Source organism: Lycium barbarum, chromosome 10 (genome assembly GCF_019175385.1).
Source record: "Lycium barbarum isolate Lr01 chromosome 10, ASM1917538v2, whole genome shotgun sequence".
Taxonomy (NCBI): domain Eukaryota; kingdom Viridiplantae; phylum Streptophyta; class Magnoliopsida; order Solanales; family Solanaceae; genus Lycium; species Lycium barbarum.
In genome coordinates this window covers 16,750,208-16,822,296 of record NC_083346.1, presented here as the reverse complement: position 1 = coordinate 16,822,296, position 72,089 = coordinate 16,750,208, and the positions used below count along the sequence as shown (strand labels likewise).

Below are 72,089 nucleotides of genomic sequence, written 5' to 3'. Positions count from 1 at the left end.
AGAGACGGGCAGGGACGCTTTTAATTTTGATGAATATGATAGAAATCAAGACCAAATGCCACTATTATCCTAGCCCCACGGTGGGCGCCAAACTGTTTACCCTGAATTCGGATAATCAATCAAATTTGTAAGTAGGTATAGGATATGTGCTTGGGTCTTGATGAGTGTTAGGTAGAGAAAATATGTATATGAGAGTTCTTTAACAAAACGGCTAATGATGACAATTTGCTATGAATATAAATGTATGAACAATGTGAAATATTTGATGGAAGAAACACAATATAAATGGAAACAAATGGCCTTGGCCGAATCAGATATTGATAGGGAGATTGTATATATGTGCTCTTCTATTACAAATGTTCTTGGAAAGTACAGAAGTCAACCCTTACAAAGGAGGGGGATGTGCCCTATTTATAGTGTGACCCCCATGGGTTTCATACAATGTGAACTAATAAAATAATAGTAATAAGGATAGCTCTGCACGGATTTGGTGGGATTAGACTGACGGCGTCGTCTGACACACGTATGGTGGGTAGTTGACCATGACAGGACGCTACTGGCGCGTGACTCGCATGTAACGGCCACACGGACCAACGGCTACTCGGACCAATAGCTATACGGACCAACGGCCACGAATGCTCCGGTCACCGGGCTTGGCCGTTTCAATGACGCAGAAGGCAGATCAGTCGGTGCCCTCGCTTAGCTCCGACCCAAGCGTTACCCCGGTCAAGAGCGAATAGTATCCGGCACATTCTCATCCCTTCCGCTGGTTCCTCGTTCCACCGGTTTGCCTCGTATCCGGTTTTTACTGTATACAAGCATATGGAGAGATAAAATAATTCTATACATGTTGGGTGATGAAAATATAAAATACTTTTATTTCCCCTCTAAAGAATGTAGTCATGGAAAAAACAAGGAACTTTTGAGTTTGGGTAATTTAACCAGTAGAGATTCAATCAGTAATTTTGTGTTAATTTTGTCGATTAATCTTTGTTATTAATACTAGTATGAACATAGACGTTTTGATTCATTAATACAACGATATTGTTTCTTTGTCTTTGTTAATAGAGAGAGCAAAGGACATCAGTTTATCGAGGAGAAGATAACTTGAATTAAGAGACTGACCAGAATTGTTGTAGACCACAATCTAAGATAAGCAATTTTTTTTTTAAAGGCTTATTAACAAATAGTTATGCAAATTTAGAAGATTTAGAGATTAAAAACGTAAATAGAGGTAGAACCAGTGAACTTTATTTCAGATGGGCAATAGATGGAAATATAAATATGTGTACTGAATTCAGGTTTCATCTCGAAAGGGACTTGAAAATTATCCTTATATTTTATTGGATAAATAAATATAGTTATCCAGTCCAATGTGTTCTTCAGTTTTTTCTTTCTTATTTCGCTGGTAAGAGAATTAGTTATTACTCTATTGAATGCCTTTTCAAGCAACGAAATTTTGAGCTGCCTGTTTTCAAGAATTTTCTTCCTTGCCATGCTGTGTCCAGTCTGTGAGTTACTTTGTCTCACAGCCACTGTTTTTTGTTCCTTATAAGAGTTCGTTAAATAATTTTTGGAGACATGCTAATAATAATAATAATAATAATGGAAACGATGAGCAGCGAGGCTAGCTATGGGACAGAAAAATATGTAACGGACATGAATGACATCAATAATTTTCTTTGGAAATGGAAATTGTCATATTTCATTGGAAAGACAAAGACAATTTCAAAGTGCAAGCGAAGAAAGTGGCAAAAATCGGGTTCTATTTTCTTACAACTCTACTCTTATTTATTTGTGAATCTACCCATGTATTTCTTATTAAATACCAGTTATATAAGTGTTAGGGTAGATGATCAATTTTTATGATGATCTTAAAATGCATACAAAGTGTTGGAAAAATATATATAATATGCTTGTGATGATTTGTGATATATATATATATATATGTTGCGTGTCTAAGATCGTGTGGAGTTTAAAAGCTGTTATACAAACTTTGACCATGTGAATAAAATGGTATTTATATTTAAATATTATTTTAAAGTTGGCGAACTGTTATGATAGTTCTAATGTCTCTTGTGACGTATGTTGATAACTGAAAATGTGAATTTCTCTAGACTTTATGAGATCGTTAATAATGAGAATATTTCCAGTTCTGTTTGTATTGCTAAGTCTATTGATTTGCCAGGGTAGGCTAGGGCATGTTAATATTGCTTCTATTAAAAGACTTAGAAATATGAATTTAATTCTTGTGATGAATTTTCTAAGTGTCCAGCTTGTGTAGAAGCAAAACATAGCCAAACGCCTTTTAATTCTGTCACTAGGTGAAAAATTGAATTGGTTGAACTAGTGCATTCAGACTTAACTGATTTCAAGAACACAGTTAGTAGAGGTGGAAAGATATATTAGATTTCTTTCATGCATGTTCAAGGTAATAAAGAGTTGAAAAATAAGTGAATACCAATGTAGAAGTTCTCTACTAGCTCTGTTGTGAGTTGAAAAGGTAAAGTACTTTTCTACCTATCAAACTCAATAGATGAAAAGGTAAAATTACCTCTTACCCAAAACTTCTTCATTAATGTGTGATATACTTTCACGAGTATAAAATTTATTCTCAAAATAGTGGAGATTAATGAATTGAGAAAAACATTCATCATGAAAAATGTGATTTGCATCTTTGAGATTGCTTTAAAAAAAATGTTACAAGTGCATATATTTTTCTTGAATAACTCATATGTTATTACTTGTATATGATGATTTTATCTCCAACATTGGCAGATGTGTCATTGTGAGGGAACACGCTACACTAGTTTCTTGACAATGTGACTCACATGAGGCATTTGAAATTGCTAAGAGTAGTGTGTACAAGGGGAAAAAAGACACATTTACGCTAGACATGAAGTTTTCAGGCAATTGTTGAAGCATGATGTTATTTTCTTGACAAAGAGAATAATCCTTGAAACGTCGAGGGGGATAGGGCTAAAGCCCATGGATTGAGGTAATATGGTGGATACCCGTTTGTGGTCAAACGAAGCCATATAGGCCTTCAATATACACTGCATATCCTATCTGTATGGCATGTGGTAGTGTTTTGTAAGGTTGAGTTTTACTCTTAATCCATATCCTGTTGTGAGGGTGCGTTTGAGATGCACTTGATGGATTTACTTGAGTTTTACTCTTAATGTTTTCATAACCCGTTGTGGTGGTGCTTTTGAGAAGCACTGAATGGATTCATCGCTTGATATGAGAAAGGTTGAGCTTATATTTGCCCTTAATGGTTCCATATCCTTATGGTAGTCTATGTTGAAGATAGACTTGAAGGAATCACCAATGTGAGTGTAAAGGTTTGGCCGCCTTTTATGAAAAACTTGGGCTGTTTTTCTAGAGCATTCACAAGACCCGAGGTTTGGTGCATGGCCATAAAAACACTTTGTTAGTATCGCAAAGTTTGCATAAAATTAAAGATATTGTATGTGTTGTGGGGGTCTCAACTCATGTCCATTCAGTTCAAGAGTACTTCACTTTGTGGATATTGGTTGTTGCCTCATTTCACTACGTGTTAATTCAAATCGAAAGATATTAACACTTAAGTACATGTTCCTTCTTTTTGCCCAGAATTGTTCCTACTCTTTATCTTTGCATTAGTGGGGTATTGTTGGACATAACCAAGTGATAATGCAAAGAATAAACAAATTATCATCTCTCCTCTTCAATTTTGTTTTAAAGGTTGATTTATTGTTGATTTTAATAGCCAGGTTAATGACTCATTAAGTTCTCCTTAATGATTGAGTTAATGACTCATTAATCTTCTTTGACCCTTTCAAAATTTCAGCCTATATAAAATAACTTTCTTGATGAATTACATATGCACAGAAAAGTCATTTCTTCTTTTCTTGAAAGTTCTTCTTTTCCTTCCAATTTCTAGACAATTCAGTTTGTGCAAACACTAAACTTCCAGCCACTAGTGCAAGTGTTTGGAAGTATTGTGGAACCTTGGGGAGCGACCGGGCTAAACGATTTGCACCGTAATCGGTCCGAAATCGCTTTTAAGATTGTGGTTTGCCACGACACAGTGGTGATCCGATAAGTTGATTCTATTCTTTTGTTCGTTTTACTGATTAATATTGTTATTATCTCCAACAACTGTTGTGCAAGAGAAATTTTAATTAATTCTTTGCGTCCAGTCAATGTAAATATAACACAAATATCAACCTATTAGACAAGTTTGATCTTGACAAATCTCTCAAGTGGACCTGGTCCTCTGATGTGATCACTTTCATGTATAAGAGTAAGGGAGGTGGTAGAGAAGGACTTGGTTTTGAGAAAGAGAGAACACCCTACAACCCACACAGCAAGTATGTTTCCACAACTGAAAATTGGTTGTGCACTCACTGTGGGCAAGCAGGTCATTACAAGGAGGCATGTAAATCAAGAATTGGGTCCTTTCAGAGGAATAAAAAAAATTCAAAAAGGGAGCTAGAATGGAAGGAGCTAGTCCTCAGAAGAGAGGTTCTCATAAGAAAATGGAAGGAGCAGGTCCACAAAAGAAAGGACCTCAGAAAATGAGAAGAAATTTGCTGCCCATGTGGGCTAAAAGGAGCTTAATTAATCCTTTTTACAATTACAAGGGACCCAAACTTGTTTGGTTTGACAAAGAAAATCAGTGATTTTGCCCACAAGCTGGGGAGAATGAAAGGGTGATGTCAATATGGTTGATAAATAGTGACAGCTCCTAGCTCATAACAAATATAAAGAAATCTCCCCTCAAAGCCTTCATAAAAGGATGTGTGCCTTTGGTGACAAAAAAGAAGGACTCATCCTTGATGGCAGATGCTGCTGGAAAGGTCAATGCTGGAAAGAACTGAAAAATGATGAAAAAGGGAATGAGAAACAGTCAAAAGGTAAAAAAAGCTGGCAAATCTTGTTGCCGACTTGTCGTTATCAATATAGTCGTTTGCACAAGTCTGAAGGAACTCTACTTAGAGGCTGAAAGGGTTGTCCTAAGTATCTAAAGAAGGACTACACACCTGGTCTCTCTCTCTTTCTCTCCAGTTCTCAAGAGATAGTTCCAGCCACATTGCGTGAATTTGAAACGGGTCACTGGACTTTGGGGATACAGAAAAGAAGGAAAGTGTGGTGTCTGATCTTGATGGGTTTAACTGCTTAAGAGTCTACATGAAGTTGATGACTGATGAGGAACAAAAGGAGAACTGGAGTTTGTGGGTGTTGAAATCGAAGAACCAGGTGCTTGAAATCTCATGGAAGGCATTAGTCAAGATTGGCCACAACGAGTAGAAAGGTACAGTGCTAATAAGTGTTTTTCGGCTATGTCTAACTCACTATTATATCGTTATAGGTATACATGCACGGCAGAATCAGGGCAGCTTAAGCACAAGAATTTTACACACTTTAGAGTTATTGCCTGATACACTCAAGAAAATTGTCCAGGGACCTGATCTTTGTGACTCAGGTTAGTAAACTTTTCAGTGCTCATATATTTCTTTGAACTGCAAAATGTGCCAAGTAAGTCATACGCCTTTTCTTCTTCACACAATTTTCAAAATAACGTCCTCAACAAATCATTACCTCTCTCCTGAACCGACTTGTTCCCTCTTCTTACACCTTTTCTAAAACGCTACCCATGCCATCTTAAAATCATCTCACTTGTCTCTCTCTCTATACTCACTCAAATCTTCAGACCGTTAGTCTTCCTCTTTACATCTCCCTCTTACACAAGTCTATCTGAACCACTCTTCATCTCCTTCCTGTCACCAAGTATTGCTTAGTGTCACCAACCCTCTCCAAACCAGCGCAAAATGGACTCTAAGTTATCAGCCTCAAAAATACCCATCCTTCTCTGACCAAAATACCAATGAATCAACCCTAAAATCTCCCATACTTGTCCCTCCCGAAACCAGTAAACGTAGGACGTCAAGGAAATTCGCTTCATTGTTTGCCATTTCCAGTCAAAATGAGTGATACAACTGGATTGAAAGTGAGGAAGGAAAACAAGTCTGATGGTTCTACTGTGTCTGGTCATATGAGGGGCCTCTCCTTACATAGTCGCAATGCCTGCAGCTCTCGCAGTGGCAACATTGATTTCAGTGAATAATATGCTTTCTTATGTTTATCCCTTTTCTTACTTGAAGTTTCTTTCACCTGTATCAAGCTTTTCTTCTTGAGTGCTTTTTATTTTATGTGGATATTGTGGGGAGAGGGTTGGAAATTGTCATCATTCGTATATGCTAGTTTAAAGTTCCCTGGATAGTCTGTTAAGACTTGAGAGTTAAATATTTTTCATATACATGGATTTTGTTAAATATAAAATTCATTTGAAGATCAGTAATTTATTGTGAAGTGAGAGCGAAGGAACATTATTGACTTTCCTGATGGAGCTGTAATTTTTTGTTTGGACATTTTCTTGAGTCACAAGTTCAATCGACGTGCATGAACTTTATTTTTTTCAACGACCAGGATATTTCATTTTACTTAATTAGTAAGTCGATATTGCTAAAGATTACAATTACTCAGATTCCTATTAATAAATGGAAGAAAAGGGGTTTTCTCTGAATGGTTTCTCTCTCTAGGTGCACGGTAGCTTAACCTGCGCCCGCCATGGGCAAGAGAGCTCGAGCACCATCTTTGAAAGCTATCATGGTGCAAGAGTCTCAGGCTGCACTTAATGCAGCTTAGAGAGGAAAATAAACAAATCGTCCAGTACAGATCGAAACCCCAATAAATGGAGCAGAACAAAATGGGTCATCGAAAGGGAATCAATTGCAAGATTCGCAAGCATCAGGATCGACGGGAAAACCAGCTAATTTAGCAAAACCAGTGGAATCTAGCGCTGCAAGTAGGAAAGCAGCAACCGGGAAAAGGGCTAGTATTGAGGAAACAAAAAAACAACAGAAGGAAGCACAACTGCAATGGGAAGAAATCGTGACAATAACAGAGAAGGTTGGTAGAAATTCGCAGGGTACAAGCAGATCTTGGGCAGAACAAGTGGAAGAGATGCTAGAAGAACCGAAAAATAGGAACTCCGTATGAGACAATTTTGATATAGCGAAGGTGGTGAATGCTGGATTCAAACTGGAGTATGTCGCTCCTGTTAAACATGGTGAGACGTCGATAGTAGAAATCGAACTTGAGGATATTAGTTCTGAGTTGGAATATTGGAAAAATTCAGTAGTATGTTATGTATTGGTAGTTCATCCACCTTTTGAAGTAATTAAGGGCTTCATACAGAGAATCTGGGCTAAACATGGCATCAATAAGATAACTATGCTAAAGAATGGGGTAGTTTTGGTTAGATTTGACACTGCTATAGGTAAAAATGATGTTCTTCAAGCTGGGATCTACCATTTTGACAGCAAGCCATTCATAGTAAAGGCTTGAAACTCAGATATGGATTTTTCTAGGGAGGAACTGTACACAGTTCCTATTTGGATAAAGCTACCCGGTCTGGATTTTAAGTATTGGAGCCCTAAGGGACTGAGTAAGATAGGAAGCTTGATTGGAAAGCCTCTAATGGTGGATAAAAACACCGAGAGGAAAATTGACCTTAATTTTGATAGGCTTATGGTTGAAGTGGGAATGGATTCCATATTGCCAGACACAGTTACATTTATAAATGAAAGGGGTTGTCTAATTGAACAAAAAGTGAGTTATGAATGGAAACCAACTCTATGCAAGTTGTGTAAGAAGTATGGCCACTCTGAAGATGTTTGTAGGAAGAAAGTTGCTCCTAAGCCAGTGCAACATATTGAGCATATAGAAGATGAAGAGGTTGCTCAACCAAATGAATAACTTGCTCCACAACCAACTACTAACGAAGCTGAAAAGAGAATAGTAAGAGCAGCTGGTGGAAAACAAGCAGGGGGGCAACAGGATAGGAAGGCAAAACAAACACAGACTGTTGGAACAGGTGCACAGCCACGAAATGGTGCTAACACTGCTAATGTTGCTATTGGTAAACCAGTGGGAGCAGTAAAGGAAACTGCACCAGCGAGAGAACAGAAGGCAAATGATCCTCAGGGGAATGTGATTGACAAATCCAAAGCAATAAGTGCAGTGAATGTTGCATGGGTTACACCAATGAGAGGTTCTACCACTCAGCAACAAATGAAGGATCAAGTTGTTCAAGTAATGAGTCAGCTTGCATTAAATGCCGGTTCAGTTGAAAATGGAAGAGGCAAGACCATTCCTACTAGTGGGAATGGCTAGTTTACTAAGCTGGAATGTCAGGGGTTTGAATGGCCCTAATAAGCAAAAGGAGGTTAAGCTCCTTTACATAGAGGAAAGGGTGGGTTTGATAGGCCTACTAGAAACTAAAATAAAGAAGGACAAGATACAGCAAGTTGCAAATAATATGTTTGGTGGTTGGAATCATATAAATAATTTGGATTACCACTATAATGGTAGAATATGGATTACCTGGAGGCCAGATTTCTATCAGGTAAGTCCAATTCACATGACAGCACAAGTTATCACTTGTGAAGTAAAATCAGTTTTATTGCAGTTGTCTTTTTTGGTAACATTTGTCTATGTTTTTAATACCAAAGAAGAAAGAAGAGAGTTATGGGATGCTATATTGGGAATTCATAGAGCACATAAGAAACCTTGGCTATTGCTTGGGGATTTTAACTCAGTCTTACGGGTTGAGAATAGAATAGGGGGAATCCTGTCTCTGGGCTGAAGTGGTTGATTTTGCTACATGTGTGGATGAGTGTGGATTAATTGAGTTGCCACACCAAGGAAACCAGTACACTTGGAGCGATAAGGGTAGTACCGAGAGAATTTATTCAAAGATTGACTGGGTATTCATAAACGATGAGTGGCTAAACAGTATGCCATCCAGCAGAACTATATTCTTGCCTGAGGGAGTGAGTGATCACTGCCCTGCAAAAGTGAACTTGATTGAGGGACGATCCAGACAGCAGAGATCTTTCTTATACTGTAATGTAAGGGGGCAGCACCCTCAGTTTCTGCAATTGGTGAAAGTAGGTTGGGAAATTCCAATTCAAGGTTGCAAAATGCTGCAAGTAGTCAAAAGGTTGAAACTGTTAAAAAGAGAACTTAAGAAGTTGAATTCTCAAAATTTTAGAAACTTAGTTCAAGAAGCTGATACAGATAGAGCAGATTTGAGGTTGGCCCAGAGCCAGCTACAATTAAACCCACAGAACCAGGATCTTCAAAAGCAGGAGAGAGATACGTATGCAAAATTTAAACAATCTTCTTACCTAGCTGAATTGTACCTGCAGCAACAGAGTAAGGTGACGTGGTTGAGATTAGGGGATGATAACACAAGACATTTCCACTCAGTGATAAAACACAGAAGGTTGAAGCAAATCACTACACAGTTAAGAGATGATCACGGGGATTTGCAATCAGATCCTGATGCTATTGCAAAAAATTTCCTGAATTACTATGAAGAATTATTGGGCAGGAGAGTAAACAATAGAGTGCAAGCTAAAGAATTCATCTGGAAGAATGGTCTAGTTTTGAGTTCAGATCAGAAACTGAAACTAATACAACCTTTCACTGAAAATGATCGATGTTCAAGAGGCTATGTTCAAGATTGATAAAACTAAGAGCCCTGGTCCGGATGGATATGGGAGTGGTTTTTTCAAAGAGGCTTGGGAAATTGTGGGGAAGGATATAACAGGAGCCATTTTAGATTTCTTTCAAAATGGGAAACTGCTTAGACAAGTAAATGCTACTAACATAGCACTTATTCCTAAGATTGAAGGGCCTGAATTGTGATGAGTCGTGAAATTACGCGATATTCGACGCTAATTCCTTAAGCTTTTGTGACTCCTTAAGCACTTTTGTTGTTACTTTTTGTGTTTTTATGTTGTTTTGTAGGAAAAGATGCCCGGAGAGCATAAAAGAGCAAAATGGATCAAAATGGACCAAAATGGAACAAAATAGAGCAAAACAAGCCAAGTAGCTGAAATGAGTGATCGGAAGAAACCAAGTGAAAAGAAAGTCAAAAAGAGGTCAAACTGGACATTTTGCAAAACTGTCAAAACTGGACAGTTTTGCAAAAACGGGCAGAATTGCAAAAACAGAAATATGAGGGCAGATTTTGACATTTTTTGGACTTGGAAAAATTGGGGGGAGCTACAAAAGAGAGGCTAGAGCAAAACATTTTCCATCTTTGGTCATTTTGCAAGTTTTGGAGGCTAGGGTTTTTCTACAATATTGGAGGAGAAGATTGGAAACACTTCAATGAGATATTTCTTAATCCTTTCTTCAATTCCTTGTTTTGTATTGCATATCTAAGTGTGTAGTATTTATTCCATTACTTGAATCTTGATTGTGAAACTATTCTTGATTAAAGTTTGGATTGAAACTCTTGTTTTGCTTATGTATTTGAATGATTTTTATTGCTATTGAAGTGGGTCTTTGTTGATTTAATTAATCTCATTCTTGAATGTTTCCAAAGGGAGTAGCTAACCCTAGGACTCACCCATTTACTTAGATTGAGCTTGGAAGAGGAAATCTAGGTTGGGAAAGATTAATTAACAAGAATTTGGGTCATTAAACTCATCTAATAACTTGAGCTCGGAAGAGGATAGTTACTTGAGGTTAAATTGATTGTACCTAATATCACACTCTAAGGCTTGGAAAAGCTTAGAGTGAAATTCATTGATTTGGTTGGAAGACTTTCAATGAGATTTTAGATATCATTATCTATCAACACAAATCCGCTCTTAGTTGTAAAATCGTAAAATACGTTGGATCGTTACTTGAGTGTAATCTCCTATTATCCATGCTTGTGGCCATTGATCATTTTACTCGCTTTCTAGGTTAGTTTACATTTCCGCATTAGTTATAATTTTCTCAAACAAAAACCAAAATATTACCTATCGTTTGGCTTTAGCGTAGTTGGTGAAAGTTCCTTACTTTCTTAATCGCCTAGCACATTGTTCCCTGTGGGATCGACCCCGACTCATAGTTGGGTAAATATATTGCATACGACCGTGTATACTCTCTTTGAGGAGTGTATTTGGACGTTATCAAATTGGCAAGTCAGTTTCGACCAATTGCATGTTGTAATGTATTATACAAATGCATATAAAAAATGTTTTGTAGTAGGTTGAAAGCGGCAGTGCAATACATTGTAGCAGAAAATCAAGCTGCCTTTGTCCAAGGAAGATCAATGGTACATAACATACTCATTTGTCATGACCTATTGAGGCATTACAATAGGAAGACTACTCCAAGGTGTTTAATGAAGATAGACCTTAGGAAAGCTTATGATATGGTGAGCTGGGAATTTCTAGAAGAAGCTCTAGTGGGTTTTGGATTTCCAATCAAGTTTATTAGGTTGATCATGGCTTGTGTAACAACCCCAAAGTTCACTATCAAACTCAATGGACAGGGCTTTGGTTTTTGAAGGGAAAAGAGATTTGAGGCAGGGAGATCCTGTTTCACCATTACTGTTTGTTTTAGTGATGGAGTATTTGTCAAGAGTTCGTAAAACAATGAGTATGTTGCCAGACTTTAAGTTTCATCCTATGTGTAAAAGCCTCAAATTGAATCATCTCATTTTTGCTGATGATTTAATGATTTTCTGCAAAGGTGAAGTAAAGTCAGTATCTAGAGTGAAAGAGGCCTTAGCACATTTTAGTGCAACTACTGGACTTGTAGCCAATATGGACAAATCTAGTTTGTTTTTGGCTGGAATGGATGATGCTGAGAAGAATCAGTTGCTGAACTTGACTGGGTTTGCTAAGGGAGAATTCCCAATCAGATACCTCGGCTTGCCACTATCAGCAAAGAAATGGAGTAAGCTTGAATGCCATCAACTGGTGGACAAGATAACAAAAAGAATTAAGACTACGTATGCTAAGCAGCTGTCATATGCAGGTAGACTTCAAGTAATTCTTGTGGTGTTATTCTCAGTACATAGTTTTTGGGGGTCTGTGTTCATATTGCCACAAAGTATTGTTAAAGAGGTAGACAGATTATGCAGAGATTATCTATGGGGCAGCAAAAGTGAGAAAAGGAAAATCCCACTTGTATCTTGGGAGACAGTGTGTTTTCCTAAGAAACTAGGAGGCCTAAATGTTAAGGGATGTGGCACTTGGAATGTAGCTTCAGTGGGGAAACTTCTGTGGCAGTTAGCTCTGAATAAGGAGTCTCTATGGATGAAATGGGTACATGGGATATACATTAAAACAGATACAATTTGGACGCATAAAGCTCCACTGGACAGCAGCTGGTACTGGAGGAAAATTAATGCACTGAAGGACAGAATGCAACACTGGTATAGGCAAGGGCAATACTTGTTAACTGGAAATGGGAAGTACTCTATATCTAGGAGTTATCTGGATTTAATTGGTACTAGAACTAAGTGGGAGACTGCAGAACTTATATGGAATTCGGTATCACCTCCTAAGCATAGATTTATAATGTGGCTTGCTGTCCAACAAAGGCTGCTTACCAAAGCAAGACTATTGCACTTACATATCCCTATAGAGAATGCAAGTTGCTGTCTATGCCAGGAATAGGTGGTGGAAACTAGTCAGCATCTTTTTGTTGATTGTACGTTTGCTATTGCTGTGCGGAAAGAAGTGATGCAGTGGTCGAACATATGCATGCCTGCTGGGGATTTGAAGATAATATTGAGATTAATAAAGAACAAGCACTGGAAAAGATTTAAGAAGGATGTAGTGGCTGCTTTGTGGGGCGCAATGATTTACCATATCTGGAAAGCAAGGAATTGGAGACAATTTAAAGGAAGGAATGTATAGTATAGTGACATAGTAAGCAAAATAACAACAGAAATTGTAGAGAGAATAGAGTTCTATAGCACAACAAAGAGAGCCCTTAGTTGTAGAGAATTTTGGCAGAAGTTCTGTATTTAGTATGGTTTACTTGAGGCCTAGCTACCACTGCAACCTTCCTAGAAGGTGACAGTGAGGGTAGGTGCTCTTTAGTGTGTACGTTTCTTTGTTAGTTAATGGTAATATTCACATTGATTGCCAAAAAAAAAAATGGAAGAAAAAAAAGCATTCCTAATCAGATGATGTTGAAGCAAGGAAATTAAGGTTTATATGAATGGTGTTTTTATGTATGTGGCAAAATAAATGGGGAAGGAGGAACCTTCAGTTATTTTAAGCGAGGAGTTTATGCACAACATTATTATATGGAATCTCATTGGAAGGGACTCAAAATTGTCATAGTAAAAATCTCACAAGCTAAAACTGAATATCTGATACGTAATAAAAGTTTCATATCTGAAATAGCTCCACAAAAATGAAATTAATATATGTTACGACAGCGTTCTAAACTCGATGATATGATGCAACGAAAAAAAGAACAAAATCATGAATCATTATTCAAGAACCTGCAATTATTAGACAAAGAAAATGAATGCCTTCAGTAGGCAATACATTGACTTTGAATTAATAGTCTATACCAAATTTTAAAATAGGGAAATGACTTTGAAAATGTACATGTTCGTACGTGAGGTTATCCTTTTTTTTCTTTTTTCTTTTTATGAAACTAGCATATGGATGATACATTCACCTATTCAAAACAACTTGCGTGATCCGTGAAGGACTACTTTGAAGTAATACATCATTTCTTGCTACTGATCCATAAAGGATTTGTGGATATTGTTATACGAAAATCTCACACAGAGACTTGTTGAAGTTGCGGCGCGGGGAGTTATCGACCAAACATGCTACAACTTAGGGATCACCAATTCACCAGGCAACTTGTTTGCTCTGTAGGAATCGAAGACATGATTTTTAGATTCCATTATTTGTGTAGCTTAACAATAAAGTGAAGATTAAACCGGAGAGGAACATAGCTGAGGTTTTATTTTCGACTCATTACTTGTTATTTCCGATCTAACACAACCTGTATTTTTCTTCCCTTCCTATAATTTCAAGCATAGGAATCCCATTTGCCCATAAATAATGCTCCACTATTTGTAATGTTTAAAGTACAGTATTTTCAAGTACTGAAGTTTAGTATTTGCATATTTTTGTTAGGCCATCGGTCTGTGCAAATATTAAACGTTCGATGTTTGAAATAGTGGTAAATATGTCAAAAAATATTTTTAAGTGTATAATTCTTGCAAGTAAAAATTCATGTAAAAACACAATTGCAGCAACTTCCCAAAAAAAAAAATTATAAGTTCAACTCTCAATACTCTTCTAATCTTCTTGAAGATTTCGTTGTGAGTTTGACACTTTGACTAGACTATCATTTCACGTCCATTCAAGGAACAATGACGTGCGATGCGAATTCTATTATTGGAAAGCCAATCACGTGGGCTGCTATGAGAATGAAGAAGCTGACTTTCTATTAGTATGAATCTTATATTATCATACTAGATGCCTATGCCCGTGCTGTGCACGGGCCCAACACTTCGGATTATAATGTATCTATGTATATGTAGTTATTTATATATATATATACTATGTTCAAAATACGATTAATATAGCATTGTAGTTTGTGCACCGTATCTAGAACTTTATTTTATTCGTGTTTGCTACGAAAATTTATTAATACTTTTTAAAAGAGAAGACTTATTTAAAAGGAAACTATTTTCCTCTCTTTGACATAAAACAATAGCAATATTTAACCATCAGTTGATACTTTCAATTTTAATTCGATTAATTTAAAGATGTAAAATACTTATTATTTTTTATCAAATTTTGATTTAGATAATTCTAATTCAAATTATTAAATTAATTTTACATGTTTAAAACGAAACAAAGTAAAAATTGATTTTCTAAATTGATTTTCTATTTAAACGAAGAAATATTATTTTTTAATTTTTGGTAAATATTCTCGATTTAGCTCATTTTACTTGTCATGTTATCTTTTGGATGGTTTTTTAAGAAAACGTCGATTAGAATTATAATTTGACTAATTTACCTTATTCATTATTTGATCTCCATTTGATATATTTTTTTTACGGCATTAATCTCTTTTCACATTTATTAGAGTAAGAATAAAAATAAAAAAGTAATTAAATTATATCTTATTTTAAAATATAAATATTTTAAGTATATTTATTTTAGTAAACATAACAAATAAATGACATGGCGGAATAACAAATACAACAGTTTAATATCTACATTAGTTCTCAGGCTAATATAAAAAAAAATTGTATGGTTTGACTACTTAACCTTTTGAAGAAAAGTAATTTCATTTGCTCCCACTAATGGATTGATACGCACGCGGCAATGATTCCATCATTATTGACTTAATGAGATACTTTAGAAATTACATGAATATTGTTTGATTTTATAATATGGGGTGCACTTTTTTTTTTGACATTATTAATTTGCACTATTTTTATGCATATATATATATATACATACTATGTTAAAACACGATTAATATAACATTGTAGTTTGTACTCTGTATCTAAAACTTTATTCTATTAGTGTTTACTACGAATACAAAGTCTGCACTTTTTTGTTTTACATTATTTTTTTTAATATGGGGTTCACTTTTTTTTTTTTGATATTGGTTGATTTTGTTAATATGGGATCTATTTTTTTTTTACTGTGAGTTTGGAGATGGTGGGTTCCACTTTTTTATTTTTATTTTTATGCATATATTAGTATTATATAGAAGCATGGGTTTGCACTATTTTTATGCATATAATATATATATATATATATATATATATATATATATATATATATATATATATATATATATATATATATATATATATACATACTATGTTCAAAACACGATTAATATAACATTGTAATTTGTACTCCGTATCTAAAACTTTATTATATTAGTGTTTGCTACGAATACAAAGTCTGCACTTTTTTTTTTTTGACATTGTTTTTTTTTTAATATGGGATTCACTTTTTTTTATATATTGCTTGATTTTGTCAATATGGGATACTATGTTCAAAACACGATTAATATAACATTGTAGTTTGTGCTCCGTATCTAAAACTTTATTATATTAGTGTTTGCTATGAATACAAAATCTGCACTTTTTTTTTTACATTGTTTGTTTTTTTAATATGGAATTCACTTTTTTTTTATATTGCTTGATTTTGTTAATATGTGATTCACTTTTTTTTTTCGTGAGTTTGGAGAGGGTAGGGTCCACTTTTTTTTTCATGAGTTTGGAGAGGGTGGGGTCCAGCTTTTTTTTTTAAGAGTGACTGTCGACGAAGCATGGGTAAACCGATGCTTCTATATAGTAGAAAAATAGAAATATAATAAAGTATTTCTATCTACTTTTTAGAAGAGTTGGTAATATAAAGTATAAAACGTCATTTTTTTGCCCTTAAATAAAAAAGTGGGTGGGATCACAAAGGATTTTTTTACTCTTAAATAAAAAAGTAGGACCGAATACGGACGACGATCTTGCCTCTATAAACTGACTCTTCTATATAGTAGTAATAGTAAAGTAATACATATAATTTTTTTATCAAATTTTGATTTGGATAATTCTAATTCAAATTATTATATTAATTTTATATGTTTAAGATGAAACGAAGTAGAAATTTGATTTTCTATTTAAATGAATAACTTCTATTTTTTAATTTTTAGTAAATATTTTTTGTTTTACTCATTTTACTTGTCATGTTGTTTTTTACACGGTTTTTTAAGGAAACGTCAATTAGAATTATAATTTCACTAATTTACCTTATTAATTATTTGATCTCCATTTAATATTATTTTTTCTTATGACATTAATCTCTTTTCACATTTATTAGAGTAAGGAAAAAATGAAAAAGTAATTAGATTCTATCTTATTTTAATATATAAGTATTTTAAGTATGCTGCTGTACAATAATTTCATTTGCTCCCACTAATGGGTTGATACGCATGTGGCAATGAATCCATCATTATTGATTTAATTGTTTGATTTTCTAAGCACTTTTTTTTAACACTGTTTGTTTTTTTAATATGGGATTCATGGTTTTTTTAATATTGCTTAATTTTGTTAATATGGGGTCCGCTTTTTTTTCCCGTGAGTTTGGATGTGGTGGGTTCCACTTTTTTTTTTTTTTAATACTGGTTGGTGTTTAATATGGGGCCATGAAGAACTTCTATTTTTTAATTTTTAGTAAATATTTTTTGTTTAACTCATTTTACTTGTCACGTTGTTTTTTACACGGTTTTTTAAGGAAACGTCAATTAGAATTAGAATTTCACTAATTTAGCTTATTAATTATTTGATCTCCATTTAATATTATTTTTTTATGACATTAATCTCTTTTCACATTTATTAGAGTAAGGAAAAAATGAAAAAGTAATTAAATTCTATCTTATTTTAATATATAAGTATTTTAAGTATGTTGTTGTACAATAATTTCATTTGCTCCCATTAATGGGTTGATACGTATGTAGCAATGAGTCCATCATTATTGATTTAATTATTTGATTTTCTAAGCATTTATTTTTTAACATTGTTTGTTTTATTAATATGGGATTCACATTTTTTTTTAATAATGCTTGATTCTATTAATATGGGGTCCACTTTTTTTTTCCCGTGAGTTTGGATGTGGCGAGTTCCACTTTTTCTTATTGCTTGGTGTTATTTATTATGGGGCCACCCATGCTTCATATAGTTTTTTTTTTTTTTGTTTTGTTTTTTATATATTGCTTGGTGTCATTTAGTATGGGGCCCACCCTATTGGACATTATTAGTTTGCACTATTTTTATGGATATAATAAATATATATATATATATATACTATGTTCAAAACACGATTGATATAACATTGTAATTTGTGCTCCGTATCTAAAACTTTATTATATTAGTGTTTGCTAAGAATACAAAGCCTGCACTTTTTTTTTTGACATTGTTATTTTTTTAATATGGGATTCATTTTTTTTATATATTACTTGATTTTGTCAATATGGGATACTATGTTCAAAACACGATTAATATAACATTGTAGTTTGTGCTCCGTATTTAAAACTTTATTATATTAGTGTTTGCTACGAATACGCACGGTGTTTAATATGGGGCCCACAATTTTTTTTTAACATTGTTTGTTTTTTTAATATGGGATTCACTTTTTTTTTTAATATTGCTTGATTTTGTTAATATGGAGTTCACTTTTTTTTTCCCGTGAGTTTGGATGTGGTGGGTTCCACTTTTTTTTTTTTTTAATACTGGATGGTGTTTAATATGGGGCCCACAATTTGTTTTTAATAATATTTAGTTGTTGTTTAATATATATGGGGCCCACAATTGTTTTTTTACAATTTTTTTTATGGTCCTGTTTAATATGGGACCCAATTTTTTTTTTTATATATATATATACTATGTTCAAAACACGATTGATATAACATTGTAATTTGTGCTCCATATCTAAAACTTTATTATATTAGTGTTTGCTAAGAATACAAAGTCTGCACTTTTTATTTTTGACATTGTTTATTTTTTTAATATGGGGTTCATTTTTTTTTATATATTGCTTGATTTTGTCAATATGGGATACTATGTTCAAAACACGATTAATATAACATTGTAGTTTGTGCTCCGTATTTAAAACTTTATTATATTACTGTTTGCTACGAATACGCATGGTGTTTAATATGGGGCCCAATTTTTTTTTTAACATTGTTTATTTTTTAAATATGGGATTCACTTTTTTTTTCAATATTGCTTGATTTTGTTAATATGGGGTCTACTTTTTTTTCCCGTGAGTTTGGATGTGGTGGGTTCCATTTTTTTTCTTTTTTTTAATACTAGATGGTGTTTAATATGGGCCCACAATTTTTTTTTTATAATTTTTTTTTATGGGTCTGTTTAATATGGGGCCAAAATTGTTTTTTTTTATTGGGGGGGGGGGGGGTCCACAAAGGACGACGAAAAAGGAGCACCAACCGGTGCTTCTTAATAGTAGTAAATATATATATATATTAGAATTTTACTTTGAGTTAAGGGCAAAGGTGCAAATATACCCCTCAACTTTGCGATTTAAAGCAAATATATCCCTCGTTATAAAAGTGGTGTATATATACCCCTGCTGTTACAAAATGGTGCAAATATACACGTGCCGTTACAAAATGGTGCAAATATACTCTTTTCGTTGTCGGTATTTAAAAAAAATCATTTAGGTTATTTTTTAATTAAAAAAAATCAAGTGACTTTAAAAAAAAAGTCTAACCATTCTTTTTTAGTAGACATACTTTTCTAAAGCAACATAGTAATTTTTTTGGTTCATTTTAAAAAATGGGTAGACTTATTTTTTTAAAGTCACGGAGATAAGTTTTTAAAACGAACCAGACCCGACCCATCAGAAAAAATTACTATGTGGCTTTAGAAAAGTATGTCTACTAAAAAAATAGTTAGACTTTTTTTTTAAAGTCAAGTGACATTTTTTTTAATTAAAAAATAACCAAAATGATTTTTTTTTAAAATCCCATCAACGAAAAGGGTATATTTGCACCATTTTGATACGGCTGGAGTATATACATACCACTTTTATAACGAGGGGTATATCTGCTCAAAATGAAAAGTTGAGGGGTATATTTGCACCTTTCCCTTGAATTAATCCACTCATTTCACTTTATGTGCCTCTACTTTGGTTGAGGTTTTTTTCACATTATTTTAAACTAAGAAATAATTTAATTTGAACTATATCTATTTGATGTTTAATGACAAATTCTTTTAGGTACAACTTTTAAAATTTTATAGTCATACAGATGTTATAATATATATTTAAGATCATAGCTTTTGAAGAATATGTTCGCTTTTGTCGTAAATTTTGTAATCAGTTAAATAGAATTATATGAAATGAAATGGAGGGTTCGAGTAACTCTTTCGGGAAAAAAGAGAAGAAAAAAGGGTGAAAGAGAGAGATATACAGAGGGAGTCAGGGGGTTCATTCAACTATAATTCATTCGCAGAAAATGTTTGACCTCTCCTTAGTATTTTGTGTAAATATATTTTTCTAAAAATAATACAGTATGTCTATATACAATTATGGGCGAAGCTAAGAGGAGGCAAGGGGGTTCAATCGAATCCCCGTCGCCAAAAGATTGTACTGCATAAATAGAGTAAAAATAAAATTTATCGATTATATATGAGTTGTTGAATTTCCTCGACATAAGGAAAGATTTTATTATTATGACAAATGGGGGTCAAAATTATTTTAGACACAACTTTTGGGTTGATACTTTACACTAATTTTCCAAATATTTCTTATATGAATTCCTGGCTTCACCATGGTATACAATAGACCAACACATCTTGAAAATTCTAGAAGTTAAATATCAATTTGAGACTAACTGCAAGTAAAGTCTTACCGCCAACATAGGTTAGACCTAAACTCATCAAAAGAAGCTGATACTGCTGCTTACAGGTGGAGTTAGAATTAAAAAATTTAATTTATGGGTTCTGAATTATTATTTTTTCACTTATTGAGGGTTGAATAGATTATTTATACATATAAATGATTTTTTGACGCAATTATAAAGTTTGAGCCTAAATTACTGAATTCTGCCGAATGTAACTATAATATTGGCTCTGCCCTTGCTACTAATGTAAAGCCACTGCTAATGAGTAAAAGCTGTTGCCGTCTGAATTACGCTTCTCTATAAGTCGTTTGTTCATTCAATATCAGTGAATGTGAAGAAACGTACAAAGCCGTTCATCTCATAGTGGCAAAGACTAATTCCTCATTCTCAATCTTACTCCTATCAAATCATATTGATGTCTCAATGATGTTAATTGTATGTGTCACCATCATGGGCTGAGTAACTTCATTCTACAAAATTTTCAAATTTTCCCTATAAATAGAACTACCTAGGTACTCAAGTTTCATCCCATATCGATCCGCAAAAATTCTCTCTATTGTATTATTCCATCAAGAAAACATGGTTTACTCTTCTCTTCATCTCCCGTTGCTATTATTCACTCTTGTCCAACTAATTGTAATCCAAAACAATCTGTTTTGCAAAGCTGATCCTACTGATGGTTTCACTCCTGTAACTCTTAGCCAAAGCAACTACCAAATTCAAAAGCCTTATGATGTGCCTGTGAATCAAAGGTATTCCTTTATCGATGGAGTTCACAAATTCTGGGTTTTCAAGACTGACAAGCCTCATACTACCAGTAGTCAAACAAAACCTCGTTGTGAAATTCGTATAACGGTAAAGTCCAAAGAAAATTATCAAATTTTCAATTACTATTGTGCATCGGTTCAAGTTAGTTGTGGTCAATTATATTGTTCTAAGTTACATTAATTAAGTGTGCACTATATATGATTTTCCTATCTGACGTCTAATTAAGATAAAAAGTATGTTTCCTTCGTGAGACGTCATCGTAACACATAATTATGACGGTGTCATATTATGTAACTCATACAAACTACAAAGTAGTTAGATTCATATTATAAATGTACGAATGGTATAGTTTTAGACCTAAACTTGCTTTCCCTCGTGAAACATCATAATAATAACACATAGTTATGCCCCACTGGTCTGATTTCGACTCAATCGACTAGGTATTCATTTGTCTTGTGTGTACATCACGAGCTCTGACTCCATCCTTGTCAGTTGGATGGATTGACGTACACACGAGAAACATGAATACCTGATTTTTGAAAACCATCGTTAGTTCTTCAATTTTTTGTAGTTGAAATCAGACCTTTGGGACAGAACCATTCGATCTAGTCGGGATCGTTCTATCAGTAATCCGTTCAAAGGATGAATCATAATTAATTATTATTACGCTAATCGTCAGCTTACTACAACTCTCACATTTTTTTCACGTTCACAAGTCATTATGTTTGTTAAAATATCCACATCTGTGGTTTAAGAGATGAATGGATTCCTTATATGGACTCGGGCAATCCTTCCCCTCACAAATCAGCTTTTGTGGTTGAGTTAGACCCATAATCCATTTCTTTATAGGTATTAAAAAAAAAGATATTTATCCAATACTTTAATGATTACTATTTTTGAACGATTGATTAATTTATTGTCAATGTTAGGGGCACGATTATTCATCGGGTGTTTGGCAATTTGAGGCAAATGGATATGTTCCAAGCGGTTCATCTGGTGTGTCAATAACGCAAGTATTTGGAGCATCACCAACATCCACAACTCTAATGCTAAGAGTTTACAATGGGGACCTCACTTATTATAGAGAAGTGATTGAACGAAACATTTATAATAGATGGTTCAGGCTAAACGTGATTCATGATGTTGGTGCAAGTAAATTAAAGGTTTATATCAATGGAATTCTCAAGCATGAAGCATCAGGAAGAGGTGGAGACCATCATTATTTTAAGTTTGGAGTTTATGCACAGGATAATGAGTCTGATCGTATGGAGTCTCGGTGGAGAGAAATTAAGCTTTACAAGAAATAAGCATAATCTTGTTTATTTCTCGTTTCAATCAAAATATATGATGTATTTAATCATTCTCTTAGATTTATGATCATGAGGTTGAGTTGAATAAGTTAAAAAATAAATGAAACAAGCTTTAACCTAGCATGTTTTCTTTCACCTTTAATGTAGTAAGACAAGGCGTGTTTTCGTATGGAGGAAAATATTCTTCCAGTTTCAATTTTCTCATGTTTGATTGGTCACATATTTTAAAATATTTTTATCAGAAAATAAGTTCTTTAAAAAGTTAGGAAATGACTTCTCTGATGAAAATAGGGAACACAAACTTCCATAAGTGGCATACTGGTTGTCTTCTCCGGACCCCAGCACCCCCAAAGCAACCCCGCCACCCCCACACCTGATTGCACCCCCTACCCCCTTACCCCTTCCCCGCACCCCGTACTCCACCCTCATAGTGTTTGCCGAAATTATATTTAAACAATTTAGGGATAATATTTTTTGTTTACTTATCGAACACCAAAAAATGAGTAAAAGAAACACTTTTTTTTCACAAAAAAAAAATATTTTCTAGCTAGGAAATATTTTCCGTATAAAATACCCCTAATCCGCAAAAAACATTTCGGAAAATTGATGAGCTGAAGCCGCGGGAAAATATTTTGGTCCTCAACAGGTTTATAATATGAAATAAATTATATAGTTTGCTAGTAATACAAAAGAATTTTGGATAAGTCAAATTTATTGAAGAATTATACATGGAAAATAAATTGAGATCGCTAAATTTATAATTAGAGTCGTTTCTCAAGTCAATGCAAGAACTTTAACATAGAAGTTCCAAGTTTTCATTTACCTTTAAAATTGTAGTATCTGCCCTACATAAGTAAAGACATATTGACTCTGACTGTTGTGCAAGAGAAATTTTAATTAATTCTTTGCGTCAAGTCAATGTAAATATAACACAAATATCAACCTATTAGACAAATAAAAGTCCACATGCTGCTTTACATTCTATATGTAAATATAACACACTTGTTACGACTTTAGATCTCTCTTATAACGTTTTGATTACTACAGCTAAATTGAATTTCTTTATTCTCATGTTAACTATGTGAGATATACAAAAAAAAAAAATCATAGTAATATGTACTCCGTAGATTGGTTGAAAATTGAAATCCAATATATTTGAGTCTTCTAGTATGTTTAATCAAGCTTTCGCTGAAAAAGGTTACACTTATTTCAGAGAGTTGAAATGTTTGACGAAGTTTTATGGAAAAAAAAATGATTGAGTAGTACACAAAAATTGTTTTTAAGATGAAAAAAGTAATTTTTCTCTCGAAATACTTTTGGAACTTTGCTCAAATACAAATTGCTGATTAATATTGATAAAAATATTTCTAAAATTGATTAATCAAACATAAATTGCTACTCTCCAAAAATATGTTTCTGGAAGACTTTAAAGTTGATTAATCAAATATAAGTTGCTACTCTCCAAAAATATTTTTCTGAAAACACTTTTAAAAAAAAATTCTTTCGATATGACCAGAGTTCGAAAACTTGGTCAAACATGTTATTCTTTGGGATCATTTGATGTGTAAATTTTGTCTGAGACACACATTTGGGCTATGGATTTATCCGCGGCCCGTCAAGTTCTTAGAAGTTCTGCATCTCAATTCTCAAGGGTCGAAAGCTTTTTACTTAAAATTCATGGTAATAATACCTCTGTATTAATGGTAGATTTTTTATAGTAGACGTTGTGTTAAGAGTGGGGAAATATGAACGGTAGATATTTTGGTTCTTAGTTTTATATATATAAAAAAAGACTTTGACAAGTTTAAATGAAGCCATATAATATGAATATTAACAATTCATAGCTGATTACTAGTATTAGATATGAATTTAGGAATGGCAGTTGTTATTATTGTAGAATGTATCGCTGCATCTATTTGGCTCTTGTGTCTCTGTTCATAAAAGATCTCTTATTTCCAATGTTAGTTTCTATAGTTATTTCTCATAATTCATGAAATAATTTATTTAGGTAAACAAAGTAGTAACACTCAGGGGTGGATATAATCTGAGCCAAATCGAATTAAGAACTTTTTAGATAGGGCAATTTGCACGATTTCCCTTCATACGGGCTGGTCTTTAATTTTTGTTCTTTGCTTAAAAAGGTAGACGAAAATATCCCGAGGTTCTAGGTTCGAAATCCAGCAAAGTAAAAAATAAGTAATATTTTCGCAAGGAACCTATGCCTATTCGGGCGAAGTTACATAGAACCTATGCCAGAAACGGCAGTCTTTGCCTTGTAAGGCAAACTTTTAGTTATGCCTTAAAGTCTGCCGGAGACAGCAGACTTTGCCTTAAGGCATAGCTAAAAGTCTACCGGTTTCGGCAGAATTTGCCTTAAGGAATAACTAAAAGTCTGCCGGAATCCGGCAGAGTGTACCGCATAAGGCAGACTTTTTGCAAAAGCCTTGCCCGGCGAAATTATTCTTTTTTTGCCTGAGCGGGGGTTCGAACCCAGAATCTCGGGATATTTTCAGCCACCTTTTTAAGCGAAGGGAAAAAAATTAAAGACCAGCAATTTGAGGGGCAAAACTTAAAGACCGCCCCAAATGAAGGGAAAACCGTGCAAAAAAATGTTTTAGATATTTGGTTTGAATCATGGACTGGACTTTGGATTTTATCTTTAAAATTTATGAATTTCATATTGGATATTAGATTAAGTAATATTCAAAAATCCGAAATTTTTATGCCTTATATTCAACTCTACTCATATCATACGTGTTCAATACTAATAAGTCTAACTTTCAACGGTCCTACCCATTATAGAATTAAATCTAATGTGGAAATACACGATATAAGCAACGGGGTGGCGTCAATCTTTATTAGCTCTAGAGAATTATACATCTAAGGAGCAACTATTACGTGACTTGAGGCTGTTAATTGTTATGGCCGGTCTTAAAGCCTCAAAAGTAAAAATTCAAAATTCAAAATATTTAAACCGATTAATTCAAAATCAAACTTAAAATATCTAATCAAATCTAAACTTATTAGGATTATTATTTCTTCAATCCAAAAATTGAATAGAAAACCGAATATCCCGCACGCCCACCACTATTATTCCTACATCAATTCGAAAAACTGAATAGAAAACCGAATATCCCGCACGCCCACCACTATTATTCCTACATCAATTCGAATTAACAAAGAAGAAAAAAACTAAAAAGAAGAGTGAATAAAATCAGCATCTGAAGAGGGTCCACCTCGTGAGAGAAATAAAGTCCAGTCTGTTAAACTAATCTGACAGCCCACAATCCACCAAACAAATTGCCTACAAATACACACTCCCACACCTTATAACTCCTCATTCCAATTTCAACAGTTTGCAAGAAAACAGCCAAAACCAAAAAAGAAAAAAAACCGTTCTCTCATGGCTAAGTCACTGCTCCTTACTCTCTTCGTCATCACCACCGCCATCTCCGCCGTCAATTCCACAAAGACCAAAATACCCTCCACCAACACCACCGTCAATTCCACAATAATACCCTCTATTACCCCACACGAACTTGACACTCTCCTTCGAGCCTTAAGATACAACGGTTACCCACTCTTTAGCAACGCAATGGCCACGTCAGATATCCAGTTCCAAATCCTCACCAGCCACGTCACTATATTCGCACCAAGAGATCATTTCCTCTATACACTCGATATGGCTACAGATGCAGATGCTTACGTGGCAGCTTTAAAATCACACGTCATCCCTTCACGCCACCTCACCATTGCTGACCTCAGCAACCTTACTTCGCCATATCTTGAAACACTTCTTCCACATTACAGTATTTTGATTGGGAAGAGTGAGAGTGATGAGGGTTTTGTAGTTAGTGTTGATGGGGTTAGGGTTTCGGATCCGGATCTTTATGTCGGGTCAAGATTTGTAGTGCATGGGTTAGATGGGATACTTTTGACTGGGTTTAACATGTATGAGGATACAATTGGTGAAATGGGAAAAGGGTTTTTTGCTCATGAGAAAGTGAAGAATGGTGGGTTTGCAAGAGTTGTCAGGAAACAAAGGAAATTGCAGTATCGAAGGGTTTGGAAGAGTAATTACAGTGTTAAGCGCAGTAATTACGGTGGTGTTAGTGGTGAAGATGATTTCTAGGGTTATTACTGTAAATCTTGAATTTTTTTCTGGGGTAAAAGTGTCTGATTTTTAGGGTCATTACTGTAAATCTTGGCTTTTTTCTTGGGCAAAAGTGGCTGATTTTAGGGTCATTACTGTAAATCTTGGCTTTTTTCTGGGGCTAAAGTGTCTGATTTCTTGGGTCATTACTGCAAATCTTGGCTTTCTTCTGGGGGCAAAAGGGTCTTTTTGGGAGGATTTGTATAGAAATCGAAAATAGTGAAATTGTATTTCTCGAACGTGAATTTCTGATTGTGAATATCAATAAAAATGAAAATGAAAGGAATTGTTAAATTCCCATTTTGGAGATTAGAAATTATCTGGTTCTTTTAGGACATTTTATTAAAAAACTAGTAAGTATAAGTTATTTTTTTTGATAAGTTTCACTACTACATTCTTTTTCTTCCCATTAACGTCAAAAATAATGAAGATGATTTCTAGTGGCATTACTGTAATCTCGGCTTTCTTCTGGGGCTAAAGTGTCTGTTTGAGAAAATATTGTACAGAAATCGAAAATAGTGAAAATTGTATATCTCGAATCGGAAAAGGGCCTAAAATACCCTCGAACTATTGAAAATGGAGCAAAAATACCCTCTATCCACCTTTCAGCCCCCAAATACCCTTATCATCTATCTATTGGGTCTAAAATACCCTTATCACCACCTATTGGGTCTAAAATACCCTTATCACTAACATAATCTTTTCATTAAACACGTGTCATTTTTCTATTGGTTGGATTATAAAATTAATTAAACTAATTAACTTTTGCAATATTGACCAGATAGTGCCCCCACCCCCCGACCCGACCCCCCCCCCCCCCCCGTGAAAAAAAAAATTTGAAAAAAAAGTTGACTTTTTTTTTGCACCCCACCCCGCACCCCTACCCCCCCCCCCCCCCGACGCAAAAAAAATTAATATTTTTGAAAAAAAATAGGTTTTTTTAGCTGGGAGGGGAGGGGGGCGTAGGGTGCAGGGTTTGGGGGGTGGGGGAGGGGAAGGGTGCGGGGTGGAAAAAAAAGTCAACTTTTTTTTTCAGTTGGGAGGGGGGGGGAGGTGTAGGGTGCGGGGTGGGGTGCAAAAAAAATATTGTTACGCTTCTCAACTTCCTAGTAAAAAGCACAAGTACTGTGAAATGTCTTGATAAATTAAAATGTCTAATGTAATTGAGTTACCAAAAAAAAAATATCTCACCCTAAAAAACATGGTATATTTTCAACCAAAAATCTAAAAGGCACAAGTGTAGACTACAATATTTTTTTTGCACCCCACCCCGCACCCTACACCTCCCCCGCACCCCCCCACCCCCCAAAAATCTAAAAGTCACAAGTTGACTTTTTTTCCACCCCGCACCCTCCCCTCCCAGCTAAAAAACCCAAAAAAAACGTCAAAACGTTTTTTTTTCAAAAATATTAATTTTTTTTTGCGTCGGGGGGGGGGGGGGTAGGGGTGCGGGGTGGGGTGCAAAAAAAATGTCAACTTTTTTTTCAAAAAAAAAAAAAAAATTCACCGGGGGGGGGGGGTCGGGGGGGTAGGGGGTGGGGGGCACTTGGGTTATCTGGTCAATTAGTTTAATTAATTTTATAATCCAACCAATAAAAAAATGACACGTGTTTGACCAGAATATTCTGTTAGCAATAGGGGTATTTTAGACCCAATAGGTGGATGGTAAGGGTATTTGGGGGCTGAAAGGTGGATGGAGGGTATTTTTGCTCCATTTTCAATAGTTCGAGGGTATTTTAGGCCCTTTTCCGATCTCGAATTAACGTGAATTTCTGATTGTAATAAGTATCAATGAAAATAAAAATAAAAGGATTTGTTGTGTATATTCCCATGTTGGAGATCAGAGATTACTCTTTCACTTTTTTTGGTCATATTCTGTACAAAATGAAGAAAAATCCTATTCTGAAAAATAATACTCCACTAATGTCATTTTTCTGAAGAAACAATAATTTTTAGTTCTCCTTCAAATGAATTTTTACTACATTCTTTTTCTTCTCGTTAACGTCAAAAATAATGAAGAAAGTAAAACTTTTGATTTATGTCAAATGACTTCTTTCGTGGTTAATCTCATTCTATTTTGTTCATTTCATTACTAAACTAAAAACTTGTTAATGTGAGGTCTTATTTTAAAAGAATATCTATTGAAACTTAATTTAGCTTTCCACCATACTTTTTTACGAGTTGGAAAATTAAATCATACACAACTATAAGAGTTTGGAAATTGGACAAATGGTCCTACACTACCATTAGCGTGCTTTGGTAAAACAAAGTTATCTAAGATGACAAGATCAAAAAGATTATAGAATAAACTCAAGCATCAAACGTGTCATAGCTTTTATATATTCCTCCATAATACTCGTGATACATAAAAACTTTTTTTTTTTTTTTTGCAACGCCAAAATTAATCTACTTATGGAGCCAAATTAGGAGATGATGGTATCTCTGGGGTTGAACTAGACTCACTAGCTTCACAATATCCATGTAGAATATCACCTTCTTCAGACGTGAACCCAAGGGAACCAAGCATAGATGGCCAACATTGGCGTTCAATAGTTCTTATGGCACCACAACAATCTTGACCGAGATAGGTTTCACCATTAATGAAGAAAAGCATGATCTCCCCCGTGCATGCTTGGAGCTCAAACAATGATTCCCAACACGGCGTTGACCCTCCTTCATCTTGTAATTTTAAACGTGTCAAAAGTGTAGTATTAGATTTATGTGTGGTTAAAGGTAGAGCATGAAGAATATTAATCCATGAAACTAGGATAAGTAGTAGTACAACTTTGTTCATGTTGTTAATTAGCTATGGGAGAACTATGGAAGTAGTGGGATTCGTGTGGTGAGTGTACGAGAAAATATTGAGGACGCATGGGATTATATATATGAACATATTAAAGGAGAAGCTGTACGGGATTTACGATAGGAAGGTGAAGAGTTATGAAATTAATGTGGAAAATTAAACAACTACATGAAGGGTTTTTGTATAACCGATATGGGGCAATTATGGATTAATGTTTAATGAAAATGAAAGAAATAGGATATGATCACTGGTCCGATTGTTAAACCATGGCATCTGAAGGGTTTTTCATTAGTTCTGGTAGTAACTACTCTATTGAAGATGTACTTATTCCCAGTTAACCAATAGCATTAGTCGAAATGGCTGTTCGATCACATAATTTAATTTATTTAAACTATTAATAAGTGAAGGTTGCCTGGTGCGACGAAGGGCATTTCGTAAATAAAATCAAAAGTGAGGTCAGATCTAACCCATATCAATTACTGTATCTAATTACTCTCTTCCCTGTGTTATGACAGGCCGACCCACCTGAAAAGTGGCTTCTTTGTAAGTTTGTCTCGTTTTTCTCACACACACTCTCTCTCTCTCTCTTTCTCTCGGTGGGTTCTTCTTCCCCTTCCATTTTTGTTAAGCTTGTTCTTTTCAAATTTCAGTCTTTGGGTTTCTTTTATTTTAGCTTTTACTTTTTGTGTTATCTGTTTTGTTTTTTCTTTTGTGTTTCTCTTGTGACTTTTAGTTTCCTAAGACAATACCGAGAAGATAGTTTTATGTTCGTCTTCATGCCATCTTTGACATGTTCTCTGCTTTTTTATCTGATTTTCAAAACATGCACAATGATTCTCATCAGTTTCTCATGGAATCAAGCTTCTGGGAAACCTTTTCTATAGTTGTTCTGGTAGATTATGCTATTTCTCTATCTGGTTATGGTTTGTACTTTGGTAAAACTAAATAAAATTGAATGAATAGGTTAATGTGATTTTTAGAGTGTAAGATTCTTGGGTAGTAACCATGCATAAGCTTGAGAGTAAATTTGATATCTTGTTATACTAGTTGGATTGGAATCGATGTTGTTGCATTTTTTTAGTTGTTTGAGACCGTCTATGTATTAATATAGTAAAGTCATACAAAAAAAAAAAAAAAAAAAAAGACGACACCAGGTACTAGGGGTGTACATGGATCGGGTTGGTTCGGTTTTTTGAAAGACCAAACCAAACCAACAAAAGTCGGGTTTTTCAATCTCGGATTTTTTCGGGTTGCTCGAGTTTTTCGGATTTTTTCGGGTAAAGTCTTCATACAAAACATATAACTTGTACTTCAAATATTTCTTTAGTCCTACTGAGATACGACTATCTAATTAAGATATTTATTAAGAAAATAACACAAAACGTGAGATGAGAGATGACATTGTACTAAAATATTCAACGAAAAAAGTTAATGAAAGTGCATAAAATAAAATGATCATAATCTTAAAATACTAAGTCATGCTACAATAAATACGGCTAATTCATAAGGCATGTAGAAAATGATTATAATCTAAAAATGCTAAGTAGCTAAAATAAGTACGGCTAATAAGTATTAATTACATGACTAGATATTAAAGAAAAAAATAAAATTAAGTTATGTATTTTCACTTTCTAAACTAATATAAAACTAAAGAATAGATATCAACATTATTGTCATTCCAGTGTTAGATATGAATTACTTTTGTTAGCATTAGTATTGATTTGATTTTTGTTGAGTTTTATTTGAGTTACTAATATCATTGGGCTATAAAACCTATTGGACCATTCAAAATTCTAATTTCAAACTTGAAATAATTTGTTAAAAGACAAAAAACTATGAAAAAGTTAAAGAAACATTTATAAATTACATTATAAATAAATATCTTTATGTATAAAATATGTTTGAAATTTTATAAATGTAATGTCGGTTAGTTTGATTCGATTTGACTTTTTTTAGTTAAAACCAAACCAAACCATTAGTATTCAGGTTTTTCTTTTTAAAACCAAACCAAACCATTAGTCGGGTTTTTTTCTCGGTTTGGTTCGGATTATCTGTTTGATGCGATTTGTGGGTTTGCTTTGTACACCCCTACCCGATACAATTAATGAGCTTAATTGCTTGGAAAGACCCACATCATTAACCTGTCACCCTATTCTTTTCCTTTTTTTTTTCTTTTTGTTTTGTTTGGTAATGGGTGAAAATCATTTTCACTCCCCAACTTTGCTTTAAAAATCATTTTCTGTCGCGACCCAACCGGAGGGCTATGACGAGCACCCGGAGCTAATTTACCGAGCACCTCAAGACGTACATCTCATAATCATATCTGAGTGGGCCATAAAGCTAACTCATAAATGTCATAATCTGCAAGGGATACAAGCCCAAAACTGTATATGTATAAACATCATCAAACTGATCTCAAGTACACAAGCCGGCAAGGCTATCAAAATATGATGATACAACAAAGTATAGACTAGGATGATCATAGAACCTCTAATCGTACATATCTGTCTACGAGCCTCTACTGGAGTGAATCACATAATAAGGACGGGACAGGACCCCGCCATGTCCATATATATATACAAAAGAAAAATACCAGCTGAACTGTAGCTCCAGAACAAATGGAGCGCTCCTGTAATATCGTTGATGAAGCAGCCTAGGGGTCTGCTCCGTCTCCCTGTCTACCTGCGGGCATACGCAGCAAAAAGAACGTCAGTACGAATAATGTACTGAGGATGTAATGAGTAACAACATAATGAAAGTATGAAGATAACATAATATAAAAGAGATCAACTTGTGCCTCTGAATGCCTTATTAAGGCGGATGTCATGCATGCTTAGCTTTGGGGAAAAAAAATCATACATACACATATATAGTATCCTGCCCAGCCATTTTGGGCTCGGTGTTATATATATAGTATCCTGCCCGACCATTAAGGCCCGGTGTTATATATATAGTATCCTGGCCGGGCATTAAGGCTCGGTGTTATCATCATCATCATCCCGCGTCCGGGGTAACATAATAAATTGCCCACTGTTGTGGTGTTCACATCTACGTGCTTGCCTGACCGACTATAGCGTGGCGCGGTGAGAGAAAATGCATACATATATATATATATATATATATATATATATATATATATATATATATATATATATATATATATATATATATATATACATATATATATATATATATATATATATATATATATACATATATATATACATATATATACATGAGAGCCCAAATAAAAGCTATAAGTTTATCGGAGTGACGTAAGGTCGGTAACCTCTGATTATCATTATGGAATCATCATCATCGCTACGTCTGATCTTGAAAGAACAATTACCATAAGGTGAGATCAACAACAATGAATAAAATTAATAATCATGAAACAAGCTCAATAATATCATAATGACATCAAAAACTATAAGCTTTGGTATCTCTAGAAATGGAATCATCATCATGGAGAACACTTATCAGTAATATCATAAGAACCTTGAGAATCATGAATTTCTAGCATTTTTTTAGGAGTAAGAATATTATGGATATCGTGTAGGTTCACTACAAAGGAATCATGCCTTAAAAAAGAATGGGCTAGCCTTAACATACCTTGTCGTCTCCTTAACTACTTAACGCTCATCCTTCTGAATTTGCAAATCTACATTCAAGATAATTCGCACCAAGGTTGATTCGGTGAAATGCTTATGAGGTCAAACCAAGCTATTAAGTAAGCTAAGGAAATTTGGGCAACATTTCCCCTTACTCTCCAATCACCTCAACCTATACAACAACCCACAATAACAATAGCAAGTTTGCAAAATTCCTTAAATACTCCTTTCATTGCCCATACAAAGAATATACACCAAACAACCCAAACTTTACCAATATACAATAACTATATACACTTCCTTTCTTCCAAATTAAGGAGTATAGTCTCATCAACATCAACAACATTAGATATTATCCATATACATGAGAATTGTCTCAACAACACAGCCACAACATGCTCAAAACAGTCCATGAACTCAACAACTACAACCCAACCCTTTATGACCTTTTCTCCATAACTATTTTCAATTCTAAGACTTGCTAAACCTTCAAACCAACTTAACATAAGAGAAAAGATGAAAAACATACCTTGTACTTGAGGAACTTCAACTCACACAACTTGCTTCAAGACCAAACTCACCACAACATCACGTAGAAGCAAGAACAATCGCTTTTCACGAACTAGTTTAGCGTAATCTTATTGAATTCTTGATCAATAGGGCTATAAGTGCTTAGGGGATGTGTTAGGAGGTTTCTAGATCTCATGAGGGTGTTGAATGATGAAAAATAGGGTTGATGGGGGTATTTATACCCCTTGAAAATCGATGGAACTGACTCCAAATTTGGCCTTCGCGTTCGCGAGGTCTTTGGCTCGCGTTCGCGAAGAGCCTCTGCCCATAACTTTCTCTTCCGATGTGATATAGACGAATGATTTGTTTCATTGGAAAGAAGACTCGCTGAACTTCAGTTTACATAGGTTATGGATTCCGTAACTCCTAGTATTCTAGGAGATATACCTCTCTAAAGTTGACCCAAAATTTATGTCCAAAATTCTACCAAATTTTTCCAAATTTTCGACAATTATTTCTTCGATTTGCTTGATCCCGGAACCTTTAGACACTTGCTTAACACTTGTTAAGAGTATTCCTTAACCTTATAAGGGTTCCATGACCTCTCCGAGCTTACATTAGTTTACTCACAATGCAAACGACGCGAGAATTTTCGAGGTGTAACATTTTCACCTCTCAACTTTGCTTTAAAAATCAAGCTCCTCCCTCAACTTTGAACAATAGACATTCTCCCCTCTTTATCCAATACTATTTCACCCTTGCTTTTTTCAATCCTCCATTTATGTAATACATTTTTATATTATATATAATATTTATCTTTTTAATCTAGATATTTATAGATTCTTACTTAAGTTCATTAACCTTATAAGTAGAATAATACTTTATGAATTTGTGACAAAATCTAATGCTATTTTTTATGACTGTTATTTCAATATTATATGCAGTAACTATGTATATATGTATGTACATGCATGTGTATATATTTAAGTTTCACTTCTCTGTTATTATCTATTGTTTATATAAATAAACAAGGAGTTGTCACTAATGGAATATTTCCTCACTTATGGAATATTTCTTAATTATAATAAAATTCATTTACAGTATAAATAAACCATTTTAAAAATTTGCCTCTATTTTTTAATTTCTTTTGCATTACATGTATAAAGTTATTATATCATGTAATTTTTCACTTGTATAAATAAATATTAAAGTTTTGATTATTTTTAATAAAATTAATTTTTTGTTTATTCTGTTAATTTATATTATTATAGAACATCATTAACTTATATAATCAATTATTATTTCTCACTTTTTCCTTCGCCTAGAAGATAAGATTTATTTTTTATAAGAAATTTGTTACATGAATTAAAAAAAAAAATATCATGATTATAAAGAAGTTAAAAAAAAAAAAACAAGAGTTGATAATGTAAGGATAAAATAGGCATTTAAAAAGTCAATTAGGATAAAGTGGGGAGAATGTCCATTGTTCAAAGGTGAGGGGGGAGTTTGATTTTTAAAAGCTAGTTGAGGGGTGTAAATGATTTTCACCCGTTTTGTAATTTGTAACATAGAGTATAATTTATCACAATCTAACATCATTAAAAAAATAGCAAAAAGGGAAAAGACAAAACTAACAAGACTCTAAACTCAAGCATTTTATCATCATTTTGCTTAGAATAATACATATAACTATGCTTCATTATTCCCAAGCAAATTGGGAACGACATTCTATCATTTTGTTTATCAATAAAATAAAAGGCCAAATTTCGACTTCTATATGAAAACATTTTATTGATTAAAAAATAATACTTACCTTCTAGTCTAGCAACATATGTTGAATTCTTGGGTAACTTGAGATGTTATAAGAAACATTCAATGGCTAGTAGGCATCAATTTCCGTTTGTTATCTGCGAATAATTTTGTAGTACATTAAGAAAAGTGTGTAACAACTTTGTTATCGTAGTATATCGTTACTTGTGACTTAAACATGGACTTATTATAGGGTTCCAAAAATTTAACAACGAAGGAACGAAGGTATAGATAATAAGTCTTTATGCGTAAACTTCTCTACATAGTTTTCTTAAGGTACCATGATGTAAAATTCACATGACTCACAATCCTTTCTGTAACATAAGGTAAAATTGCAACAATATATAGTACTCTCCGCTAGCATTTTTTCTCAATTATTCAAAAGATTCCTTTTCGTTATAATCCATAGGATCGATCATAAGGTGATATAACCTATCAAGTTTAACTTTTATACATCAACAATATAAAATGTATATACTGTAAGGTCATTTCTGAATGAATTACATGTAATATATATATATATATATATATATATATATATGTGTGTGTGTACAAATGGAATCTAATAGTATAAGAATACAAATAGCTTTTTATATCATGTCAAATTGAATTAAATTTTACTGCACAGTCAGTTGAAACATGATAAATTTGAAGAGAACTAATAATTAGAAAACCACGAGGCACGACGTCTTAAATTTTATAAGTTAGTATCTTTTCATAACCGAGATAATAAACCAAATGTATTGAGAAAAACCAGCAGACACCATATCGATCTCCACAAATTAACAACCGTATATAAGATTGGAGCTATGAAAAATACAATGTTCTCCCAAACATACTAACACACTCAAAAGGTACTTAAAAAGCTAAAACTACATTAAACTCAGTGGCATTCGAATCATAATAGTATTAAGTAGAACAAGGCCTTTGAGACTCCCTAATTTATTATATCCAAACTAGGCAGCACCAATGGAGAAGGAGCAGGACCAGAATTAGATGAAATATTATGAGTAGCCCCAGAAGTAGCAGCACGTACTACTATAAACTCTCAATCTATATTTGTTTCTTCTGGAGTGAAACCAAGTGTAATAAGCATACTAGCTAAGCCAACAATGATGTGTGATTACAGAATGGCTTGGCAACAAGGCAAATCAATATCAATTGTCCCAATTGTGAAGTAAGCAACTATCTCAATTGTGCATGATTTTATCTCCTCAAGTGCATTCCAACACTAATATACTTCCTTGATTTGCTTCATCAAGTCTTGGCAGTATAGGTGTTTCTCTTGATAAATGAACATTGCTCAAATTTGTGATTATTGAGCAAGTTAACATGATTAAGAAGAAAGTGCAACATTTCAAAGCCATGGTTGAAAGGGGGGGATGGATCTATATATGTGTGTATTTTCTTGAGAAGGAAAAGATGAGAAAAGTTGGTAGTTAACTTGGGATTTTATAGGGGTTTAATTAGGGGAAGAGGAAGGGACTCATCCAGTAAGTGACATTTTTGAAAATTATGTCTTTGCCCTTTGGTGTTATTGCGAGGAATATGTTAGTTCTTCGTGCAATATATTGTAAAGAGTAAATTCCACTTAACCCCCTTAAATTTTTAGGTTATAGGTGTCTTCCAAATTTCAGATACAACTTCGAGTTGTATTGAAATTTTTATAGCCAAACACTGATTTTCAAATAAAGTGAAAAAAAAATTCGGAGAAAAAGTGAATAATTCTCGTGGCCAAACGAGTCCTTAATTTAGGACTTAATTGTCATTGACAAATAGATAAACTATAACGGAATAATCCTTTTACGGTGACAAAGCAAAGAAGTAAATAGTAATCCGAATCGTCTTAGGAATCAAACTTTATTTCTACAAGGAATTTAGATTCTTCTTTGACAAAGTTACACATAAATAGAATCACTTCGATGCATAATTAATAGCAGTCAGTTCATTGGGAACCTCTTTTGTTCTCTAATTGTCTTAGCTTTTCTTCTTAAATAAAAAGAAAGTAACGTCTTATTCAACGTGGGAAGCCACTAAGTATTAGCTAGCAGGCTATATGAGAATGAGAACTCACATTATCGGAGAGGGAATAATTATGGACATCCTCGTTAGGCTACCCGTGAAGTCTCTTCTTCGTTTCAAGTGTGTTTCTGAATTTTGGAATACATTAATCTCTGAACCTTACTTTAAGGCAAAGCATCTCAATTTTCATGCCAAGAACGAGAATTCCCAAAAACTGCTTATTGGACAATCAATCAATAATAGTAGTTTTTACTTCCATTGTTCTTTTTTATCCTCGGTTCAAATTGTTAAGGATATACAGAGACTTGAATGGCCCTTAAGCCCTAAACAATTGCTTTATAAAGTCTACTGTTCTTGTGATGGGTTGTTTTTCATCGGGATTTGGCCGAGTAAACCTATGGAAGCTATCATATTTTTGCTATGGAACCCTTCCACAAGAGAATCAATAATACTTCCCCATTTAGAATGTCCAAAAGAGGGATGTGCTTACGGATTGGGATATGACTCTATTAGTGATGACTATAAACTCGTTAAGATTGACATCGATGAACAAGTTGATGAAATTCTTGCTCTGAAAAGTGGTTCCTGGAAAAAAATTCATGAAACCTCAGATAGGATGCATGATAATATGATATTTGAAAGGGAATGTTTGGCATTTGTACATGGAGCATTTCATTGGTACGGGTGGTCCGGAAGGAGAGTTGTGGTTTCATTGAATATTTCGAATGAGAAATACCGTTGCCAGAAATAGTGTGGCCTCCTTTAAGTAAGAGTGACCTGGTTGTATCAGTGTTGGGAGGAATGCTTTGTGTTTATCTTAACGACCGTATAACTTTTAATTTATGGTTAATGAAAGACTATGGCGTCAAAGAGTCGTGGACGAAATTGTTTAGTATACCAATTAATGGGGAAAATCCTATACTGTTGTATAGGTTTTCAAATGGTGAAGTGTTACTTAGCGACATGAAATATTCGGGAAGAGATGTATATAGGACATCTGATGGATCATTTGGATTAAGCAATCGAATATGGCCTTCGAATTCTGATGATGATTTTGATGGAGTTATGACTAATATTGGTTTTGTTTATACAGAAAGTTTGATTAAACCAAAATTGGGTCACTAAGTTGTGTGCTGACCATCTAAGTAATATAAGTATGGCTCTCTCATTACTATAGTATTACTATTTGCTTGCTTAGGTAAGATCGAGGAACCTTTTTCAAACTATTATTCTTACATAAATTTATATTTATCTCTTTTTTTGAGAATTTTTGGTTCCAAAATTGCAATGAAGCAACGCTGTTGGCTTGCTTATTGATGACGGGAGCCATGAAAATCTTGTTTTTAGCGCTTTGGTAAAACAAAGTTACTACTATATAATTAACATGGCCAAAAAGAAGTTATATACTATAAAACATGACAACATCAAAAAGAAGTTGTGGAATAACTATCTCAAAGCATCAAGCATGTCGAGGCTTTATATATTCTTCCATAATACTCGTGATACATAAGAAACCCATTTTTGTTTTTTTTTGCAACACTAAAATTAATCTACTTATTTATGGAGCCAAATTAGGAGATGATGGTATCTCTGGGGTTGAACTAGACTCACTAGCATCACAATATCCATGTAGAATATCACCTTCTTCAGATGTGAATCCAAGAGAACCAAGCATAGATGGCCAACATTGGCGTTCGATAGTTCTTATGGCACCACAACAATCTTGACCTAGGTAGGTTTCACCATTAATGAAGAAAAGCATGATTTCTCCCGTGCACGCTTGGAGCTCGAACAATGATTCCCAACACGGCGTTGATCCTTCTTCATCTTGTAATTTTAAACGTGTCAAAAGTGTAGTACTAAATTTATGTGTGGTTAAAGGTCGAGCATGGAGAATATTAATCCATGAAACTAGGGTAAGTAGTAGCACAACTTTGAGGATCATGAGATTACTCTTCATGTTGTCAATTAGCTATGTAATAACAATACAATGGAGCAGTGGAATTCGTGTGATGAGTGTAGGAGAAACTATTGAGGACGTGTGGGATTATATATATGAACGAAGCTATATACGGATTTAATTATGACAGGAAGGTGAAGAGTTATGAAATAAATGTGGGAAAATAAATACAGAAGTTTTTTGTATAACCGATATGGAGTAATTATTGGTTAATGTTTAATGAAATGAAAGGAAAGGATGAATATATACTGGTCCAATTATTAAACGTTGGCGTCTGAAGGGGTTTATGTATCTTGATTAAATAACTACTCCACTACTACTATTGAAGATGTACTTCTCAGTAAACTCTATATGGCATTAGGCTACGTGCTTGATTTGATTACAAGTAGTAATAACGGCTATTTGATCAAATAATAATATATCGTGGTTCGTGCATTATAACGTATAGGAAGGATATAAAAAATATAGGAGGATTACTAGTCCAAATATTGACGTTGGCATCTGAAGGGTTTTACTAATTTTGATTAATAACTACTCCACTACTATTGACAGATGTACTTCTCGGTTAACTAATTAATTATGGCATTAGGATGGTATGGTTGATTTAATTACGATTATTAGTGCTATTTGATCAAATAATAACATGTAATGTCGTGGTTCATCCCTTATGGCGTATAATCAAGTTAGACTTATCAGTATATCAAATGTTTAAGACGGACACCCAGTACAATGTATGAGCTTAATTACTTGGAAACTAAACACACACAGGGTGACACTTTTTTTTTTTTTTTTGTGAATAATTGAAAAAAGACGGATACTTGAAATGAAGTAATTAAAAGATAGTCCACCCTCATTTCTTTGGTAAATTTTGCTAAGCTATTATCTATGTTGGGAGGTCCTATTTGGATCAACATCATGATATAGGTTTTCTATATATTTCCTTTTTGTTTTGTCTTCTCAACATTAGACCATACAGATTGAGTGAAATGGATAGTAATAAATTTTCGAACTTGCTCCTAGCACTTGGCGATTCATCCCAAACACTAAATACTTATCTAGTTTGATCCACCAATATATCATATATGTTGTTGTACCATACTAGAAATCAAATCTCTAGTGGAAGATAAGGGAATCATATATCATAAGACACTGCTTCAGAGAAGCAAATCAAGTTGCAGACTTTATGGCATCCATCAGCCACCAACTGGAAGATTTATATACTATCACTAACTTTGACATACTTCCTAAAAAAGCCAAAGGTTTACTAAATGTTGATCGATGGCAATTACCAACATTCCGAGTCAAGAAGAGAAGTCCAAGTAACATGGTGTATGATCCTCCATGACTGTTCAACCTTATTACTATTCCTCAGATGCTTTTTTGGTAGGGCACATACAGTAGCTAGTTGTTGTATGTGCCAGCTCTCTGTTAGTTCATCTACATAAGAAGGATAGGATATACCCTCCTTCTTCAATGTACCTTGCAAACTCAAATGACAATAAGATCATGACTTGGAATTGGAAAAAAAAATGGAGGATCTTTGGTTGATTCATAACTCCAATTCAAGTTTCTTTGACGTAAAGACATTATAACCTTTTTAACTTTTAACAATTTATCACAATATAGTATAAAACATCACTGAGACAAATAGAAAAAGGAAAAAGACAAACAAACAAGACACACAATTCAGGCATTTTATCATCTTGTTTATGGTGATAATTACACCTCAGTCACAAGCGAGTTAGAGACATTCTACCAATTTGATTATCCACTAAAAAAGCACGTACCAATTTCTACCTTTTATAGTCTTCAGAAGTGAAAATCGTCTAATTTCTACGTGGAAAACTTACTTTACTAAGAAATATTATACTAGCTTTTAGCACATATGTTAACTTCTTGGGTAATTCTAGATCTTGTAGGAAACATAAAATAGGTTAATTTCTTATCTAAGAATATTATATTTTAAGAATAGTGTATAACAACTTTGTTTATCTTCTAAATTTTGTTACTTGGGACCACACATGGACTTATAATAGGGTTCTAAGAATTAGACAGCGATCGGATTAAGTTACTAATCGAAGATTTGTTAATTATAGCCTTCGTCAAAACAAAATTTAAAGGAAAGCTGAAACTGAAAGAAACTAGAAAGAGGAAGAGGGCGCAGATCATAAGTCTACATGTGTAAGGTAAAATTCCAATAATCATATTAACACTTTCCACTAGCATTTTTTCTCAAATCAATCCAAAGGGGAAAATGAAAATCATAAGCCATAAAAGGGTGCGCCTACTTGGATATGTTGCCAGAAGAGGAACTAGAATTTTGAGTTTATGAGTTTTAGATTTTAGAAAAAGAACAATTATTGAATTCTTAATAAATTATTTATACATAGTATGTGATTTTGGGGGGGGGGGGGGGGGGGGGGGAACACAAGATTAGCATCAATACTACTAAATTTTGCCAAACTTAGAGGGAGAAGATTAGCTCCGCCCCTGTCTGTGAGCGGTTAAACTGGAGAAAGAGAATTTTAGAAACAAAGGGGGAAATGAAAATCATATTTGGAAATTAGGATTTGGTAATTTTTGTATTTCCTTGTTTATTCATTTCAATCCCGACTTTCATATTAAATACCACCTTAAATCTTTATATTAGGCAGCATAAAAGTTCATTATATTATCATGATCATATTATTTAAAAAGTTATTACAGATAACTTTACATATGCTTATAACAAATAAAATTAATAACCTGAAAAATAAAAGAGATGACTTTCTATATTAGCTTAAATCGCACTTAGTAATGTAAAATTTTCATTACCCTGTAATTAGAATTTTTTTTTTTTTTTGACGAAAACTACGAGGAGCAATATATTCACATGAGTTATCTTTTTACTTGCAAGATATAAATAAACCAAATTTAATTTATTGAGAGAAAAACGAGACAGCACCATATTTTCACAAATTAACAACCATATATTAGAGCTAGGGAAAATTACAAGGTTCTCCCAATCATACTAGTGTAGTAATTAAAAAGCTAAAATATAAATAACTTAGTGGCATTCGAATTACTATAGTAAGAATATGGCCTTTGAGTCTCCCTAATAAATTAATCACTCATTTCCAGCCAATAATGGAGATGGAGCAGGACCAGAACTAGATGAAACATTATTATTAGTAGCTCCAGAAGCTGAAGCATCACAATAACCTCTCAACATATTAGTTTCTTCAGGAGTGAACCCAAGTGTACTGAGCATACTAGGCCAACAATGATGTGTGATGACAGAAATTGCTTGGCAACAAGGCAAGTCAATATCAATTGTCCCAATTGTGAAGTAAGCAACTATCTCATTTGTGCATGATTTTATCTCCGCAAGTGCATTCCAACACTCCATTATATTTCCTTGATTTGCTTCATCAAGTCTTGGCACTGTTGGTATTTCTCTAGCATTTGTTATTGAACCAGTTAACATGATTAAGAAGAAAGTGCAACATTTCAAAGCCATGGTTGAAGAAGGGGGATGGATATATATGTGTGTGTATTTTGTTGAGAAGGAAAAGATGAGAAATGTTGGAAGTGAACTTGGGATTTTATAGGGGTTTAGGGGGGAGGGGAGGGGACTTTTTCAGCAAATGACGTTTTTGAAACTTATGTCTATGGTGTTATTGCATGGCATCCAAAAGCCAAAAGCCATGGATAATTAAGACAATATAATGGGATTCTAATAAAGTGAACATTGAATGAGAAATTAGTCTCATGTAGAGAGAGACAGTCGATGAATTTGTAAATGATACTACCAACTAGGAATAGAGTGCACAAGGAATTCTGCACCTTTAGATATAACTTGAAATATAAACATAAAACAGCAAGGAAATAGGCTTAACCTTTGGAGTTCGCACTGCTGTTCTAGGTCCTGAATGCTGAATTATAAACTGTTTACTTTTATCTCATTTGATTATTTTAAATAGCCTACCAGCTGACCACTTAAACTAAATAGTCGGTGTAAATTTATATATAGTCCCTCAGTCTCAAATTATCATTTGTGTTTTTAAAAAATAGTTAGTTTCATTTTAGAAATTCAAGACAAAGTTAATTGTTTATTCTTATTTATCTTTAGTAGTAATTGTTTTTGAAAATTACAAACACATCAATAATGGGGAGATGACACATATATATCATAAATATTCAATGAAGAGAGTTTATATCTTAAGACTTAAATAAGGGTAAAATAGTCAAAACTTCCTCCTAATTAATATTTTCTTAAGGGGCGCGTAAAAAAAAAACAAGACAAATAATTTGAGACGGAAGGAGTATACTTTATGTATAATATTTATATAACCGTGTATAATAAGTGTTTAATCTATGTATACTGGGTTGAAAAATAAGGGGCGTTTCGCACAAATGCCCCTATTTCGGGGTGGTCTTTAGTTTTTGTCCCTCAAATTTGTGGTCTTTAATTTTTTCCCTTCAACACTTTTGGCGCGGCATAACTTCAGATTTCGGTCGGGATAGTTAGCGTTTAGCTTCCTATAGAACTAGCGCCGAGAGAGGCAAAAGCCTAGTTTTCAAAGATAAAAATGTTATAAAACTTATGCCAAGTGAGGCATATCTGGATAGTTTCATTAAATAAGGAGTATGGACAACAATTAAAGACCACCAATATGAGGGACAAAAATTAAAGACCGGTGCGTCTGAAGGACAATCCGTGCAAAATTTTGAAAAATAGTAAGAGATTCCTTGGGTCATTTGCACTTTTAGCCCTATTTTGTGTCGGTCCTTAATTCTTGCCCTTCAAAATCGAACTTATACGTAGAGAGGCATAAAATTCTACGTCATAATATCCACAAGTTATGCCGGCGCTTTTAAAGAACTTATGCCTGTCTAGGCATATTATTTTTTTCTTAAACTTTTTTTTATTATTACATAGGGATGGGGGAGGAGATTACAACATGGGGATTCGAATTCTCACTAACAAGGTGAAATTTCATGTAGTCAAACCAATTGAGCGACTAGATCCCTGCCCTGTCTGGGCATAAGTTCAATTTTGAAGGACAAAAAATAAAGATCAACCCATTTGATGGACAAAAAATAAAGAGCAGTCCATTTGAAGAATAAACACTTCTGGGCTTATATCTTGTGAGGCCCAAAGTCCATTGGGCTACAAGCCCATTATCGAACATTTGGTTAATTGGTTCCTAGAGAGCAAAACTGAAATACTACAATTAGTCGTTACCGGCGAGGATGACGGCTGTACAAGTGCCAAAGCAGAAGGTACACGTGCTAGAAGGACACGCTGGAGCTGTATTAGCGGCGAGGTTTAACAGTAACGGCGAATACGCACTGAGCTGCGGCAAAGACCGCACGATACGGCTATGGAATCCTCACCGTGGAATTCACATTAAAACTTACAAAGCTCACGGCCGTGAAGTCCGTGATGTACACGTCACTCAGTAATACTATTCTTCTTCTCTCATTAATTAATTGTTTTTGATATCTGTATACTTGCGTTTTGCTATCTACTCCCTCCGTCCCAATTTAAGTGTGTTAGTTTGACTTAACACGGAGTTTATGAAATAAAGAGAGACTTTTGAATTGTCTTGAATTAAAGCTGGGTAAAGTAGTAAAAAGTATTTTGAATCTTGTGGTTTTAAACTTGCCACGTAGAATATTTGAATTATCAACACTCTTTGTGGGATAAACCAAAAAGGAAAGTAAGACACTTAAAATGAGACGGAGGGAGTAATATATTGTGAAAAAACTTGTGAATTGTCCATTTTTACTTGTCCTGTATTGACTTGGAAATAGAATGGCAGTTTTACTATATCATCCTTAATTATTACTATTATTACTAAGTTCTCTAATGATCGAAATCAATCAAATATACTTTAAAAGTCATGCAGCCAATAATTTCTTTTGAACTTTCCAACCCAATAATTAATAATAAGGGTAAAATAAGTATGAAATGGTAAATTATCTCCTGATTTTTCAAATTGGATAATTAAAAATGGACAATATTTTAGTATACAGGACAAGTAAAAATAGACGGAGAGAGTATATTGTTCATTATATACTCCCTCTGTCCCAATTTATGTGAAGGTGTTTGACTAGGCAGGGAGTTTGAGAATGATACGAAGACTTTTGAAACTTGAAATTTAAAACAAGCAATAGATATTTTGCGCGGCCATAAATCATCTCATTAAGGTAAAATGAGAAGTTTAAAGTCAAATTGTTACTAAATATAAGAAGGTGTCAATCTTTTTTAGACCGACTAAAAAGGAAAAAGTGTCATATAAATTGGGACGAAGGGAGATGTAATCTAGAATTCCTTTTTTTATTGAATATGCATTTAACATAATCTGTTTCACTTTGCAAAGAAAGCAACAAAGAAATAATGGTGAGAAAGGATCATTTTATTCAGCTTGAGAGTATGAATAATCACATTTTTTTTACCAGCTCTTCATTGCATAACAATGTATAGGGTGGATTTTATTTTTTTATTTTTTTTTTATTTTTTTTTGTGTTTTGTCTTTTTGGCTATTTAAACTTTAATTGGTAGGAAAGGCAAGGGGATGTAAAAGAAAGAAAAAAGGGATTGGTTTACTTCTTCCAGGTGATGTTTTAGGAATCTTAGTTTTAGCTATTTGAAATGGTTGGAAGAGAGTAAAAGTTTCTCCGTCTGTTTAAAATTGAATGTCTTATGTTGATTTCTCAGTTAGGTGAAGAAAGGTTAAATCTTGCATTGTATAGTATTTGTTGTGAGAATGTGTGGTCGTGTGTAAGCTTTTTGGTTTTGTAGAATAAAGTAGAGAAAATTGCTTGGACAATTGTTAAAGGGGTTTCCTTGTAGAACCCTTTAAGGAATATAAATATATACTTGTATCTCATGTGGTTTTGTGAACACTTTATTCTAGCAAGTGGACATAATTTTGATACCAACTAAAAGAGAAATGTGGACATTCAATTTGAAACGAGGGAGTATATATTTCTTCCTTCAAATCCAACTTTGGATGGACTGAAAAAAGCTGAATATAGAAAGGTATATAATCCATCAAAATATTCACTTATCCTCCTCTTTTACCTACACTAGCAATATACAGAAAAGAAGAGAACCTACACCATAATATGGTTCTGTACTAAAGCCACCCATTCATCTGTACAATATGGGTGCTCCAAAAAGAAACTAAAGGTACAGTTCTCCTTGCCCCCTTCCTCATTTACTCCAATCAAGCATAGTGTTAATGCATAAGAAGATTCACTGATGTTTTACAAAAGCTGGTGAGGAGAACCTGAGACGTAGTTTTATTCCTATTTAAACTAAAATTTAGGTGAAACCTGTGAGTAAATATCTTAGATAGAAGGTCGCTAGGTTCAGCACCTGAGGATAGAAGATGAGTTGCTGTTTCATCTTGCTGCCAAACTTGGTAAAAGCTTAAACAACATTTTTCTTATCAGTAGTAAAAGATATTATTAAAAAGAAGAACAATACTGAGCTAGTGCGTCAAAACATAGTTACAAATCATGCAAATTCCCAATCATGTCTAACATGGCATCCATATCTTTTATAAAGGCGTGGTAGCACCAAAAAGCCAGCAAAGAAAGAGTTCTAAACTTAAGGCTAAGTATATTTGTTGATTTTCCTTCAAAATGTCTGTAGTTTCTTTCGGTCCAGATTGTGACCAAATAGCAATCAAATCGTGTTCTAGATTCTTTTTAAGTGAATACATAGTCTCTCTCTGTTCCAGTTCTCCAAAAACTCCAAACCGGAGTTTAGCATAGACCAAGCTACTCCCAGAACACTAAAGAACAAGCTCCTCCCAGAACACTAAAGAACAAGCTCCGCTGCATGTGAGTGACCTTACAATGCAAGAACAAATGACCAACATCTTCTGGATGTTATTCACAAAGGGGGCATCTGCTACAAAGTTGGAAACCACATCGTTGAAAGTTTGTTTGAGTGGTTCAGGCTTCTCTAACCATTAACCAAGTGAAACAAAATACTTTCAGGGGCACTTGTTGTGCCAAATCTTCTTCCATGGCCAAAAATCTCTATTGTCAAAAGCGGATAGCAACTTGTAGCATGATTTGACTGAAAAGCTACTATTTTGTTGACCCTTCCAGGTAATGGAATTAATCTTTGATTGGTCTAGGAATAGAAGTTGACATGTACTTCATACTTTTCAATCATTCCAGTTTCTTCTCAGAAAGAGATCCCACCCTTGAGCAGTAGAGAACTCAGCTCCTTCAGCTTTTGTAGAGAAGATATGCTGTAAGTCTCACGAAACAAGTCTTTAAAGGAGAGTGCCCCAACCAAGCGTCTTCCCGAAATTTAATTTTCCTACCGTTTCCAAGTGAGAAACGAGAATATCATTAAACTTGCTCCAAAATGAATGGATGTGCTTCCAGATTCCTACTTCAAAAGAAGCACTTGAACCTTTTGTTACCCAGGGACTTTCAAGGGAGAACTTTTCAACTAGAACCTCGTATAAAGCTTAAAACTTCTAAGTGCTATACACTTCTGTCTTTGTCAACTGGTTATTGATAATGAATGAAAAGGTTAAAGTCAATATACAGATTAAGAAAAGGGAAAAGTCAATGCAAAGAACAAAACTTTGAGTTAAAAGAGTAGTAAATAGTAATATATCATGCACACTTGTAAAAAAATTAACAACATATCTTGGCTGCGTTTATATGTTTATGTTGGAAATTATCTCCTTTTGTATAATCAAGTATTCAAGTCCTTAGTGTTTAGACTATATGGTTTGTTTTTATCATTCTTTTGGCATGATTCGAAAGTCCTTTTAATGATGCAAACTTTTGATGGCTCGCATGCTTCCACTGTTAATATTGTAGGGACAATTCAAAACTTTGTTCGTGTGGTGGCGATCGACAGGTATTTTATTGGGATGTCACAACAGGTCATGTGATTCGCAAATTTCGTGGCCATGACAGTGAGGTTGATACAAATTCTTATTCCTAAATTCTGAATGCAAGGAAAGCTTCATTGGAAATTTTTAACGAGTATAATACAGGAAGGTCTGTTCAAATCAGTTGGTAAATACTATATGGAGGCAGATCTTTCTCAGAAACATTTTGTGAGAAAGTATCAAAGGATCAGTTATAACCATTGAAACAATAAACAGAAAAATACCTTGGGGGGAGAGGAGATTGGGTTGCAGCAGTTTCAGGAAATATAGGTTGGCACTAAAGCTATACTAATAAATGATGACAGGATTAGCTGTAGAAGGTCGCATTAATTTGTAGCTGAGAATAATGATGGCCCATGGCAATGCTTAGTAGCGGTAGTGGTGAGTAGTATTAGTATGAATACTATTAAGAGCAAGCACGGAATGACTACTGCTGGAAATGTGAATCACTATCCTTGTTGTGGTGTAATAGTCTCTTCACTCAACTTATCAATATAATAATTATTGTTAAATAATAACAATATCTTCATTCAAGGAGCTTGTCCAAATAAGGCAACTAAGTTCTCGAAAACAATGAACGGGGAAAAGCAGAACCTCTGAAAATATTACGTCAACATAAAAGAAGACGATGTCAAAAATCGGGTCATAGTTCTTGATAATCTGTGTGTTTCAAATTATTCAATTTAAAGGTGGTAAAATGTCAAGGTTCATGGCCTAGGAGTTGTTAACTTGAAGGTGTTGAAGCTATAGCTATTTTATCATCTTTATCTTACCAATAAAAGAATTTGATTCATGCTTGGTAACCGTATCAAAAAGATACAAATTACATATCTTGTTTGCCTTGAAGAGTCAAGTTACTAGTATCCTCTATGTGTTCTTGTTTGCCTTTGTTAGAATAGGAATAGAAATAGGATTTGTATATAGTATCCTATATGGAAAAAGATTAGGATGTAGTGTCTATAAATAGGGCTCAATGTAATAATGTAGATACACAATTCAATAATAATATTTTCTCTCATAATTTCTTACATGGTATCAGAGCATTAGTGAGGAAATATCCGCTGTGCAATATTCCAGCGAAGTTCCGAAAGAAAAAGAAATCACCACCGTGCATAATTTTTCCTGTGGCTGTTAACATCACAATCTGTATCCAGTGGTGTTGTGCAAATTCCGACACCACCACAGCGTAGATCTGGTTCAGGCGAGAAAACCCCACAAAAACACTCCGGCAGACTCGCCTTCACGCGCCAGAAAATCCTACGTCTCCGGCGGCGCATCTGCTCCACGCGCCAGGCATGTGCGACCTTTTCCGGCAAGCTCCCGACGTAGATCTTTCTTCTCTAGGGTCGCCCAAGGATTCCGAGCCTATCCCTCCATTATTTTTCCAGATTCCGATTGCTAGAACCCTAATCCGGCGCAGCAGAGTTTTAGCAGATCTGCGGTTTTCCGGCGGTGTTTCACGCTTTTCCAGATCTGTTTATTTACTGTGGACCTCGACTGAAGCTGTTACAGCAACTATTTTTATTTTCAGATCCCCTTTTGACTTTTCCGGCCAGTTTTCCCGCGACTGTCCTTTCAGATTTTAGATTCCAGGCCACTTTTCAAGTCAGATTTCGCTATGTCTCTCAGAGTTGATATATTTAACTCTAAAAACATGGGAGTTAGAAAATCCAGTCCTATGATTAATTCATATTACTTAATGAGGAGATCAGAAAAATCGAACATCACAGTCCATGAAGAATCGACGAAGAAGAAGTCGTTTTGGAAGATTTCGACCTAAGTGTAGGTACTATAATTGGTTTGGACACACTCGTGAATTATGCTATTCTCTGCATGGTCAACCACCCAAGAACGCTCATGTTGCTCAGATTGCCACCACAGGTAATCAACGGGTTTATTTATCCAAAGAAGAATATAATGAGTACCTTCAATATCGAGCAAGTAAACAGACATCTCCACAAGTAGCCTCAGTCGTACATTCTAATACCGTTGGATCATGGGTTGTAGATCCGGCGCTTCTGATCATATTTCTGGTGATAAATCGCTTTTGTCGAATATTTATTATTCACCATCTCTTCCAGCTATTACTTTAGCCAATGTGATCCAAACAAACCAAAAGAGGTTGGACAAGCTAATCCCCTATCTTTTGTCACTATAAATTCTGTTCTTTATGTTTCTGGTTGTCCTTTTAATCTTGCATCCGTCAGTCGTTTGACACGTGCCCTAAATTGTGCCATAATATTTCTTGATGATTCTTTTGTTATGCAGCGCAGCAGTACGGGAAAGTGATTGGTGCAGGATATGAATCACAAGGCCTCTACTATCTAACACTTACCTCTCCTAATTCCTCCACAGCATGCTCCGTTACAGGTCCTCCAGACTTGATCCATAAACGATTGGGACATCTGAGTCTGTTCAAGTTACAAAAGATGGTGCCTAGTTTTTCTAGTCTGTCCAAATTAGATTGTGAGTCTTGTCAACTTGGAAGACGCACTCGCACTACTACCTTTCCACGTAGTGCTGAGAGTCGTGCAGAGTCTATTTTTTCAATAGTTCATTCTGATATTTAGGGTCCTAGTAGAGTCGGTTCACGTTTAGGATTTCGTTATTTTGTTAGTTTCATTGACGATTTTTCTCGATGTACTTGGCTATTCTTAATGAAAGATCCTTCCGAGTTATTATCTATATTCAAGAATTTTTGTGCTGAAATACAAAATCAATTTTGGTGTTTCTATTCGTACTTTTCGTAGTGATAATGCCTTAGAATGCAAATCTTCTCAGTTTCAGCAGTTTATGACTCACCAAGGAATTATTCATCAAACATCTTGTCCCTACACCCCTCAGCAGAATGGGGTAGCAGAAAGGAAGAATAGACATCTCATTGAGACTGCTCGCACTCTTCCCATTGAATCCCATGTTCCACTGCGTTTTTGGGGTGATGCAGTCCTTACTCTTGCCATTTAATTAATCAAATGCCCTCATCTTCTATTCAAAATTAGATTCCATCGTATATCCTCAGTCATCTGTATACTCTTTTCCTCCTCGTGTTTTTGGGAGCACATGTTTTGTGCATAACCTAGCTCCGGGGACAGATAAATTAGCTCCTCGCTCTCTTAAATGTGTCTTTCTTGGTTATTCTCGGGTTCAAAAAGGGTATCGTTGCTTCTCACCTGATCTCCGTCGATATCTTATGTCTGCCGATGTCACATTTTTTTAGTCTCAACATTACTGTAGGTCCCTTCTGATCATCCTGATATCTCTGAGGTCTTACCTATATCTCAGGTTTTACCTACACCGACCTTTGACGAATCTACAGTTACTTCTACATCTCCAGTCACAGTGCTACCGCTTCTGACTTATCATCATCGACCGCGTCCAGCATCAGGTCCAGATGATTCATGTCATACGTCGGACCCTGCACCTACTGCGGACTTATCTCCTCCTGATCAGCCGATTGCACTTCGGAAAGGTACACCGACACTCGTAATACTAACCCACATTATACCCTTTTAAGTTATCATAGTCTATCATCATCCCATTATGCCTTCGTATCATCATTGTCCTCTGTCCCCATTCCTAAGTCTACAGGTGAAGCCCTTTCTCATCCCGAATGGCGACAGGCTATGATTGATGAGATGTCTACTTTACACACTAGTGTTACTTGGGAGCTTGTTCCTCTTCCTTCAGGTAAATCTACTGTTGGTTGTCGTTGGGTTTATGCAGTCAAAGTTGGTCCGGACGTCAAGTTGATCGGCTTAAGGCTCGCCTTGTTGCGAAGGGGTATATACAAATATTTGGGCTTGATTAAAGTGATACTTTCTCCCCCGTGGCTAAAATAGCATATGTCCGTCTTTTTCTATCCATGGTTGCTGTCCACCATTGGCCTCTTTATCAGTTGGACATTAAGAATGCTTTTCTCCATGGTTATCTTGAGGAGGAAGTTTATATGGAGTAACTACCCGGTTTTGTTGCTCATGGGGAGTCTAATCTGGTGTGTCGATTGCGTCGGTCACTTTATGGTCTGCAACAGTCTCCTCGAGCTTGGTTTGCTAAATTCAGCACAGTAATTCAAGAATTTGGCATGACTCGTAGTGAAGCAGATCATTCTGCGTTTTATCGACATTCTGCTCCAAATTTGAGTATTTATTTGGTGGTTTATGTTGACGATATCGTTATAACTGGCAACGATCAAGATGGTATAACTAATTTAAAGCAACATCTCTTTCAACATTTCCAGACTAAAGATCTTGGCAGACTGAAGTATTTTCTAGGTATTGAGGTTGCCCAATCCACATCAAGTATTGTTATTTCGCAACGCAAGTATGCCTTAGACATTCTTGAGGAGACAGGAATGATGGGATGTAGACCCATTGACACTCCTATGGATCCGAATGCTAGACTCCTGCCAGGACTGGAGGAGCCACTCAGTGATCCTGGAAGATATGCTCTCATACCAAAGAAGAAAGGTGCAATAGAACTCAGGGATTTCAGACCAATCAGCCTGATAGGCAGTGTCTACAAGCTCGTGGCCAAAGTTCTAGCTGAAAGGTTGAAAAAGGTGATGTGCAAGCTGGTTTCAGGGCAACAAAGTGCTTTCATGAAGAATAGGCAAATCACTGATGCTTCTCTGATTGCAAATGAGGTTCTTGACTGGAAACTGAAAAGTGGGGAAACTGGCATTCTTTGCAAGTTGGATATAGAGAAGGCTTTTGATCAATTAAATTGGACCTATTTAATTGAACTTTTAAAGAAGATTGGCTTTGGGAATAGGTGGATAAGGTGGATATTTTTTTGTATCTCTACTGTAAAATACTCAATCCTAGTAAACAGAAGTCCAGTTGGGTTTTTCTCTCCACAAAAGGGTCTCAGGCAGGGAGACCCACTCTCCCCTTTCTTGTTTATTTTGGCTATGGAGGGGCTAACTCAGTTGCTGGAAAGGGCCAAGGAACTCCAATGGATCCAGGGATTTCATGTGGGCAGAGATCCCATCACCTCTGTCACAGTATCTCATCTACTTTATGCAGATGATACTTTGATTTTTTGTGGAGCAGACAGTCAGCAGGTGAAGTACCTCGACATCACTCTGATGGTATTTGAATCAATCTCTGGATTGCACATTAACATGCTAAAAAGCAAAATCTATCCAGTCATGAAGTTCCCAACCTAGAAGCTCTGGCAGAGATCTTAAGTTGCAATACTGATTCTCCACCTACCACTTATCTGGGATTACCTCTTGGGGCCAAGTTCAAGTCTGTTGAAATATGGAATGGAGTTATTGAAAGAATGGAGAAGAGGCTTGCTACATGGCAGATGCAATACCTTTCTCTCGGAGATAGAGTCACACTTATAAATAGTGTATTGGACAGCATTCCTACTTACATTATGTCCCTCTTCCCTATGCCAAGTTCAGTCACTAAGCAAATTGACAGACTTAGAAGAAAATTCCTATGGGAAGGAAACAGTCAAATCCACAAATTCTCTCTAGTCGAATGGCAAAAAGTGACTCTTCCAAAGGCCATAGGAGGGTTGGGGATCAGAGATTTGAAGCTGCACAATAAGGGATTGCTAATGAAGTGGCTATGGAGATATGGGCAACCAGTGGCTATGGAGATATGGGCAACCTGAGGCTGGTTACTGGAAAGACATCATATTAGCCAAGTATGGTGCCCAAAATCACTGGAGCGCTAACAGAAACAGAGAACCACATGGCGTAGGGGTCTGGAAGCATATCAACAACCTTCAAGAGGATTTTTTTCCAAAAATCTCCTTCAAGGCTGGCAATGGTCTCCACATTAAATTCGGGGAAGATTTATGGCTAGGTGAATCTACTCTTAAAATTGCCTTTCCAAGGTTATACCGGGTAGCAAGCAATGGAGATGCCTCCATTGCACAGTATAGGGAAGGCAATGTTTGGAGCCCTGTTTTCAGAAGAAATCTCCAAGATTGACTGTGGGAAATCAAGGACCTCCTACAGCTCTTGGGTGCTCTCGAAAACTACATATTAGCTGAGGCACCTGACAGGATCATGTGGGGCAATTCAAAGAAGGGGGAATACACTGTGAAATAATGCTACGAGTTTGGGTGTTCTGAGAATGGTTTGCTTGAAAATTGGCCTTGGAAGCATGTTTGGAGGACTAGGCAGCCTCTGAAAGTCAGTTGTTTCACCTGGACAGCTTTAAAAGGGGCTTGCCTGACCCAAAACAACCTCAGAAGGAGAGGCATCATTCTTATCAACAGATGCCATCTATGCTATCAGACCAATGAGACTGTGAATCACTTATTTTTGCACTGCCCAGTGACTGCTGCTGTCTGACACTTCTTTTTCTCATTGTTTGGTCTTAGTTGGGTTATGCCTTCTTCTATTAAAGATGCTTTTGAAAGCTGGATATGATGGAGAGTTGACAAATCCATCAAAAGGATCTGAAGAATGATCCCAGCAGCCATCTTCTGGTGTATTTGGAAAGAAAGAAACAATAGATGCTTTGATGGAAAATCAACTCCCACCAGTTCTTTGAAAGGAATCTGCTTAGTTAGTTTGTTTGGTTGGCATTTCCATACTCCTGTAAACAATGTTGATAACTTTTTGGATTTTGTTGGCTCCTTGACTCTTATTTAGCAGAGTTTCTAAGGAAGCATAGGTTTAGACTGTTTGCACAGGTTTTTGCTCACCAATCTAGCTTCATGCAGCTCTATGTTTGAAGCTTAGGTTTCTCTCTGTAACTTTGCATCTACTTGATGCCATTTCTAATGAAATTTGTTTACTTTACCAAAAAAAAAAAAAAAAGTCAGATTCTCCCTGTGATAGTCATTGGGATGCAGTTGTCCGCATTCTGCGATATATTAAGTCAGCTTCAGGTAAAGGATTGCTTTTCGAAGATCGAGGCCATGAGCAGATCGTTGGATATACAGATGATGATCATGCAGGATCACCCTCTGATAGACGTTCTACATCCAGATATTGTGTGTTAATAGAGGGTAATTTGGTGTCCTGGAAGAGTAAGAAACAGAGTGTCGTTGCTCGATCTAGTGCTGAATCAGAATATTGAGCAACGGCTGTAGCAACTTGTGAGCTAGTTTGGATTATGCAGTTGCTCAGAGAACTAAAATTTGGAGAAATCAGTCAAATTGAACTTGTGTGTGATAACAAAGCGGCCCTTCATATCGCATCAAATCCGGTATTTCATGAGAGGACTAAGCACATTGAGATTGATTGCCACTTTGTCAAGAAAAAGATACTCTCCGGAGATATTGTTACTAAATTTGTGAAGTCGAGTGATCTGCTTGCGGATATTTTCACCAAGTCACTCAGTCGTCCTTGTATTAGATACATCTGTAACAAGCTCGGTACATATGACTTGTATGCACCAGCTTGAGCGGGAGTGTTATTAGAATAGGAATAGGATTGTATATAGTATCCTATATGGAAAAGGATTGGGATGTAGTGTCTATAAGTAGGGGTCAATGTAATAATGTAGATACACAATTCAATAATAATATTTTCTCTCATAATTTCTCACAGCCTTGAAGAGTCAAGTTACTAGTATCTTCTATGTGAAATCCTTTTGCTTTATAACAATTACTTTTCGAGACTTTGTAGTGCATATTTATGTTTTTTGTGTTAACATTACCTTATTAAAAAAGAAAATATATGGATGCTTCAAAACCTCATCTTTGGGTTAAACCCAGTGACTTGGTTCTTTTGTGCTTTTCAAATTCTAGCAACAACAACTATTACTACAATGATGCCTCAATCAACAACGACTACGCTTTTCAAGTTCCAGATGAAATTAAAAAAAAAATCTAAACTTTTATTGTTGATTTGTGATTGTAGCCTTAATCTGGTCCGCATTTATTTCAATTACACTTATACCTTTTTCTTTTTAACATTTCCTTTGTGATTGGGGCCTTGGAGTGTCATTTTTCTGTAACCTTTTCTGAACCTTCCAGCGGCATGTCTGATTTGTTGCCATAATAGAATGTTTTCTTCTGTTCTGCTGGGTCCAAAGCTGAACCAAAATCTGTTGTCCGTGTGTTGCCATTTCAAATATCTATTCAAATTTCTGATAAGTGTTTGTTTTCATTATTTAATGTATGACCGTATAACGCGCAAAAAAATGCAACCAGATTTGTCCAGTTAATGCCATTGTATACCTTATGTAGCTCAGAGTACTTGTACGGAAAAAAAAAAAAACATTTAGGTATTTAAAGAGAGTGACTATTTTTGGTGGGTTTTGCTAGAAGCTAGTATCGTGATTTTAAAGCATGATCTCTAATTGTTCTACCTTGCATCTAAATGATTCAGCAGTGGATCCACTGCTTGTTTAACAGTTTCCTCTTCTTCCATCCCTGCCAGGTGAATGCTGTGAAGTTTAATGAGTATGCTTCTGTTGTAGTATCAGCAGGATATGATAAATCATTGCGTGCTTGGGATTGCAGATCTCGCAGCACTGAACCAATCCAGGTGAATAACTTCCCTTTGATTTGCAAGATATATCTGCGTAAACATTCTCAGTAGCACTAGAAGTTAGGGCTAAACTTCAGCTAAACCAAATAAGTTTAGATCTGAGGAAATAAATTGAGTTGACAATCAAGTGTGACACTCTTCATATTAAACACCATGTCTAGGACGATGTGATTAGAGGTTTGTTTTGGAATTGTGAAGGTGCTTTGATCTCTTACAGTGTTTCAGACAGAAGGACTTGTTCCACAATTGAACCTCAAAACACCCATCCATTCCTGTCCTTGGAAGAGTATTTTTCTCTTCTACTTCAATGCCCTGTAACACTGCAGAGACCAGCTAATAGGAAGTCACAAAAATCAGACACGTCTTTAAATTGGATTATGTTAATAGTCTGTTCCTCAACTGATCTAGTTTTTAACTTAATTTGGAAGTAAAATTAAAAGGAAGGAAAAAACTACTTGATCTTTAACTGGTAGGACGGTACAGGAAAAACTTACAAGAGAAATAAAACTCAATGCAATATGTAGTATAAGATGCAAACCATGGGCCATTTCAGTATCAACACTCAACAGGTTATCAAATGGGAACAAGGAAATTGGACTTGAAGAGAGAGAGGAGAGCTAGTGGGGGTGCGGGTGCGGGTGCGGGTGCGGGGGAGAAAGAGATTTGGTAACTGAAACATCGTAAATAGTGCACATCAAGCCCATGCGAAACGTTTGGCCAAGATATGCTAGATTCCACCAAATGTACAGATGGAAACTAAGTAACTAGCAATACAAGTCATATGGTAACAGAAGTTAAAATGGGTGTTTATGCTTGCCTTGTTCTTTAGCTGGACATTCAGGGCAGGAGTCCATTTATTTTGGCACGTACTGATGAGAATTTGACTCCATGAGAAATTGAACATATGACTGTTGAATTTAGCCTACTTTCCGGTTGTCGAGCAAAATTTCTAGTTTCCTCCTTTTTTACAAGGCCCTTGGTGCCATCTTCTATTTGCTGGCTAAAATTTGAGCTTTTTCTCTTTTTGGTCTTTTAACGAAAAACAGATTTGAGCTTCTGTGCTTTGTTTAATTTGCAGATTATTGATACCTTCCTAGATAGTGTCATGTCTATTTGTCTCACAAAAACTGAGATAATTGCTGGAAGTGTTGACGGAACTGTTCGAACATTTGACATCAGAATTGGTAGGTATGTACTGCCTATATGCTAAAATCGTTAATTTTCTTTCTCATTTTTGCTCCGGGATGTAATATTCGGAAAGGATTGTTAGTTAATGCAATGTATATGTTCTCTGTAGAGAGATATCTGATAATTTTGGTCAGCCTGTCAACTGTATCTCTCTTTCAAATGATGGCAACTGCATATTAGCAAGTTGCTTAGATTCAACCCTTCGACTTCTGGATAGGTAATGTCTTTTGAAAGTCTGTCATCTTGTTTCCTTTGCCTTTTGATAGCCCTTGTTATTCATACCATCTTGTTTTTAATTTGCTTTCAACAGGTCTAGTGGCGAACTATTGCAAGAATATAAGGGTCATATTTGCAAGGTTAGGATGGAAACCTGGTTCTGAGTGGTGGTCTATTGGTCTAATAGCAATCATTTCTTTTATCGGTTACAAAATGTAACTTAATAAGTAGAGAAATAAATAGGAACTGTTTTCTAGAAGATCCCAGCTTTGGCACTTTGGTGGTTCTCCTTTTCTTTTCTCGATTTTGTATACTTTCCAGGTAAAGCGGTGTAATAGCCCCTAACTTATTCTGTTTTACTGTTTCTCCTTGTAGTCTTTCAAAACAGACTGCTGCCTTACAAACAGTGATGCACATGTGGCTGGCGGCTCGGAAGATGGCTATATTTACTTCTGGGATCTGGTTGATGCGTCAGTTGTGTCCAGCTTCCGAGCGCATGATTTAGTGGTAAAGTATTTATGCATCTAGCAGACTAGCTACACAATATGATCAATAACCTGGAGGATCCCCAATAGCTATTTAATCCCAAACCTGATTAGTTGGGAAATACCAATTTAATCTCCTGATTTGGGTTTATTCTATTCTTTTGCGCTATTTACTTCTGTTACACTAGATAGCCTTCTATCTCACCTTCATCGCAATCATTCACTTCTAGTAAAATTTGTAGAGCCCATTAGAAGATTACTGTTTCTTTAGATAATTCAAATCACAGTATAATAATGCCTGAGATTAGCTTAAATGGAAATATATGATCGGTGAGGATTCATAACCAGTCCAAACTTGAGTTTGGGGTTGAGGCATAGTTGTAGTTGTTGTAATTGTTCAAACCACCAAAGCACCTTCCAATAACATCCCAGTTGTTTCAAAATATAAACTTTGTCACTAGCTAAAGAGAAGAGGAAGTCATTTGTAGTTTTTTCTTATTTTTTGTAATGGATTTAGGAGTTCAAAAGTTTAAAATAATTGAGTAATGCAATTATTAAAATTTTGAAAAGAGCCTATTTAGCCTGCTTCAGTAAGATATTGTTGACGATTTAGATATTTCTACTCAAGCTATTCTTACCGAAACAGGTAAAAGTGCTCAACATTCTAAGGTAGACCACCCACTAAGAAAAGAATAGAGAAGGGTCAAATTTAAAAAAAGGAAAAAGGCTTTAGAGATAGAAGTTTTTACTTTTTGTGTGTTTCCAATGTTCTTTATCCAATATGTGCTTGCAGATAGGCCTCTAAATCTGTTTGCCCCTACATATAGCCCTCAGTTAGCTCCATTTCAAACTGTTAGCATTCTTATGAAACAGTATTCAGTTGCAGCATGCTGTGTATTATGGACTGACTGTATTATGGATTGTGTTAGCTTCTTCTTACTTTCCTTTGGAGTTGTTTTCTGGTTGACAAGTAAATAAGTTGTTATAGTCTAAAAAAGGTACAAACCCACATACTGAAGCAAAAAGAAAATCCCTTCTGGCCAAAGACGAAATATAATCATGCATTACTGCTCTCTTAACCTTCTCACTGGTCTAGTATATTCAAGTTCAGTCTGATGATTTATTGATCCCGTGGTAGAAGCTTTCTGACCTAAAGAAGAAAAATTAATGGGAACTTTTTGCATAAGATTTTCAGGTGTTGCATGTTCACACTCATCTATCAAGTGCTCCAACATGCATAGGAATGATACAAAACTTAACAAATAGGGGATAATTTTAATGTACGAAGAGATCAAATAGTTGCTTCTCCCTTGCAGGTAACTAGCGTAAGTTATCACCCAAAAGAAAGCTGCATGATAACTTCTTCTGTAGATAGCACAGTCCGAGTTTGGAAAGCATGAGATAGGGAATCAAAAGGCATCTGATCTTTTCCTGATAAGCATACATGAAGGTTGTGTACTCGAATCAAACCAACAGTCCACGAGAGAATACCGCTCACTTAGTCGAGCATGAGAATCATGGCAAAGCTAATACCTCAATGCCATCACAAAGGTGTAAATCTGGGGTTTGTACTTACAAGTTAGAGAGCTTGATTCTTTCCATTTCAAGTTTGTAATTGCTATTTATGTGGTTCTGATGTGATCGTTCGTGATATGGTTGAGTTATAGAACTTAGTGCAGAGATTCTTTTAACCTCTCATTTCACCCTTTTATCTCCCCGGCATGTGATCGGCGAGGATGGTAGTTGGATAGAATGCTGTAGCTTTTTGAAAGTATCTCTTTTCACTTGATTATGTAAAACATTGAAAGTAACTGTCAAATTCAATGATAAATATAAAGAAATACAAAGACTTGAACTACCTAGATATTTCATGCTATTGCCTCCTAGTTTCTGCTATCTCTGAGTATATTCATTACCTCACTTTCACCGCATGCCTTATTTAAAGAAGTTATGACCCTATTGGAAAGCATAGATGCTGAATTGACCAAGAAACTGGGGTCATCTGCCTTTTACCCTTCAAAATCGAACTTATGCCTAGAAGGGCATAAGTTACGCATTATAATATTCACAAGTTATGCCCGCGACCTTAAAGAACTTATAATGCCCCGCTAGGTATAAGTTCGATTTTAAAGGGCAAAAATAAAAGACCAGCCCATTTGAAGGGCGAAATTCATTTTTTTGCGCGGATTGCCCTTCTTTTGGGGTGATCTTTAAATTTTGCCCCTCATATTTGTGGTCTTTAAATTTTGCCCCCCATATTGTTGGTCTTTAATTTTTGCCCTTCGTGTTACAACCCTGAGCTTCGCGCAGAAATCATAAAGTTTTGGGTTCGAACCCCCGCTCAAGCATAAATTAAAAAAAAAAAAAAAATTGCAAGGCAAGGTTTGGGTCGCGTCCGGCATACAGTTGTTAAGGAATAACCAAAGTTATATCGGGCCCGGCATACTCATGCCTTATGGACAGACTTGGCATTAGTATACCGGGTCCGACATAACTTTGGTTATTCCTTAACAACTGTATGCCGGGTCCGGCATACTTATGGGCAGACTTTTAGTTAAGCCTTAACTAAAAGTCTTTTCCTAGTTATGTCTTATGGGGCAAACTTTTAGTTAAGGCATAACTAAAAGTATGCCCCATAAGGCATAACTTTTCCTTAAGACATAGACTTTGTCTTATAAGGCAAACTTTTAGTTATGCCTTAAGGAAAAGTTCCGCCTTATGGGGCATACTTTTTAGTTATGCCGTATGGGGCAGACTTTTAGTTAAGGCATAACTAAAAGTACGCCCCTAAGGTGGAACTTTTCCTTAAGGCATAAACTTTGCCTTATAAGGCGGAACTTATAGTTATGTCGGGTCCGGCATAACTTTAGTTATTCCTTAAGGAAAAATTTCGCCTTATGGGGCATACTTTTAGTTAAGGCACAACTAAAAGTTTACCTTTTCAAGTTAAAAAAAATATATATATATGTGCCTCAAGGCAAAGTCTGCCCCCATCGGCAGACTTTTGGTTAAACATAACTAAAATTCTGTCAGTGGGAGCATAGCGAAATTTAAACTCTCGCTTGTGAATTTTTTTAAAATTTTTGACTGAGTGGGGTTCGAACCTGGAACCCATAGTTTTTAGCCGAAGGGCAAAATTTAAAGACCACCCCAAAAGAAGGACAAAACTAAAGACCACTTCAAAGCAAACCGTGCAATTACTTCTCCAAGAAATTGTGGTCTGATAGTGATGGTAATACATTTTTTTGCGCTGATTGTCCTTCTTTTGGGGTGGTCTTTTAAATTTTACCCCTCATAGTTGTGATCTTTAAATTTTGTCCCTCATATTTGTGGTCTTTAAGTTTTGCCCTTCGCTTGGAAAGGTGGGCGAATACCTGAGGTTCTGGGTTCGAAACCCCACTCAGGCATAAAATAAAAAAATAATTTCGCAAGGCACGGCTGGGGGGCGTGTATGCCGGATCCGGCATACACGCCTTAAGGAAAAGCGATCTGGCATAACTAAAAGTCTGCCCCATAAGGCATAACTTTTCCTTAAGGCATAGTTTAGTTATGTCTTATGGGGTAGACTTTTAGTTAAGGCATAACCAAAAGTATGCCCTATAAGGTAGAACTTTTCCTTAAGGCATAGACTTTGCCTTATAAGGCAAACTTTTAGTTATGCCTTTAGGAAAAGTTCCGCCTTATGGGGCATACTTTTAGTTATGTCTTATGGAGCACACTTTTAGTTAAGGCATAACTAAAAGTTTGCCCCATAAGGCGGAAATTTTCCTTAAGGCATAACTAAAAGTTTGCCTTGAAAAGTAAAAAAAAAAAAAAATATATATATATATATATATATATATATATATATATATATATATATATATATATATGTCTCAAGGCAAAGTCTGCCGGAGGGGGCTGAGCAAAATTCAAACTCTGCCTTGAGAATTTTTTTAAAATTTTTTACTGAGCGGGGGTTCGAATCCGAAACCCATGAGTTTTAGGCGAAGGACAAAAATTAAAGACCACCAATTTGAGGGACAAAAGTTAAAGACCACCCCAACAGGTAATTCTGCGAATTGCCCATAGTAATAAGCTGGAAAAGTGTTGCTTCATCCATACCATGCTTTTGGGCCTCGTAGTTCTTTTTCTGGGCCGGTATAGAACAAAAATATTACTTTTAAAGAAGAAATTGCACGTTTTTCCCTTCAAATAGACTGGTCTTTTATTTTTGTCCTTCAAAATCGAACTTATGCTTAGCTGACTATAAGCTCTTTAGAGATTTGGCATAACTTGTGAGATATAACTTGTGAGATATTATGATGCGAAAATATAAACTTTTGCTCAGGGAAAAAATTGTTTGTCTTGAGGGCCAAAAATTAAAGACCAGCACAAAATAGGAACAAAAGTGCAAATGACCCACTTTTAAATTGCTGACAATCTGTTTCCTTAACTTGTAATTTATTGACTTCCGATAGTGAAAATTGGATTCAGTTAAAGCTATTCGTATAACTGAAGTTATCGATTTAAACACATCAGCATTATAAAATGACAGACTACAGGAAAAGCACCATTAAGTATGAAATAAATATGTTAGTGCAAAATTAGATTTGACTTTTTGAAAATACGCATGACCAAAATTTAATGGATAAGCGGAGTGGTTATAACTTACCTATGCAAAGAAACAGATTTATGGTTTGTATATTTTAATTTACAAGTGTCAATATGTCAAGTTAGGCGTGGCTATTGTTATTTTTCCCCTCTCACGTGACTTTGCTTATGTGTGTGCTAAACAGAACGACAAATCTTTTGAGAATAGAAAATGAAATAAAGAAACAAATGAAAGATCTGGTGGCATTCGTTTTAGCCTTCTAAACTAAGTCTTATTAGCTAAAAATAAAGTAGTGATTTAGGTACCAGTTTCCTGTTTGTTCAAGAATGGCCCCACGTGCCTTCCTTTTGTCTTTTCTCTTATTTGGGATACCAATGTATTAGATAGTCTAAATACTCCTACAGATATTCTATTTGGCCTTCACATTCAAGGGCAATCACAGAGTTAGAATTTGAATAATAAAAAAAAATAGTCAAGTTGTCTAGAGACTTCTCCAAGTCTATGAAAACTACAAAGGGAATAATGAAAGTTAGAAAGATGAAAAAAAGGTAGTGAAAGAAAATATGGTTCCTTTCCCTTGTTTTTGTTCTATTTGAGAAATAAAAAGAAAACAAGTAGTTAAAACTAACCAAAATGAATAAAGTTTTCTGCCACACTAGGTAAAATAGATTTTGTTATACTCCCTCAGTCCCATATTATTTGTTCACTTTTCCCTTTACACACCCTTAGTATATCATAAATAATAGATATATTTTTTTACTACCTTACCCTTTTATCTCTCCAATAAATGCACTCTAATTAATATTAATTAATTTCAAGAACATTTAATATTAAGGGTAACATGGGGAAAATTTAATTAATATTAGTTTTATTTTGTTAATGAACAAGTAATTTAAGACAGATATTTTTAGGAATGTGGATAAGTAATATGGGACGGAGGATCCTAAAATAATGTAATAGATTTTATTGCCACACTATGCATCTTATGAATCCTCTAAATTTAAGTGGAAAAATAATTGTTATAGAAGAGTACATTAATTTAGATTCTATATCCAGAAAAAGACAATTTTTTGTGACGTAAATGGTGATCTTATATCCACATCACTTAAAACGACATGTAAGTTAAATGAAATACTCGTTGGAACTTGGATATTAAGATATTACTTAACGGTCCGGAAGACTTATATATAATAATAAAATAGGGAAATTTGTCAACAGCCGACTAATTCTCTTGTTTGGTTTATTATTTGTCAACAGCCGACATATCAGTATAGGTAATCTATTTTCAAATCATTTTTCAAATCTCAAGACTATACACTAATTAATATGAAAATATCATAATAAAATATTTATTCATTAATTATTATTTTTTAAACGCTGTGTAAAATTCATAGTGAACAAGTAAAAGTGAATGAAAGAAGTATTACTTAAACTTTCCGGAAGACTTATAGGAGTAATGATAAAATGGAGAAATTTTTCAACAGCCGACTAATTCTCTTGTTTGGTTTATTTATTTAGTTATTTATTCCTCTTCATTTTATAAAATCTTCGACAAATAAAAAGAAAGACTTTTAGAAAATCATTGAGTAGTGTAACGTACTTCGCAATAATTGACGGATATCCTTCAGCTTAGTACATGAAAAAAAAAAAAGATTGGTCGATTTTGTCACATGTCCACTTATCAAATTTGGCTGGGAATTGGACCGTTACAGCTGTTTTCTTTTTGGCAAACTGAATGATGGCTAAGAGTCTGTTTGGATGGGCTTATGCCTTTAAGCTGCAAACAGCTTATAAGCTAAAAAAAATAAGTTGGGATAGTCTAACTTATTTTTTTTGGCTTATAAGCTGTTTTCAGCTTATAAGCTGCTTTAGATAAGCTAAGTCAAATGGGCTCAATTATTTTTTTGAGCTTATTTTAAGTACAAAATGACTTTAAGCTGGCCAACCAAACACTCAAAAAAGCTAAAAACAGCTTATAAGCAACTTATAAGCCAATCCAAACGGGCTCTAAGTCGATTTTGTCACATGTCCAGTTATCAAATTTTGTTTTCTTTTGGGTTCATAATATTCCTTGTAGTCAATAACAACAAGAAACTTTTAACCAAAAAAGAATTATTATCGTAATTCCCTCTGCACTAAATAGTAAGGTGTAAAGGGACCCACCAAGAATAGGATGACATTTCTTTATTCTTAATTAAATATTTCAGTTCAACCTCTAAAAAGTGTTAAAATAACAATATATTCAGTATAATTTTAACATGAAAAAAAAAAGCATTGGTATTCAATATTTTCACTTTCAATGAACTTTAGGCGATGCAAATTTTTGTTAATAGGATCAATAACTTTCGAGCTCACATTGTGGGGTATACTATCAACTGTCACAAGTATTTCTTAGTCATAATATCATAGTAAAGTTTTATTATGTAAAAAAATATTAATTCAATCAGTTTAATTAAGAGCTAGTTGTATACACTAAGCTAAGTAATCAGTTCTAGCCGATCAAATTACACTGAGCATATAAATATTTGAACACCATAAGTAAATAGAAATTAACTCTATTGAAATTATGACAATTTTAACACTATAAATGGACCTTCCCTTGGTTGACCTTCTATAATTTTAGGAAACTTGAGGCCCTATTTTCGTTAAATATTGTCGTTAAGCTAGTATAGAATATTCAATTAAATTAAATAGTAGTAACTGTGACGGGAATATATGGTTTTAAATTTTCATTAATACCTTCGGTGTTTTCTTTATTTTCAACTAGTTCTTGTACAAATTAGTCATAGCTCCTGATGGAAAATATATTCCATTATTTAAGACGAGAAAGTATTGTTGTGTATGTTGTTTTCTTCTTACACTAACTAGATAGTGACGTACAGAAAGAACAACTTAAATTTGCCCCCACAAAAACAGTGGATATCTTTGAGGGGAGTTCTTTAATGTGCACCCCTCCTATTTTTGTGTTTTCTTTTTAAACCTTTTCCTTCTCCTCGAAAGAATTTTATTATTTTAGTTAGAGCCGTTTGGATCGGCTTATAAGTCAAATCAGCTTATAAGCTATTTTTAACTTATTTAGATGTTTAATAAAATAGAAAATAATTTAAATTAAGTTAAAAAGTGCTTAAAATAAGTCAAAATCAAGAAGTTGTTCAACCTCAACTTATTTTTTTTGGCGTAAAAGCTATTTTGGTTTGACCAACAACTTTATCCTTTTATCCCTCATATTTTGTGTTAATTCCAATACCACCCTTACTTCTAAAAACATTTTAAGCACTTTTATCCAAACATGTAACTACTTATTTATAAAATAACTTTCAATACTTAAATAGTACTTTAAGCACTTATGCTTAAAGGCCACTTTTTTTCCGCTAAACCAACGAGCTCTTAGTGTTGAGTGCTGATTTATTTTCTAATTTTAATATTAATTTTAAAAGCAAGATTACTACAAGAAAATTGAAGGGCGCTTTTTTGGTCTTAATGATATCTAGGTTCACTTGGGAGCTTTTTGCACTTAAAATTTTAAATTCACCTCTTTTTTCCTGTTTATTTAATAAAAAAAAATGTATCTCTTTTTTTTTTTTTTTGAAAAACACAAACAATTAATAATGAACACAAAATGCTTGCCAATCATTGTAAAATTTAAAAAGGAAAAATAAAGTGCTCGCTCTAGCGCTTCTTTAGAGAGTGACAGTGGCATCAGTGTGTCACAAACCTGAGGAAGAGCGGGCTGATAACGGCGAGTCAAGTATGACTGACAGCCCTCTAATTTGACAAGCTGATGAAGATAAAGTGCATATAACATCTTAAATAGATCTCACATCAGAATAAAAGAGGAAAGTGAATAGTTTATACTATGACATAACTCAAGTATACATAGTAAAACGTTTTTGGAGTTTGATAAGACTTAGCTCGAAAGATAAATCTGTACGGACCAGATCCAAAACAGAAAATACGTGCCATGAACTTAAAATCGTGATACGATGAACAAATTAAAACTATATTACTTGTATTGTTAGTATATTTAAATTAAAATTAATTGACGGAAGAATATTCGAAAAGGAGCCTATGGGAAGGCCTAAAACAATCATCTCGAACCTCACCCTCTTTTATTATTTTGTTATTCTGGGCGGTCGATAACGTTAGAGCATCGATAAAGTCCCATTTGCAAGTAGGACTTGTAGAAGACGACTTTGAAACTTGAGTTAAATATTAAAATTTCCTTTTCTCAAGGGCATTTACTAACTGTCAGTAATAACACGTCATATATTATAAAATGTTCCATCCCTTTCTTTTATCGCCCTTGTTTTTTCTTTTAGAGTTCTTTTAGAGATATAGTAAAAGAAAATTTGTCAAAAAAGGACTTATCTGTCAATATTAAGAATTTTTTGGCGAGTGAACTAAAATATAAGTCATTTTCACTATTAGATTATTTAAGTCAAAGAATTCATCAACTAATAAATGGGTAGAGGGAGAGGTCAAGGAGCGGGCGACATCTCGTTGTTAGAGAATACATAATCCATCCCACTTTAATTAATTAGCCCAATTTAACAAAATCATGTCGAAAACTTAAATAAAGTCGGCAACCAACAAAAACTGTTAATTTTTCACAAATTAACTAGTATCTTCATTACAAGAAAATGGTTTCAATAGGTCTGATAGCTCGTGTAAAAATGATCTAATTATGATGAATCTCTTGAGTACATGAATAGAGCGGTATAGATTAAGAGGATTCATATAATCACTCAAATGAATTAAGGAATAGTTGATTCAATCACGGTACAGGGGCTGAGGGGCATAATTCCTTCGTAAGAGGATTTATGTAATTAATATTGGAAGTGTAAAGATCTTTTGGCAGCATTAATAGATTTTAATATATTATTGAGATATGATCAAAAATATACACCAAGTATCATATTTTTTTTGCAAGTTGTTCGCGGTTCCTATCTAAACTACCACCAATTATTTATCAAAACACGCCTCGACTTGTATCCGATGTTGCGTGGTGTATATTCTCTCTCTCGTTTTTTTTTTTGTTTGTTTAAAAATGGCACTCTACGTAGTTAAAGGTATTAATTGAAAAAATTTTAAAAAAAATTAAGAGATAATGGTCAACAACACATCTAAATTATTACTTTTTGCGAGTTTCCGGCACCATCAGACACTAGTCGATGTGTGTTTTGATAAATAGTTGGTAATAGTTCAAGTAGGAAACGTAAACACTTGATAATTTAGGTGTATTTAGATAAATAGTTGGTGATAGTTCAGGTAAGAAACGCAAACAGTTGATAGTTCAGGTAAGAAACTCACAAAAAAGTAATACTTGAGGTGTGTATTTTTACCATCATCACTTATCATTTTACTATTTTTTGTAGGAGAAAAAGACAACAAAGTGGCTGTAGTTTAGTGGTGAGAATTCCACGTTGTGGCCGTGGAGACCTGGGCTCGAATCCCAGCAGCCACACTCAACACTTTTTCGAACTTAGTTTTTTCCTACAGAATCAACATTAAAATTTGCCTGAAAATTTATACTTGACCCTCTTGAGTTATAAAAGTTTACTTTTGGCCTCGTAAAAATTGATTTTTATTCAATTAAGCTCATCTTATTACGAGAATAAGACTTATAGCCTGTTTGGCCAAGCTTCTAAAATCAGCTTATTTTAAAAGGTATTTTTTAAAAAAGTACTTGTCGGAAAAGCACTTTTAGCGAAAAACAGTTTGTGTTTGGCTAATTAATTAAAAAAGTACTTTTGAGCAACAATTAGTGTTTGGTCAAGCTTTTAAAAAGTGCTTCTATTTGTATTTTTCTCAAAAAAGTGCTTCTATTTGTATTTTTCTCAAAAAAGTGCTTTTGGGTAAAAGCTTTTTTTTTTTTAGCTTCTGAAAAACTGCTTCTGCTACTCCCCAGAAACACTTATTTTCTCACAAAAGCTTGGCCAAACACCTCACTTTTTTTCAAATAAGTACTTATTGAAAAAATAAGTATTTTTGGGGGAAAAATAAGCTTGACCAAACAGGCTATTAGCTCAATTCATCTTATTTACACATATATAGACGTCTTATTTATTTTCTTTTATGACTTCGAATAAACGTCTCACGAGTTCAAATTTTGAATCTTACACATGAAGTTAGGATTTACACTTTATCAGTTCAAATTTTAAAATTTAAAGCGGTGGAATTAGGCTTTAAACTATGAGTTCAATCTTTAAGATTTTGGCGTTCATTCCATAATATATTTCAAATTTGGGTTCAAATCCATTCTGTGTTACAATTTTTTTTATTTTTTTTCACATAATTTTTTGTTCCACTTCTAACGTACTGGTTCAGATAAACTTAGTGCAGCAACACTTGCTACCATCATGGGAAGCATCTTATCTACAAAAATTGTAGCACGTGTCATTCAAAAATACAATAAGAACGATAACGGCTCAATAGGAGCAGTTAATCTTATGTATCATCTCTAACTATATTGCTCTATTCAACCTAATCTCATGCTAATATTATATAAAAATAAATTACAGAGAAAAAGTAATAATGGTTTTCTATAATTTCTATTGGTCTTTAAATCTCTATAATTTATACCACATGCAATATTGCATGCGTTACTCCTTTCACAAAAAGAATGGGTTTGCTAGAATCAAATCATCTAATTTTGTATATGTTCTGATATTAATTTTTGAATTTTCTTAAAATAATGTTTTTATACTTTGTAAAGTATTCTAGATCAAAATTTCAATACATAGAAATATGTTAAATGTTTAAAACTGTCATAATCAAAGGTAACATGACCCTATAACCAGTAACAATAGATTAGTTAAATTTTGTACGCAAAGATTTCCTCCAATAATTAAAAGAGCCGTCGAGGGATCCTTTTTTTAAACAAGAAATAAAATAACTAAAAAGAAAAGGATTCATGTTGTAACCAGTTGACATCACTTTCTTTAACAAGAGAAATATGAAAAGAGAAACAAATTTATGTGATTTATTTGCATAGCTCTCTTATGTGTTGCTTGCTCTTGAAAAATATTGGATAAATCATACCAATTGTTGATAAACCTGGAGATTTATATAATTATCACCTTTCAATTCCACAAATTAATATTATTCATATATAAATTACTCTAACAACCTTACTCTTGAAGGATGGCACTCGCATTGTGTACTCATTGCTCCAGGGGACCTTTACTTTTGAAACAAATGGCAACATTGTTGACGTCCCCAATCATTGATTTGTCTATTTATGGAATGTAAAGTATATAAATTGATAATATATAAAAACATATTAACTATTGTATTTTAACTGATTATGGTAAACTACTTGTCATAACTTATCAATCAATGCTTATCATTTAAAATTTATCATATAAAATTATCATTCAAGTAATCTGATTGTGTAGTTTTTTTTTTTTTTAATCATAAGCTAGTGCAGAGCCATAAATTCAATTAATAAGGGGATCCAGAAAAAAATTCTTATGCCAATAGTATTCAACTTTTCTGTTCATTTTTGTCCTCTTTACCTAGTATAATTTTTTCACAAATGGATTCAATTGAACGCTCTTGCACTCCTCTGTCTTTGCTCCTATCATAAACCGTGTATAAAACTTAAACTCTTTATTTATTTTTATATTTGAAATGGAGTTAGATCGAACTCTCTATCCTTTTGGCTGGATTTAGTTCTAAGAAAGCATTTCCAATTACGTAGTAGGTCTGTTCACTCAAAAAAGGAAGAAGAATTAGTAGTTTAAAGATTTGTTAGGTCTCAACTAAACCATATTCGGACGAGTGGAGGAATTTAGTTGGGGGCTTTAGAAACAATGATTGATCCGCATAAATTTACACTTTTCCCTTTCTCAAATTGCACGCCCAAGTTTTATTAGTTTAGGAAACAATTACCTTCAACTTCAGCCTTTGGTTTCAAGATTTCAGAAAAGCAAAAAGTAGAAATAATGTTTTCCTACTTTTGGAAAAGCAGCCAGTGAAATATGAGCACGTGTGGTTTATTAATCATAAGCTCTTTTGCTTGCTTAGTTCTGTTAGTTCTCAAAATTGCAATATCACAAGCTTTCCTTTTTCCCATCTTTTAAGGATCTATGGGAACTTTCATGCATTAAATAAAGGGAGGGGAGACATTAGAAAGCACCATGTAAAAGTTGTTAGGTACATTTAATTAAATTGCACGAGAAAAGTTTGTAGGTGGCCATGGCAAATTTCTTATGACTTAACTCTTAAGGTGTGTCTTTGGAAAGTAGATTGAATAAATCAATGTAAAAGAATATAACAAAGAGAAGGAAAATGATGGAGAAAGTAAGTTCCTTTCCTTTGTTATTGTGGAAAGGAATTTAGAGAGAAGAAGCTTGTCATTTTTCTCCTCTTTTTTTTTTTCTAGTTAGGTTATAAAGTTTAGCGGAAAATGATTTTTGGCACTTTCTTTGTTTCCTAAAACGGGAAACTAAGGGTGTGTTAATTACTAATAGAAATGTTTTCCAAGGGAATTTTTTTTCTATAAAATAAGTAGTTTTTTATTTATTTTCTTATGTTTGGTACCTACGCAAAAAATATTATCCCAAAAATATTTGTACCTAATCTAGGCAAACACTATGAGAGTTGAGTGTCGGGGAGAGTTGAGTGTAGGGGTGTCGTGGTCGTGGGGATGGGGCTGTGAGGGTTGGGGTGGGGTGGAGTGTGTTGGAGGGGGGGAAGGAGCCAATTAATGTAAGTGTCACCCGTAGACCTTATTTTTCCTACTTTCATTAGAAAAGTCATTTCCTCATTTTTATGAAACTATTTTATGGAGAAAATATTTTTCAAAAACTTTAAATAACCAAACGGGAAAAATTGAAAAATATCTTTCAGAAAAATATTTTCCTGCATACCAAACACACCTTAAATAAATTTTTCCTTTATACAATGTTCTAGCGCATTAGAGGAATCTTTTTTCTGATCTTTCTTTGTTGTTCGAAGTAAATGATGTTGACAAACACCAATAAAATGTATCGGCTGTCCAAATTCTTATTAA

General features: G+C 34.5%; 5 protein-coding genes and 1 non-coding gene across 7 annotated transcripts; 5 read left to right on the top strand and 1 right to left on the bottom strand.

Annotated features, from left to right (window-relative positions):
* The first annotated feature begins 7,404 nt into the window (after positions 1-7,404).
* LOC132612786 (uncharacterized) lies at positions 7,405-9,581 on the top strand. The gene is made up of 4 exons (XM_060326875.1): positions 7,405-7,785; positions 7,843-8,133; positions 8,177-8,455; positions 8,673-9,581. The coding sequence occupies exons 1-4, from the start codon at positions 7,405-7,407 to the stop codon at positions 9,579-9,581; spliced, it is 1,860 nt and encodes a 619-aa protein (XP_060182858.1).
* An 11,193-nt stretch (positions 9,582-20,774) lies between these two features.
* On the top strand, positions 20,775-22,536 carry LOC132614016 (citrate-binding protein-like). Its single transcript, XM_060328349.1, has 2 exons — positions 20,775-21,117; positions 21,960-22,536. The coding sequence occupies exons 1-2, from the start codon at positions 20,842-20,844 to the stop codon at positions 22,335-22,337; spliced, it is 654 nt and encodes a 217-aa protein (XP_060184332.1). The 5' UTR covers positions 20,775-20,841; the 3' UTR covers positions 22,338-22,536.
* Positions 22,537-25,688: 3,152 nt separating this feature from the next.
* On the top strand, positions 25,689-26,738 carry LOC132613970 (fasciclin-like arabinogalactan protein 19). The gene has a single exon (XM_060328292.1). The coding sequence runs from the start codon at positions 25,744-25,746 to the stop codon at positions 26,470-26,472; it is 729 nt and encodes a 242-aa protein (XP_060184275.1). The 5' UTR covers positions 25,689-25,743; the 3' UTR covers positions 26,473-26,738.
* A 15,576-nt stretch (positions 26,739-42,314) lies between these two features.
* LOC132612785 (egg cell-secreted protein 1.4-like) lies at positions 42,315-42,707 on the bottom strand. Its single transcript, XM_060326874.1, has one exon. The coding sequence runs from the start codon at positions 42,705-42,707 to the stop codon at positions 42,315-42,317; it is 393 nt and encodes a 130-aa protein (XP_060182857.1).
* Positions 42,708-44,404: 1,697 nt separating this feature from the next.
* LOC132613909 (uncharacterized) lies at positions 44,405-60,343 on the top strand. 2 transcript variants are annotated; one of them, XM_060328206.1, is made up of 8 exons: positions 44,405-44,652; positions 48,053-48,092; positions 56,480-56,587; positions 57,669-57,778; positions 57,888-57,995; positions 58,089-58,134; positions 58,370-58,501; positions 59,796-60,343. In XM_060328206.1, exons 1-8 carry the CDS (start codon positions 44,444-44,446, stop codon positions 59,877-59,879), a joined length of 837 nt encoding a protein of 278 aa, XP_060184189.1. In that variant the 5' UTR covers positions 44,405-44,443; the 3' UTR covers positions 59,880-60,343. The 2 variants fall into 2 exon arrangements, with proteins under 2 accessions (XP_060184189.1, XP_060184188.1); XM_060328205.1 differs by having other exon boundaries at positions 44,406-44,652; positions 48,053-48,155.
* Positions 60,344-68,465: 8,122 nt separating this feature from the next.
* On the top strand, positions 68,466-68,537 carry TRNAH-GUG (transfer RNA histidin (anticodon GUG)). The gene has a single exon. It is a non-coding gene; the product is annotated as a tRNA-His (tRNA).
* Positions 68,538-72,089: the final 3,552 nt, after the last annotated feature.

Bases quoted from the DNA above. Each gene is read 5' to 3' on its own strand.
- LOC132614016 (XM_060328349.1), top strand. From the start codon at position 20,842: ATGGTTTACTCTTCTCTTCATCTCCCGTTGCTATTATTCACTCTTGTC. The intron at 21,118-21,959 runs GTAAAGTCCAAA...TGTCAATGTTAG, and splicing joins GTTGTGAAATTCGTATAACG to GGGCACGATTATTCATCGGG.
- LOC132613970 (XM_060328292.1), top strand. From the start codon at position 25,744: ATGGCTAAGTCACTGCTCCTTACTCTCTTCGTCATCACCACCGCCATC.
- LOC132612786 (XM_060326875.1), top strand. From the start codon at position 7,405: ATGGATTTTTCTAGGGAGGAACTGTACACAGTTCCTATTTGGATAAAG. The intron at 7,786-7,842 runs GTTGCTCAACCA...GAAGCTGAAAAG, and splicing joins AGCATATAGAAGATGAAGAG to AGAATAGTAAGAGCAGCTGG. The intron at 8,134-8,176 runs GTTGTTCAAGTA...ATGCCGGTTCAG, and splicing joins AGCAACAAATGAAGGATCAA to TTGAAAATGGAAGAGGCAAG.
- LOC132613909 (XM_060328205.1), top strand. From the start codon at position 44,444: ATGACGGCTGTACAAGTGCCAAAGCAGAAGGTACACGTGCTAGAAGGA. The intron at 58,135-58,369 runs GTTAGGATGGAA...TTCTCCTTGTAG, and splicing joins ATAAGGGTCATATTTGCAAG to TCTTTCAAAACAGACTGCTG. The intron at 58,502-59,795 runs GTAAAGTATTTA...TCTCCCTTGCAG, and splicing joins TCCGAGCGCATGATTTAGTG to GTAACTAGCGTAAGTTATCA.
- LOC132612785 (XM_060326874.1), bottom strand. From the start codon at position 42,707: ATGGCTTTGAAATGTTGCACTTTCTTCTTAATCATGTTAACTGGTTCA.